Here is a 71,802-nt window from a genome sequence, read left to right on the forward strand (position 1 = left end):
AACTGCTAGAGTGAGAGGAGCAAAAAAATTAATCTTAAAATATTTTTTAAAACTGCTGCTGTGTCCGCAGCGTTTGCTCTACAGGTATGATTTTACCCTCAAAACGTAGCCATGGCTGTCCTCTTTCATCCAATGTGTTTACTATTGTACTAGGTGTTATGGTTCTTTCATAAATGTCACCAATGCACAGCCTCCTCCCTCCAACTCTTCCATAGACTCTAATGTTAAAATGGCTCAGAAGGTTCGTTTGAAAATCAGAAGAGCATGGTGTCTTTCCACTGTCACCACGTCCATATAATAAACTCCACAGGCATGAAAACTGAGAATTCAGTAGACTAGAAGCTGCTGTCGCTCACGGTGAAAGAATTTTGTCAATACGACTTTTACTTTTCATTTGGGAACGATTTGTTTCGGCCTGACTTTTCTGTTCATTTTAAGCAGCAAAAGTGAGGCGCATGTCTGTGTACGTGTGTATGGAGCCATTGGGTGCGGTCACTATAGCAACCAGGCTCACACCTGCCTGCTTAACGAGCTCTGCCTGCCACTGTACCAAGATTCATCTTAAGCACTTCTCTTTCAACTGCTGCTGTGTCCACAGTGTTACAGCCATCATTTTACCCTCAAATTGTCGCCATTATTGTTCTCTTTCCAACACCGTATCTTTCAAAGCTCAGGCATTTAAACTTTTTAAACTGTGTGGATCAAAGTGGAGGGATCACATTTGAGTCATTCAGTGATTCAAAGAATATGACCTTTTAATATTCATTCAGATGTTTTCTGACTCTAAATGTTCTTTTCTCATTTCTTAGGGTTTTCTAATTTACATTTAAAACATTTTCAGTTTTTTTCCAACTCCTTCTTCTGTGTAACCTTCAGCTTTTAGCAGTTCAGCACCTTTGTTTTCAGGTTAAATTCGTTTTTTTTTTGTTTTTTTTTAATCTCATTCAATATTTTTAACTCAAAATTCAGCAATTAATTCATTTCAGTGCATACATTCAGATTCAAGCATTCACACTGCAGTTTCTTCAGAAAATGCACTTTCTAGTTTCATTGGTGATTGATTTGTATGCATTTACAAATATGTAACAATGAGATATTTACATTTATCACTTCTATATTTCAACTTTGTAATAAAAAAACAAACAAACAGAAAAATGTTCCCACTGGAGAGAACTGAAAGCTGAAATAAGTAAATAAATCAAATACAAAAGTTTGAACATCAAATAGCATGAATTGTAGTTAAAGGTATATATTTTCTATATAAATCTATTTTTGTAACATTAGAAAATGGAGAAAATATATATGTAAACCAGCTCGTCATGCCACAAATGCCACCACAGAGAAAAGCCGGATTTCCTGTGATGCTTCGGCAATTTGATAAATAAATACTTTATAATCCTTCAACATCCACAGTTCGGGAGTTTACAAACGGGGGATGTGTTAAATTAGATGAAAAGAAGTCCGCCCATCTTTCTGACTGTGCAGAAGATGCAGAAACTGACTGACAGCTGAAATAGCGACCTCGGTGCCCCCGGTTACAATTCAGGATTCTAGGAGCGCCGCTCCAATCCGCCCAGCAACTGTCGCGCTGTTGGACAAACTGTGTGCCTTTTCACTGGCTTGGAAACTCAACTAGTTTCTCAAGTTCTGATGCTCTGGATTACACAGATTACGACACGGGCCTCCTCCCATTTCTTTGTTTTTTAAGAGTATTCACAAAGATAAAGCGCATATAATCTTAAGATGCTCAAAGTGAGGAGAGAAAATCTTTCAAGCCCCCCTTCTTGGTGCCCTGGTTGTCCTCTCGCTGGAGAATCTTGCTTAGATGTCGGACAAACCAGTTTCTAATTTTAGGAGGCTTGGAGGAAGCTGAGCCTGAGCCTGATCCTGAAGTGGTAGTAGTGGAGGTGGAGGAGGAGGATCTAGAGAGAAGGAAGAGTTCAGTTAAGAGTTACAGTAACTTAAGATTTTGTTGGTTAGCAGGAAATGTTAAAAGCAAGCTATCACCAGCGACACGATCCGAAAAACGTGGAACCAACACGTGCCGCCCGCACATCTTGTTCCCTTAATGCTGACTTAATAGAAACTCAATCACTCAAATCCCAACATGCCTGACACATCACTGTCTCATATGTCTGCAGAACCAACTAAGTTTAATCAAGCAAGGCTGTAACTAAACTTTTGGCTCTGCGCATATTAGTAACAGCAAACCAAAATAAACTTACCTCGGTGTATGAGCAGGCGCCCTGTCCTTGCCAGGAGTCTTGTGGGCATTCATGCTGGATCTGCTGGTTGACTGTGGGGTTTTGTGCTTGCCAGCACTCCCTGGTATGTTGTGGGTCTTAGCGAAGGTAGCTATAAAATCCCTGTTCACCCCCTTGTACCTGGATGTCTTATTGCAGGCATGGCAGGTGGCCATCTGGGATAAGGAGAAGGAAAGGAACATATCCATTAATAATGCATGCTCTGCGTCTACACTGCGCTCATACACAATGAGGTTTTGAGGTGAAGGCATACATGGCATCCCCAGAGGAGTACTTGGAAGGAAATCCGTTGAAACTTCTTGTGTATAATTTCAACAAATTATGTAAATCCTAGAGAGGAAGGTGAAGCTTTTTGTCATTCTAGCTATTATTTTTCATCAAAACTCACCATTTCCACAGTTTAATGGCTTTCTCTGGGACGCACAACAGTTTGGTGTGGACTTGGGCCTGACTAGCTGTAATAAAAATGGTGCACATGCCACAGGTGACGCAGGCCAACCCGCAAGCCTCACAGATGTCAGGGACACGTACTGACATCTCAAAGCTGAGGAAAAGTTTACAATGAGGTAGAGGAAGCTTACTAATGACAGGAGATTCACTTAACAGCTGAGGCTCTTCCCACTGGCTGTGCCAAAGATAATTTTACCAATGAACATTGCAGATATGAAAATAGTTGGACTGCTTGAAGCAGGATGGGAAAACAATGTGTTTAGCCTATGAGACGGCAAGGTGGGGCTGTTGCCATGCAATTTCGCCTATTCAGGGTACACTGCAATGTGGAAAGGTTACAACGGGTAACAGATCAAAGACTCGCAGAACTTTGTGCTCAAGAAAAACAAAACTGTACTAATCAATAAATTAGATGTACCATGCTCACATTCAGCTTCATATTCTTATTCTGTGATTTAAAGGTGTAGCTGTGCATGATTCGCAGATGCTATCAGAGCTGTTGGCTAGTTCTTTCTAGTTTAACTCTATAACATTTTTTCCCCTACAACTTCTCTGATGCTTGAGCTGAGCCTACTGTTTTATGTAATTCAAAATAAGACACACTGCATTCAAATAAAATATAAACTCCATGTAAGGCAAAACAAGTAGCAGGAAAGTTGCAAGGTAGAACTACAGGTCAGGAGATCCTTGCAATTTAAGACAACATGCATAATAACTCTTGGCCTATGACTGTGTGTCCAAGTGAAATGGTGCATGAAACAGCAGTACATGTCATGGTGTGCACACAGGCTGTTAATAAACCATCAATGATTAATCAAATAAGTTATGGAATCATAATGTGACTCGGACAAACAGATAAAAAACAAAACAACTGACTGCTATTGTAAGCCACAATTACTTTATATATACTCTTCAGTATTAGGCAGGACTTCTTATCAATTGCAGCCCATTATAAGACACCACAGAATGAACTGAGTGATGGTAACAATATAGAAAATCATCCCAGCATCATGACCCTGCTATAATTATAAGATATGCCATTTTTTTCTGCTGTTTTAACAAATGTCAAATAACTTCAGCTAACTCCAGCACAGGAAAAATAAAAATCTTGAACAGAAGAGCCATTTACACTTTTTTTCCTCTTAAGTAAAACTTTATTTAAAGTAGCAAATGCAGTGCACAGTGTTCAATAAAACCTCAATATCCCTCCAAAATCTAAGCATAAAAAAATCCCAGTAGTGACAGAAGCTATCCAGAGTTGCCACAACATTAGAACTGGTTTGAACAGACCACCGCTGCAGAGGTCAGCAAATCTGAGCCAAACTGTTGACAGTCCTGAATGCTGAGGAGATGGAAAACTCACCGACACAAATGTAGCCATTTCAGATTCTGACAGGTGTCTACTGCCGAGTGTTGGAGAGTTGGGTTTCAGTGAACCAGCACTTAGTTCTGGGTTCCTCTTCGTTTTTACCGCACCGTTAGAGAAGTGTTTACTAAAGGAGCCTGCCAGTCCCGCTTTATAGTGACAAAGCCAAGCAACTGACCCACCCATCTGTGCATAGGGGTGTGGCTCAATGAGGACTGACCAATGCTCTGTGAAGCAGATGGACTAAATAACCCCAGACTTTCTCTAGAGGATGGATCGCAGTGTTACTAGTGCATGCAAGATCTTTTGATTAAGTCTATTTGTTAACAAAAGATCCAAACTCAGAACACTTGCATTTAGTAAATACTGCTGAATAACTGATAATTTAAATGCTGTTTATTATTTACTTGTACTCTAGATGTAACGTGAAACAGATTCAAACCACAAAGAATTTTGTGTTCAAGCAAAAATAAAAAATAATATAAATAAAAAACCTGTACTGAACAGGAGTAGCTTTGCATAAACACACCTAACATGCAGCAATTAATAAAGCACAATAATAGTGCACTATAATCATTATTTCTGTTTAAATAAATGTGCTTGGTGTGGCCCATCACGTCATCTGATTGACATGACGGGCTGGATCTGATTGAAATAAGACATTTTAGGTAGTTTCCTCTGGCCTTTAAGCCACCTTTCTTCTGACTGGCTGCCTCTTGCAAACTGAAGGTTTAAATCTGACGTCAACTGTGCTTAGATATAACTCTGTACCCCGAGATGAGGCAAAGCACATGCGTTGTGCGTGTGCTCACTAATTGAAACATTAATCCATGTTTAGTATGAGCACTCACCATTGTAGCAGTACATGTAGGACACAAAAATAAGGAAAGGCATAACTGGCTGCCTTTTAAGAAGTTATCTTGGGTCAGTATTTTAGAAATGTGGAATTTCTAATCTATGCATTGTATGTGGTTTGAATATGAAGATTTTATTATTGATGGTTTTTGAGTAGCCCTGTGATGCACTGGTGACCTCTTCTGAGTGTACGCCACCTCCTGCTGTATGACAGCTCAGACAGGCTCCAGCCCTCGATGGATAGATGGATGGATATCTCCTAAACTGCAGTTATCTTATAAGGAGTCTAAAATAAATGTAGAAAGGCACATTCAGCTGAGAGAGGACATTCAACAGTGAAAAAAAAAACCTTTCCTCAAACAAAGTATTCCAAACTTGGAATAACTGGTGCTGTTCAGTAAAGTAGGCACACAAAGTCTGGAGTATCTATAAGCAAAGTAATGCACTAATATTAAAAAGGTGCAGGTGTATAAAGATGTTATACTGGAACTAGTTTCTGGTCACATAGAGACATTTTAGACAAATGGATAAAATAGTTATATTAGTTTTGCAGGAAGAATCCATCCTGCTTTTTCCCCTCAGGCCAAACAGATTAGATCTGATTAGTTATGAATTTCGTTTTCACAGTTAAAATATTTGCATGGCACAAACCACTGAAAACAATATTTGGTTGGAGTTGGAGTAACTGACTTTTTAAATAACATAGTTTTTTTGCAGCAATGTAAAATAGTTCATAAACACTCCTTGCATGCAGTTGCATCATTACTGTGATGCACTTGAATAGAGGGTTGTAAGTTTTGGCAGATTCCTGGCAGTGACCTCCAATCGTGTTTGAGTTACGGGATGTGAAACCGCCAAATTCAATGTGGATAGTTCCAGTTTTAACCTCCTCCTATCCACTTACATAAATGTTGTGATGCGTACCGTTTGCTTTATTGCACTTTCATATAATCTTTCCATCACCACTTCCTGTTTCTGCAATGATCAAACAATTTCTTCCCATACATCATTAAATTTTTATCTAACCAAATCATAACAGGGGGTATGGGGGTATATCATTAAGCAGAAAACTAATTGCTGTTCTGTTATAGATGATATAGCTTCAATTGTAACACATGCTGTAAGTAATAAGAGCTCGAGACATTTAGGTGACAACGCAGATTTTCGTGTTTCAACTTTTGACGACTATGATTTCTTCAAATGATTACTCCAGGGGAGGGAGGGGTGCACATAGTTAATGGTGGGCTAGATCAAACACAGAGAGACAGCTGGTTGCAGATGGATGTTTACAACTAGGATGACCTCATGCTGTTTATCCTCTCCTGGCCTCGCTGTCATTAGCCAGCTCGAATGAAGCGCTGATATGACAGGATCTAAAAATCTTTCCCTAATAAAAAAGTGTGTGCATGTAAGTGCACAGCGGAGATGCTAATCAGCAACTGGAAAGTGCCTAGGAAATGACGCTGTCCACTCTCAGACGACAGTGACGGTAAGGTTGTTGCATAGTGATAAGAAATCATGACAACCTAAAACGCAATCCTAGTCACGTGTACCTGTTTAATTTACGCTAATCCTTCGACATGCGGCGTATGCACTTGCAGAGCCACACGTGAATCGGTGGCAGAGAGAGATCTGATTTCCTCATCTTGGCATTCTGGCAGCAGACAAACCAGCGCATTGGCCAACCAAGCATAAGGCTAATGCGGATAAACAACCACCTATATACACCCCAAGGGATATTAAGCATTTTATTTATTTATTTTTTTGCAGAAAGTAAGGTTCCCGTTCAATTTCATGCCATGATTTTAATACTTGCCAGGAGTGTGTAATTGCCTCTAAACTGTGCAGTCTTGCAGCGGCTCTTTCTGCATATAAAAATAATAAAGCTCAAGTCATAGATTAATGCACGACTTCCTGAACGAAAGAACGCAGGTCTAAGTTACGAACGGTGTAATGGTTTGAACTTTAAATGAGCAAATAGACTGTTAGATAGTTCACAAAGGTGAAAACTTTCAATTTAAATAACCTGAGATCAATGAGATCCTGCAGCTGTAATTCTTGTAGTTCAATCTCTGGCAAGCTGACTGTTGTGTGTAACCCAATACTGTGACAAATGAGAACAGAGTTTAACATTCTCTGAGTCTAAAACAAAAAATCGAATCAAATAATCGGCCAGAACTTTTATTTTCTCTTCCAGAGCATACTGTTCTTCTCTCCCAGCATACGACAAACATTCCTGCACTTTGCAATTGCTCATTTTCATGATTATAAGTAGTCAACATTGTTTGCAGTCAACATTGTTTGCAACACACACACACACACGCACGCACGCACGCACGCACGCACGCACGCACGCACGCACGCACGCACGCACGCACACACACACACACACACACACCAATTCTGCAGATGGACCTTTCCTGCTAATAATAGCCTCTGCTCCATAAATACCTCCCTTCCTAGCTTTCTCTCTGCTGTCAGAGGTCAGCTTTGGTTGATTAATCTGACCTCAGCAGTGCAATACTGCCCAAGAGGAGGAAGATGAGTAGAGTAGCAGAGTGAGTCACAGAATGAAGCGTCTGTTAGGACTCCTAAAGTAGAAATATAAGTCATATAATTGTTTATCAGTGCTAAATGTCTATCGTGTGATGAGATGGTTCTGTTTTTGTGAACATCAAAGTATGATTATCCACATACGCTGTGTGTGAAAGTCATTCGAGACCGCATCAATACAACGCAATAAAGCTGAAAGCAGAAGAGCAGTTGGGGATCAATACGAGGTAAGAAGTATAAACTTTCCTCTCGCCATGGCCTTGCTCTGTGATTGGGTGCATGCAGCCACTTAGTCACACTGTCTGGAGGCAGGCAGGCTGGTAAATACACAGACACCTGATCTGAATGCAGATCTCCTGCATGCTGCCATAAAAACATATCTGTTTCTCTCTTTCTTTCTCGCTCTCTTGTCAGTGATAAAGGTCACATTTTGTCCTGCGTCGCACAAGCCGGTCAGCCTCAAGAGCCAAAAACAGCAAACGCTGGGAAACAGCTTCAAAGACGTGAAATGATGGTTTACCCGCAGTCCTCAACAAACTTATTTCCAGTCAGCCAGATTAGATAAAGAAAAAAAAAAGACATTCTAATTCTTCATAATAACTCCCATGTGAGTTTTTATCAACATCTGCTGCCTATGCTAATCTGATTTCTAATACTCCAGAGTGAAAAGTGTTTGCAGGTTCTTTTAGATATGGAGAGGAAAAAAAACTACAGTAATGTATAAAGTCTTGAGGCATGCCTGATTTATTTATATTTTGCTTCCAAGGTGCCAGACTTTCTTGTAACTTTTAAAGTGGTCTTAAACAATAGTTCTGCAGGCTTTCGAGCGTCTTTCAAAGCTTTTCTTTAGACATTTGTTGTTTTTCTAAGAGGACTGTTTTCTTATTCATGAAGCCACTTAACACTGACCTGTGAATCTTTAACACAAGCAGCTAACTCAAGGGACAGCCCAATGTTGCATCTACACATAACACACAGCAGAGAACCCAAATTGTAGTTTTAGGCACTATCATCCCGTCACAAAAACACATGGCAAAAATGAAAATCTGGGCACGGTGTGCAGTGTGTGCTGACAGAAAAAATCCAGCAAACGTGTCACAGGACCTGAGAGATCCATCTGGACATTCACTTAAATCTATCTACTACCTCAACCCGGATTGGAAATGGTCTCAGTGGAAGAGTGGCTGTCAAGAAGCCATTCTGGAGAAAGGGGAACAAGGAGAGAAGGCTGAGGTATGACAAATGACACAAGAACTGGACTGAAAATCAGTGGCAACAGATCTGATGGAGTGATGAATCCTAACTTGAAATTTTTGAATTGTAGTCAGTAAATGAATGGGATTATTTTGCAGCGATTATGTTTCTTTGGGAAATATCATACAAATGTTTATATTTCTCGTTTTTGCTTCTCTTCATTTCCCTTTTTCCTTCTTTTTTCCTTTTATTTCACAGCCTTAAAGGTACGGGCTAATTACCCTGAATGTACAGATCATCTGTAATCCTTTTCTTTTTGTTTATATGTATAAAAGAAAAGCTCTTGTAGGGAGGTGGTTATGAGCAGTGATGGGAATAACGGCGTTACAAGTAATGGCGTTACTAACGGCGTTACTTTTTTCAGTAATGAGTAATCTAACTAATTACTATACCTATCTTTACAAGGCCGCTACCGTTACTAACAAGACAATGCGGTGCGGTCGCGTTACTATTTTTCAACAAACAGACGGTTGAAGCTGACAAAGTAAATAGTTTTTAAAGGTGAAATGTAGAGGGAAAATCAAAAGTAGTCAAAAATGGCCAATTATACCCTCATTTTTCAAGTAAAGCAATAGTTACTTTTCAAGTAATTAATTACTTGTATCTTGTAACTCAGGTTTTTCTTTTGAAGAAGTAACTAGTAACTATAATTAATGACTTTTTCAAAGTAACTTGCCCAACACTGGTTATGAGAGACGTACAACAGTGAGTGTCTACAGCCATCTATAAACACATGGTGGAGGCTCTGTCATGGCTTGGGGCTGCGTTTGAGCCAGTGGTGTTGGACATCTTGTCAAAACAAGAATTATGAAAACAGAAAAGTACCGTCAGAGTTTGCTAGACCATGAAAAACCACCTGGAAAGGATCTAATTGGCAACGACTCCCATTTTCCAACAATACATGATCCCTTTAAATCCAGGTATCCCAAACATACTGCTAATGCAATAAAAGCATAGCTGGATATAAAAACACATAATGGAACACCATCAGTCATGGGCAGGCCTACCAACAGCCCAGAACACAATATTATTAAAGCAGCATGAGAGACAGAGAACAGAAGAAAAGGCAGCCAACATTCAAAAAGAGCTCTGAATAAATAATAATAATAATAAAAAGTGACAGAAATACTTGTCAAAGTCCCTCAGACATTATCTGTTGAAGTTTATGCAAACCAGGCACTACATACTTTTAATATATTTATAAAATCATGCAGTTCTGAGTAGTTTGAGAATACAATAGCAACATTTGATGACCTAGAGCTGTCTGCATTTGTAAGTTTAAAACAAACAAACAAACAAACACAACCACAGAGTACAGTCTGCATTTAAATTTACAAAAATCTTTACCTTGGAGATATATCTCCACCCATCAGGCTGTTCAAAACACAGGTGAAGTTTTGAGGCTGAGGAATAAAGAAAAGAGCCCAGAGACAGATCTGGATTTAGAACTCTGCCCTGATTATTATAGAGATGACGAATGGCCCGTACTTGGCTTTACAGAAGACATGCAGCGAATGCCATTAATGCACACACGTGCTGACAGATTCAATTTCAGAAAGCGTATGATTCAAATGCTGGTGAGTGAGGATGCGAAAGCCGAACAGAGGGAACGCCAAGTTCCAAAGCAGACTTTTTAATAGTTGCATCAAGACGTTAATTGAGAGATGACATGCTGCAGTGGTACCACTTTAAGTTCTCTATATGGGGTTTATCCCGCATGTCTACTCAACTACAGACATGATGACAGTGGAGAGAAGAAAGTGTGGATGCTTAAAATAATTAAACTGTATGTTACATTATGCATATTTTGGTTTTCGTTTGCTCTTCAAGGATGTCAAGTTCAGCTGGCATCAGTTTCCCGTGACTCCTGCCATTGCTACGTACAGTATGTAGATGTTAACATATTTCAAATGCTTTACTTAAATACCCACACACGTGGCACAAGAGTGAGTGTTTCCACCTCCCACTGTGACTCCTCTGTTTGTATCGAAAAAATGCTTTCATCTCTAATCATCTGTCTTTCCCAATATTTTTTCCCCTCTTGTAATCCTGCTCCCCCTCAGCGGAACCTTTTCTGCTCCCTGACAGCAAACAGGCAAAACACCAGCTAGACATCGCTGCCTCCTGTTTCCTGTCATGGCCTCAAGCGGCACATTTTCCACTAAAGATAAATGAAAGCGAAATGTGGTGAAGACATGGCCAAGAAAGGAAGGAGAAATGGAGAAAGCATAATGTGAGAGGTCAGATTGTGGTCGGGTAGATGAGCTGAGATAGAACTTAAGAGAGAAGTAACAAGAGAGACTGGAGTGTGTAAAGGTACTAGAATGAGAGCTGGTCAGTGAGGTCAAGAAGAAGTGGTGACTTAAAAAATAAATCACAGATTTGAGTCGCATCAGAAAGATGGCTCCGTGTGTAATGTGCCAAAAACAGAACAACCTATGGTCTGTCACTTTGCTCCTTCATATCTGGTTCATCTTGTATTCTGAAAACGAACTGAATGAGAATGAATAAAAGGACCAACAGAAATATTTTTCCTAATGCAGACATGCACTAATCACCTGAAAAAACATGAAAGCACAGAATACATTTTCCTTGTGACAAGCAACTCTGATAGAAAGTCTAAAACTAAACTCAAGGAGGAAGAAGAGAAGAATGCAGGAGGACAATAGGCTATTCTTCGCTCCATTTAGGGTCTCTGCCTCTTTTGTGGCGCTGCATCCAACCTATTCCCAGATCCACTGCTGGATAACCCGCTCAGCACGCATAAACAAAGTGATTTATCGCAGCACTAAGACAACTTCACAGGGCTGAGGAAAGCCTGTCATGCACTGGCATCCCACCATAAGGGCAGCACACACACACACACACACACACACACACACACACACACACACACACACACACACACACACACACACACACACACACACACACACACCAAACGGCAATAGCAATACAGTGTGAAATCAAGGGGATTTACACCCTGGAGTATAAACGCTGCAAATCGCTTGTGTGCATGACTATAAATTTGTATTTACTGGTCCAGTGGTCCCTTCTGATGTTTGCATGCTTACATTTTAGCTAGAAAAGCTGCTCTTTTAAATTTACTGCAAAAATACACTGTTTTAAGGCATGTGCATTGAAAATGGCACCTATTACAGCAGGGTGCAGCATCCATATAGGGTGGAGCATGCACATAGGGTGGAGCATGCACATAGGGTGGAGCATGCATATAGGGTGGAGCATGCACATAGGGTGCAGCATGCACATAGGGTGCAGCATGCACATAGGGTGGAGCATGCATATAGGGTGGAGCATGCATATAGCGTGCATGTTCAAGATTATTCACACTGCTTCAATGTTAAAGAGTTTAACTGATAATTCGTGCAAAGACTTTCTAAATGCAGGTAAGTGAGAGAAATGCAAATATGAAACTATAAAAGATCGATAAAAATATTGACATTATTGACAACAAATCTCATCCACAAAAAGGCCCCGTAACTGTTCTGATGCTTCTGAAAACAAATGAGCGCACAAGAGAAATGAGTCTTTGCATCTACAAATAGTCATACGTTGTTTAAAATAAACACCTGTCTCCTGCTCAAGATAAAAAAAACACACAAAGGTAAATTTACACAACAGACTTACGTGGCTGACCGTAAGAGGAGACTAATATACTGTGTACACAGCCATAACACTTGACTCTGGCCCACTGAAATGAAGCAATTAAAAAATGAAACAACAACAACAACAACAGGTGCCAAATTCAATGGTCACTGTGACACATTTCATTTCTCATTCTGTGGATTATTTTTCATGCATTTGGAAAATAATAAAATAATGATTCCCCTTTTATGCTCTAACTATGAAACCAAGTGGATGCCAATCTTTTTATCCAAGCTCGTGCTGAGCCCTTCTTCCTGTCAGAGCTGCTTTGCTCTTTTCATCAGCGTCGTGTCAAGGAGGAAAAGCAAAGGAAGCTTTTCACATTCCACCTCTTATCGTCACGACTCTATCAATGTGCATTTTAAGCATATCAGCTTGCTATCGCCCTTTTACTGAGCACAAGTCTATCATGACCCGCATGTGTGGCTTGACTTGCTGTCTTTTGAACATTGGGCAGGCTAGTGACCATGAAAACAGAGGTTAAAAATACCTTGGAGGACATTCTTGGCGCCATATTGGTTTACGAGGAAGTCATGTGATGGACAAACATCCACACTGTTCATCGTGATGATTGTTGACAAATGAGTCGGCGGAAACGTGAATAATCACGGCTCAATGTCTTTAAGAGTGGCCTTCAGTATAAAACACACAGCATAGTTCTGTTTAGCTACGAGTTTAATAACAGGGGAGCCACACACGCTTAAGGACAGGATGTCTGGGACTGATTGGACCACATGTGTGACAGCAGATCCATGATCCCACGACCCATGCGCTGGCTTTGGAGGCCATTAAAATACAGTGAACTAATTGTCATGTTAAAGAAACCAGTTTGAGCATGACTTGAGTTTGATTTGAGCTTTTTAACATGGCGTGATAGTTCTTTTCAAGCTCCTAAGACTACCACAGACACTACCGCAGAAACCTACACAGACATTGTGCCCAGCCCTTTATTTCTTTGTTGTTATTTTATCTAACAAGTATAGCAAGTATAGCTTGTTCACCTTACTATCATGTTGTGTATCCTTCCTTGATCCAGGATCTGATAAATCTCTTTATCAGACCCCCAATCTCACCTTCACAACAGCCCTTAAAAGTAGAAGTGCTGCATTAGAAATTATAACACAAGGTCCCAGCTCTTTTTGCAGTCCATGATTTGACTCCTTTCACCTCATCTACCTGCCTTTCTCCCTCTTGCCCCTTTTAATATTTCGAACTTCATTCTGCATTTATTCCTCTCACTATCTTTCTTTTTTTTAAATCCTGCTACCGCTCTCATTCTCTATCTACCTCTTAGCCCTCAGAGTCAACAGATACAAAGTGGAGAGTGGGTTCAAAGTGCTTTGTGTCGTGAATACCTGCATACTAAATGAACCAGACCAGATTTTAATGATGCAGCAGCATTTCCACTAAAGCTGCTCTTCATTAGGCTGATGTCAGATCGCTAGAGGGGCTCTTCAGTGCTATCACCGGTGCTGGGGAAAATGACCCTATAGCTGCATGCTCCATCACTAGCTTCCTCATCTAAATGGGTTTATCAGTAGAGTGGGTGTGTGCTGGCCAAAATCTGTTTTTACATTTTATTCTTGCTTGGTGCCATCCATTAAGACGACAGACAAAGGGGACCACTATAACAATTTGGGAGAGGACTGTGGGGTGAACAGAGTGAATGTTGACAAAGCACTCTCTAGCAACATTAGCTCTTACAGTTAAGCCTAATGGGACAACTGTAAGGCTGGAGCAGTAAGTGGAGCGCCATAATGATACCAGACACTTTCTGTGGAATGAATACTAATGACTTCATCGATTTAAATGGCAAAAATGGCTCAAAAAATAGATTATGAGACAATTCAGGACTAGTTAAGTTATAATAAACTGATCATTCTTTTTCTTCTTTTTCTTTTGCATCCAGGCTTCTGCTTTTCTTGTGGAGTTTTCCTGTACTTCATGTGTCTGTGAGGTTTCTCTTCAGATACTCTGGCTTCCTCCCGCAATCTTAAGACATGCATGTTAGGAAACCCGGTGATGCTAAATTGGCTGTAGGTGTGAATGAGAGGATGAACGGTTGTCTGTCCCTCTGTGTTAGCCCTGTGACAGACGGATGACTTGTCCAGGGTGTACCCTGCCTCTCGCTCTACAAAAGCGAGAGGCAGGGCAGTGTAGATCTCCCCTGGCTCATTTATGCTCTGAGGTCAATAATAGCTACAGAATAAGCAGTCAAGTCCACACTAAAGTCCAAGTGATATTTAAGAGAATACAATCATTAGAATATGGCGGGTTATCAGAAGCAGCCGTATTACCAACAATTAAAAAAATACAGATTTCACAAATAAATCACATATCAGCAGCTATCCCACATATCACAAAATAACTACTGACCTTTAGTTTAACATCACTACAGCTGAGGAAACTGTTCAGCCTTAAAGCTGGGATTACTTGGTTAAACCGAGTAAAGACTCAACACGGAGAAGCATGCATCATATAACCAGAACAAACTCCCAGACATAACCAGAGGTGTGCTCTGCTCTTTTAAATCCATGTTTGCCATGCGTTGCTTCCTTTTTTGGAGAGATTTCTTTATATCTCGCACTGCACTGGACTCGTCCGTGATGTTTACTCTTGTGTTTGGTGCTATCTTATTTTTTATTCTTTGTAAATACATGTGTGCCTTTCTTTTATGTTCCTTTGGCCCTGCATGTTTTATGTAAAGCACCTTGTGTTGCCTTGGTTTTGAATTGTCACTTCCATTGTACTCCTGAACAATATGCTGCAGTGCAGTAAAACACATAATCAGGTGCTTAGATTTGTAGTTTGTTTGCCTTCTCACCAGTACCGACGAGGACTTCTGGAAGCGGCACAGCAGATTTTTCTGCACCAGGCTGAGCCGTTTGCCTCTGGCCTTCCTGAGCAGGACACTTTGCACCCGTGCTGATGGACGCTGCTTGGGCCTCAGCCGCACATGGTGATTGTCAGGGTGGAGCCACTGGCAACAGTACGGACACACCCCAGTGTTGTGCAGCATACTGGAGAACTTTTGTTTCAGAGGTCCTGAAAGCAAATGAAAGACACAGACAATCTAAAACGTATCTTTTGAACAAAATAACAATCAAACAACCAAAAATTGCTGAAATGGACAGTACTGCACAAAAGTCTTTTGATCATTTGATTGTTGGGTTTTTCTCTGTATGTATTATTGTAGGGTCCACACTACAATATAAAGCGCCTTGAGGCGACTGTTGTTGTGATTTGGCGCTATATAAATATTGAATTGAATAAATTGAATTGAAAGTCTTGAGCCACCCTCCTTTTTGTCTTACATTATCTTCCAAGTAACTAGATTTTCTTGGAATTTTGAAAGTGCTCTTGAGCAATAGTTCTCCAGGCTTGCTTAAGGTCTTTCAAGGTTTTTCTTTGGCCAATAACTAGTTGTTTTTTTGGTTTTTATTCCTGAAGACTACTTAAAAAAAATGAAAGCTATCTCAGAGAGTTCAGGTTGTGTTAAAGAATAAAGGAGATCACACCAGATATTGACTTTCAGACTCGTTAGAATTGTACAAACATTTCCAAATATAAAGAAGCGAGGGGTAGCTCAAGGTTTTTGCACAATACTATATGCAAGCGTGAGACTGGCCCCTTACAATTTAAACAACGAGGAAATGAGATTTATAACAGAAAGGTGATAGTTTGATCTTGGAATTATCATTTAATAGTCGATATTTCTATTTCCATAGAAAAATGTGATCATTTTAATAGAACTCCAAACAAACACCACGTTACTTAGTTTGGGACGAGTCTTTGTGCTATTTAAGGAGAAAAGTCTGAGGAGTCTTACTAAATGGCACCACTCCCGTTTTATGTGGTTTCGGCTGGCATGGGTCTGAGAGTTTGTGTGTCTGTGAGTGTCTATGTGTGGGTGTTTGATTCCACTGGGCAGTCTGTTTGAGACAGCTGGCTGCCTCTGAGTATTTGGCGGAGGATTTAGTGAGTTTTATCAACCTTGACAAGCCAGTGACAAGGTCCTACTTACTACTGCATTCTGTGCGTGCTTATTACACTCTGGGGCAGAACTGATGAAAACATGCAAAAGTGAAACAGGAAGAAGAAATTTTAATGAAACGGGAGTTCGTTCAAGGACTCACGTCTCCGTGAACTTACCGTTAGCCTTCAAAGACCCCTGCCTGGGAATGAGAAAGAGGAGACGAGTTTGAGACTTCAATTATAACCGAGTTTATGTCAAAACACAACAACACGATCATGAGGCATCATTTTAATAATGTACATCTTGTATATGTGCATTTTTAAAATACTTTATTTGTCATTTAACGTGCATGTATCCTGAAATGCTCCTCTCAATTTACATCACAACAACTCCTGTAACGCTGGACCAGTGAAAGAAACAAGGTAAGAGACAGTGTGATGGAAAATATTGAAATAAATACGTTTATTGCTTGCATATTTGCATAAAATAGATGTTTGCAAACACACAAATTACAAGATGGAAACAATTTTTGGGGACGGGAAAAAAAAAGAAAAAAAGACTATCTATTCCCATTATGTGGAGTGGAAAATATGCAACCGGAAAAACTGGTCTCTCCCAAACAATACGGGGCAGCTTTCCAAACCAATTCAGTGGCTTCACCGCCCATGCAGCTGCCCCCGCTTTGGGAACACTCGCAATGAGATATTTTAACTGAGTCACAACTAAGCCACACTAAAATTAGCTCAGGGCTTAAATCGATAAAGGGACATTTATTGTCCGGCTGCATGTGTGTCAGGGACAGACAGAAATAGGGCTGTCTGCTTATGGAAAGGGAGGAGGGCGCGCGGGGTCGGCTTTAATCTGGAGTTAACCTACGGGCCTTTGCCGCGGCGTCTGGTGGCAGACGTTTGTTTATACGCTCCGCCGGCATTCTCAACCGCGCCATATGTGAAACGGTGCATCGTACTGATGGATGATTTCAGATACAGCTGAGCACGCTGTGGGCTTTGCAACATATCTGTCATCAGTCACTGCACAGTCTGAATCACTGTCTCTAGATACTACCCCCAATTTAATAATCAGTGACTGGATTAAGCTGTCAGATTATATAGACGACCTGTCAGCAGATAATACAGGAAATGAAGAGAAACTGTATGAGGCCGATGTGGTGGATTGTCACTCTGTTGTGAAGTGATAATGACTCATGGACCTTGAACAATTCCAGAAATGCAGTTAGTTGTTCGGAAAGCTATTTAATCATTCTCTGCTGACATTTAAAAAAAAAAAAAAAATCCTTTTCAGGAAGTTAGTTGATTTACATTTCCCATGGTAGTTCACATCACCACTATACAGTATACATATTGATAACAAAAGCAAGAGCTGTTTGTTGGCATGAGATGAAAGACAATCCTCCAACAACCAGCCTGCTAAAAACAACTGAATGACTCAAGTTCGGAGACGAGGAATGTTTTTAGGGAATCTTTTTCTCCCTTACCACAGCTTCCTGAATGAGCCAGCTCTCCGAAAGGCTGCACCGCAAAGACTGCTTCCAGTGTGCAAATCTTATTAACATACTTGTCATGCATCTCCTTTTAAGTGCATGCTCGGTTGTGGCGATAAACGCTGAAGATACGCGTCCTACGGATGAACTGCTGACAGCTGGGAGATCAACGAAGCGCTAGAGGATGCAGTAGGGCAGTGAGGGGAAATTATGTGTCGGCTACAAGGTAATAATGTGATTATAGACAGAAGTGCTGTCTGCAGCATGAAATGAAAAGCATTATGAATATTTTATTGCTACCATCAGGGAAAACAACAGGGCCGCTGGCATGTCTTGAAAAACCTTCACCGGAGATTGTAACTCATTCAGATATTTAGACACAAAGGCCTAGCACAGGTAGCAGCTTCACAATCAGTCCTTGAAATAGTCTAGAAAGTATGCCCCTCTACAGCACCGATTCACATGGTTTCATTCATCACCTGGACCTTACAGCGAAAGAGGCCAGCAGGTCCTTCTCAGTCTGAGGATCATTTGCTCCTGCTGAGAGAAGATGTAACAGGAGTGATACAGTACGAGAGGAAATGAGGGCAAGTGTTGGATAAAGGGAACGGAAGAGGGAAAAAGGCCTTTAAAAGGTGGTGACAAACAGCAGGAAAAAAATGCAGTGACAAATTTAACAAGACAGCGATGCCATGCTTAGTGATGCTGCCCTACAGGAGGAAGACTGGGTTCAAATCTCCTGGATGGTTGAATTTGAACTTCATGCCGCAATCCAAAGACATGCATGTTAGGATAACTGGTGATTCTAGAATCGGTTCTGGATGTGAGCTTCATAAAGTGTTTTGAATAAATGTAGCTTTTTGACTTAAGCACTCGAGTGGTCAGTGAGGACAGTCAGCAATAGCTCGGCTTGGCTTGACGCAACTCTGTTTTTATGGTTTCCCATTAGGTGGTAATACCTAGGACCAAATATTTTTTTTGTAGCCACTTGCCCGGAGTTCCATGGGCGTCCATCAGCATTGGCTAGTCAGTGGAGTTACTCGAGGACTCATAAGAGTGACAAAAATCAAAACTGGTACTGTTGAAACGCAGCGATGAGGGAAATGGCTACATAAAAAACAACACCGTGGTAACCGAGTCTGGAAAAAAAGCAATAAATATAGCCTGTGTCGTATACAAATGATGTCAGAGGACTTTCGACCTCCTTGCTGTAATGGCCCTACGCATATTGGAGTCAAGTTGAGTAGGTACTAATGAAAAAGAGGCTTAAGAGAATGCAATCCAAGCATATCTGGATTAACCTTTAATTCTTTGCCCTTTGGATAATTCTTTTTTTTAATGAGAGGTTTGTCATATTTCAGGCCTGCTTCTAGAACGAAATGACTGGGTGGGCATCAAAGATCGGTGAGGATGATCTCTGCCTACACAGCTTACTGGGGCTGAGGCTCTGAAGAGGCTGAAGAGATCCACACTGAAGACGTTTTCTCCCGCTAAAAACAGTGTCCAGATGACCAGAATCGACTTACCTTTCCTTACCTTGATGATAGAGCATACATCAAGAAATGGCAGATATGAGTTGAAATAAAAATAACAAAAATGCTTTGTTGGCAGGTCAACTGGTGAACAAAAAACAAAAAAAGGCAACAAAATCATTGCTTCAAGCTAGCAAACAAGAGGGTTAGATTTCTCTGTTTACTTTGCAAATGTGGCATATAAGTTGATCCCAGGGTGAGCTGACAACACGTGGCTGATATCCTTCTACAAATCTACGTGTAAATCTGATATAGGGCATTCTATCAAAAGATACCTCAGCCTACACTCAGTTGCCTTATGCACTCCACATATTCACATGGAGAGGCAGGGAGGTCCCAAAACAGAGCCACGCCACCAAATATAAACTACTGCAGATGGAAATATTAACCTTCTTTTGACTACATTGGTCCTGAATTAGGTTTGTTAGGCCGACTAAGTAGGTGATTTCTTTTGGGAATGTGGTATGTCACAGCCAAAATGAAGAAAACAATCAGAAGTTATTAAGGAACAATCATGCCTTGAAGCCCTCTTGCTTTTGCTATATATTTCTCCCACACTAATTACTCAAGAGTTCCAATAATATTAACCAACACACAGCAATTGCAGCTGTACTTCTAGACTGAAAACCATGTGAGGCCTGTGTGAGGACAATAAAAGACAAAACAAGAAACCAAAACAAGTTTCCAAATTGTTTGTCCAGCAGACGACATGCATATTTGTTTTGGTAATCAGAACAGCCAGTCAAGGTCTAGTTACCAGACACGCAACTATGATTACGAACTTACTGGAAAAAGCTTCACTGATTCAACAACGTGAGCCACAATAAGCACACCAAGTACTTGTACATCGAATTCAACAATAGGTGTAATGCCCCATGCAAACATACATACTAACTCATTCAGTCATTGGCCTGGCAGAAGGTGAAGACTGTGCCAGAAGGCACCATCTCCTACAAATATGCGGAGTATGAGCGTATGAGTAATTGCGCACCCACAGAACAAACACTCCAGTGACGCATTGGCCTGCAGAAAGTGGAGACAGTGGAAACCCCCAAAGGAACACATGGACATGGTCGTAATTCCTCAGGATTCAGAACATCAATGCACTCTGATCACGTACACCAATGTATGCCGACTCAAATATTTTCAGTTCCTCTCCTGTCGCGGGTGCACGGTTTGATCAGTTGTGCATTCAAAGCATGCGTCTGAGGCTTTCATTCGTAGCATGAGTTCCTTCCTGTATGCTGCCTCTCATATTATCACTCGGATCACTTAATTAGCTCATGGCGCTAAGTGTACATTTTGGCAGTGGCTGTTCATTGTGTCTTCTCTGCCAGGCACTTTGGCATAAAACCAGTGAGGTCTCTGAGTTACAAAGCCAAACATTTAGATTTGTGTCCTGCCTGCTGGACAGCTGGTCAGAGTTAAACGTGTTCAAAATGTTCTCAAATACCACAGGTAATCATAGCCGGGGAATCTGGGGAACAGATCAATGTTATTAAAGCAGCAGTGGGTTCACACACATCCGGAAAACGACCCGGACTGGGGTTTTCACCATTAAAACCTCTGTTTTTCTTTCCATTCATGGTTCTGCCCACAAATTTCCTGGCTCAGGTAAGAGAGAAGACAAGCCAAAGGACACAGGGACATGGCTGAAACCCAACTAATGCACGAATCGCAGGAGTCCACACATATATGCACAGTCTAAGGATTGTGGAAAGAGCCTACACAGACATATGCACATTTTAAAACATTTTAGATGCATTAATGCTCAATTTAAACCCTAATAAAGAAGAAAAGTCTGTATACCAGCAAGTGGGCACAGCCTGAGCGCATGCATGAGCGCGCGCACACACACACACACACACACATACAGACAAAGGCTTAAGAGGATTTCTCTTGAAATTACTTCCAGCTTTCACCACAACACGGCAATCACCAATGTCTGGAACGGCTATCAGACACCAAAATTTTGAAGTTCAAGAAGTGAACTGTAAATGATGAATAAAATCATAAAGTGGCTATAATAACTAATGTGTTTAATTCTGAGTAAAAATTCAAAGACTTAATTACAGGAATCTAAAAAGAATAAGACACCTTGGGAATGCTGGATCAGGGCTCTGTTTGGGTTTGTTTACCAACCATACAAGGATGAGGCTGAGGCTTACATACTGCCTGGCTCTCTTACCCGATGATTAGAGGGACTGTCTGCACCACCACCACCACTTTGTTTACTTCCTTGTGCTTTGATTTCAGAGCTTGTTAGGAAGGTGTCTCGTTCTCACCAATTGAAACCATTTCACCAAACTGTAATTCATTTAAATTGAAACTATCACTGAGGCATTGCAAACTTGCCCACAAACACGAGCAGCCACGGCTGGGACTCTCACATGGGCTCATGTCCAGCTACAGTAAGTCACTGTTGTAGAAGAACTACAGCAGGCTAAACTTCAGTGGAAAAGTACAACAATTCATGCTCCAAAACTTCAACACTATTGACACCTGAGGCACCACTAAAGACCAACGTAAGCAGCAGCCACATCTTATTTTTAGACTTCACTGTATTATGTGTTTCTGCAGTTTCACTGTAGCCACCAGTGATCCGATTATCCTCGAGGTGACTGTAACACAAAAAGTTATAAAAAAGCAATGAAAGCACGAGCAGATAACCCATTCTTATTTAAATTAACGTGTGAAAAAAGAATGAGAATTAAACAGTGGCTTAATATGTTAGACGTCAGAGCTCAACCAATCCCAAAATGATTGACAGGACATCAGTTACAAAGCTATAGTTCCTTATAACTGCGAAACTATAGCCTGAGTAATAAGGAACTATAATGGGGGCTACAATCATAATTTTCCCTGACATCATCGTCGAGCTAGAAACTTTCCCGGTCACACTGGGCGAACACCTCCACCTAGCGTCCACTTGCTAGCATCACAACAATAAAGGACTGCAAGTAAAATATACTTTTAAGTGGTATTCGTGTTTGGTTATAGTGAAGTATCTTACATGTAGAAGCGCGATAACTCCGGGCAGCTATCCTTATACAGCAGAGAAGCGTCCAGCAGAAAGCTGTTTGATTTTATCTCAGGAGAAATCTCCATTTTTCTGATGATGCACGTGAGAAAACGGAAACTCTCCTGCGAATGCAAATAAAAACTTCCTCCGTAAATGATTAGCCGGCTTAACAAGTACAAAGTGGAGACTAGACAGGCGTCCTTTCCACTACTGGAGAAGCTGCAGCGGAACGACTGTAGAAAATTCTAATTCTCATCAAGTCTGCATTGAGCTAACTAGCGTTCCAGTTAGCCACCTCCGGTCGCGAGATTCTGACGTTACTTGCATTGGATTATGGGAAACGGAGTAGTTAGGGAACACATGGCGGAGCGTATTGATTTCAACACCATTCTCTCATTTGATATTGCAAAAAAAAAAAGAAGAAGAAGACTAAAACTAAAAAACTACAATAAAAAAATAATCGCATATCACTTGACACTGGGAATTAATTGAATGTTAAAATTCGAAGTTTAAACGATAAAGGCTATTTAGTCTAAGGTATCATCAATGACTGTAATGGCCCTGTTTGGAGTCAACAATTACTGAGTTAAATGTCATTAACTAAGGTAAAAAACAAAACAAAAACCCAAAACGTAATTGCGCAAGTGCAGTCATCCCAGTACTGAACAGATACCCTTTGATGTCATCATTCCTTGAAGCTTATTGGATATCATGACTTACCAACGTTAAATGGCCATGAGATATGTTAATATCCCCTTTTTCTGTGTTCAGAGCTTACCAAAGCAATAGCAAACCTTGCAAAACCATGAAAGAAACCACACATATATGCGACATGGATTCGGGTTCTTAACTCTGATAAAACTCCGGGTGGATCCAGTGAAATTATTGCACCTGCTCCAGAAGGGAATTATGCGGGGAGAAAAAAAGAGTCAGTGTGTGAAATTGGATATTTTGAAGCGGCAGAGGGGAGGAAGAATCTCCCCAGTGCGCGCCTCTGGGTACCCTCCTACCACCGACATCAAAAGAAGCGAGCCGGTCAGTCAGATATAACGCTTGATGAACAGAACACAGACCGAAGATGACAAGAGAGAAGTTTACAAGGAGGTTTTACACGACATAAGAGATTTTATTCACCACCAGCGACAACACAGTCTCCCTCTCGTCCCAGCGTGTCCAAGCACTGACTGTCGGACCGATGCGTTTTACGCATATCCTTTTCAGGTATGTCGATTCGGTCTCTCGGTAGGTTTCCAAGCCTTCGTGTTGTACAAATACTGACATTCAAGTCAAAGGAATACTGTTTAGCCTTCTCTAAATTATCACGGTCCCACGTGAACCTGAAAGGCGCAATAACCTCTGACGACATCCCCTCAGCTGATAAGTTCAACATCATTTCCCTTGAAGAAGTTTAATTTTAATATTACAGTATAATGTAGAGTTTGGGGCATCATCTTACAGTGTCTATTTTTTTTTTTATTTGACTTTGAATTTATATCAGCCACCGATTACTATCTCGGCCATTGCGGATGTTTTAGATATTCAGTTTTATTTTTCAATTTTCTTTCTGTTGTGAATTTGACGGCCCATTAACACAGAAGTTATTTATCTTCACAGGTTGTGGTCACGCGTGCGTGTGCGCGCTTGCATTCGTTCGTTTAGGGAGGCAAGTGGGGGGCTAGGAGGTCTGCCACCAGACGCTGAAACGACATTAAATCACTGGGCCATAGAGCTTTCAGAAACTGACCGAGTAAGCTGGAGTGTGAGGGATAGCTCCTCACTTGGTGCGCGAGTAAATCTCCACTTTATCAGGGTCCGGCAGGCAGGCGCCTCCACGCAAGAATGAAATGTTCAAGTCGGTGCCTTCCGCGTAAAGTGTAGTCCACGGATAAAGGGATTCTCCTCTCACTGCAGGACTAAATTGACTCGCGAGTCCGAGGGAGAGTCAGACTGGGCGACACAAAGACAGTCAGAGAGGTTGATATGGTGCTATAAAGTACGACTACATCCTCATCCCCTCTTTACAGGCGTGCAGCAGAAATAAAATTGGACCTGGACGGGGATGGGAAGGTAGGCATTTTGCTTTCATTTTCACTAACACTGAAATGTAGCAGTAAATTGGCAGAGATGAATGTTGCTGCTGTGATGAGCCAAATAAATTCAGCTTGAACGATCAAAGACTTGTGGAATACTTCTCCCCTGACCTGAACAGTAACAATTTTCCTGCAGGGCACAGGAAACCTGAAGCCTATAGAGAGTGATCACATAACTGCCAGGCAGTATTGTGGTGTTAGCAAGTCTCTGAAGGCGGTGTGAAAGTGAGGACATTTATATTTGCAGGAGAACATTAGAAAACATATTGCCGGCAGCTTTTCAGCATACATTTTTGCAGACTGTTAGAATTAGTTTCACCAGAAGGTAGTTGAAATTGTCTGTGCTCTGCTGACTCACAGAGGATGGAACCTGCAGCCCTGACGGCACTGATGCACTACTCGTTGAGCCATGTAGAACCACACCTGTCTCCGTAATGCAGTGGTGAGGCAGGTCTGGTGCCAGAGGGACTTTTCTTCCACGTATGGACCTCGCAGTGGGGAGCAGAGACACCCCCCAAAGTGTTCTGTCAGCATCTGCAGGGAAACGCCAATCCGAGCAGCAGCAGCAGCATCGGCATGAGCTATCGAGCCAGCTATCGCTTCTGAAATGCAACACCAACTCCAATAGTGCTGAGATAGCTCAAGAGAAAAGGCACAATGCGCTGTGCTACTGTAAATGCACGTGTGCTTAAAATGCATGCACATGTCAGCTACAGAGTGGTCACAACTCAAGAGTCTACTTTAAGCAGTTTCCCCCTACACAGTGATGCATATTACTGATATTAATTGGTCTGCAGTTGTTATATGAGGGCATTCCCCTGCAGACATTTGACTAAACATGTCTCAAGCTGGAATTCTGCTGACTTGAACAGCCCATTCAGTAACAAGGCTAATTATATACTTGAATTAAAAATTAATAGTGTTAAGGTCACTCAGAGAGTCAGTTTGTATGCTGCATCCTTATAACTGGCTGCGTTTGTTTAAATGTTCTGTGTGCAGTCATCTTGTCAGTGCAGTCTTGTTAAAACTGAGCTTATTTGCTACTTTTTAATCAGCAAGTGCTTCTGGTTTTCTCTTTTTGTATCAGTGCAAACACGGATGCATGTGCAGGCAGACCCTGTCTTCGAGTTATGGAAGCATTTCCTTTGTAAATGCATCGTTCAGAGTGTGAGCTCTTCAAACACACCCAGCTTGTGATGCATTTTATCGCAATCCACAGTGTAGATGAATAGTCTGCAGAAAAACAGAGCGAGAGAAAAAGAAGATCAAGGTCACAGCCTCACTTGCTCAAGAATTTGGTTTGAACGCAAGCTGGATGTTGTTGGTGCTTTTCTGGGAATTATCACACACTCGCACACACATTACTTCAAGGATGGCAGCTCATTCGGCTTCATTTACAATCAATAGTCTGGTGGCTTTGAAATGCTATTTCATAAAGCTGCTTTGAAATGAAAAAATTAAGTTTTTTTTGAAGTGATTATTTCCTCCGCTGAGATTATTTGTGAAGAAGGCTGAGTCACTTAACTGTTACTGGAAGCTGCACTTGTACAGGCCAACAGACTTTCTTCTTGTGCTATTTTCAACCAACCTTCTCATCGCTTATACTACGCTTGTAGACGGGAAAACCTAAAAGGAGGTGATCTGGTTATCTGACCTTGTTACGTATTCCTCTTATATCAACTTTTTTTTAAACATTGCCTTACAGCATAATCATTTATTGATGTCCATTTTTAGACAATGAGAGCATGTGTGCTTTCTGTGTACAAGCCAGAGGCAGAACATCATTGTAAGTGTGTGCATGCATGTGTATATTTGTATGTGTTTGTGTATATAAGCGCTGTGGCTGGTGTGTGTGTGTGTGTTTGTTTGTGAGCCAAAGCTGCTGGTACAGAATACTGCACCATGCAAATCTGGTTGAGGAGAACAAAGATGTTCTACAAACACTGTTTGTTTGAATCAGGACGATCCCAGCATCCAGAACCCGAGAGAACAGTGGCTCATTCACACAACATCAAGAGAAGGGACCCAGAGCAGGGACCAGCTAAGGTCTTTTTATAAAGGTTGTGTATCCCTAGAGAATAACAAGGAGAGGAAAAGTGAGGAATAGAAAAGCCTTCGTCCATTATGTGCTGTTCATAATAAAAGGGATTTGTAGCCAGTTTCTCTTCAAAGACATGCCTGGAAAAACACTAGAATCCTTCTTATAGGTAAACAAAACTTCCCTGGTAAAATGATAATCATTTAAACCTCTTTACATATTACCAAACATGTTGCCTTTTAATATGTTTAATTTTAATTTTAATATGTTAATATGTTTGCAAATACACAATAGTCCCAAAAGTATTCACTCATTTGCAGATGTACTTGAGTGACATCCCATTCTTAGTCCATTGGGTTTAATATATTGGGCCAAGTTTTGCAGTTATAATAGCTTCGACTCTTCTGGAAAGACTTTCCACAAGGTTGTGGAGTGTGCTCATAGGAATTTGTTATCATTCACTCAGACTGACATTTGCGAGGTCAGACACTGATGTTGGATGAGAAGGCCTGGCTTGCAGTCTCCTCCCTAATTCATCTCAAAGGTGGTCTGTTGGGTTGAGGTCAGGACTCTGTGCAGGCCAGGCAAGTTCTTCTACACCAAATTAACTCCTTCTTGTCTTTATCTCGATTTGTGCACTGGCACACAGTCATGTTGGAACAGGAAGGGGCCATCCCAGAACTGTTCCCACAAACTTGGGAGCATGAAATTGTCGCTGGAGGATTAAGAGTTCCTTTCACTGGAAGTTAAGGGGCTGAGCCCAACCTCTTAAAAAGAAACCCACACCATAATGCCCCCTCCACCAAACTTTACACTTGGCACAATGGAATTAGACAAGCACCGTTTTCATGGCAACCGCCAAACCCAGACTCATCCATCAGATTGCCAGACGGAGAAGCGTAATTCGTCACTCCAGAGAAAACTTCCCCACTGTTCCGAGTCCAGTGGCAGCGTGCCATGGGAACCCATTCCATGAAGTTCTATACGCACTGTTCTTCAGCTAACCTGAAGGAGGTCTGCCACCAGTTGGTGACCTCACACACACTATGCGCCTCAGCATCTGCTGACCCTGCTCTGTGATTTTTACATACCCTACTGCTTCATGACTGAATTGCTGTCTTGACCAATAACTTCTACTTTGTTTAAATAACACTAACTGTGGAATATTTAGTGGCTTTATATTATTTAGAATATTTCGATATTTCAGGAATGGATTTGATGCACATGTGGCATCCTACAAGAGTTAACAGAGTACCACACTGGAATTAACTGAGCTCCTGAGAGCAACTCATCCTTTCAAAAATGTTTGTAGAATCAGTCTGCAACGCTTGGTGCCTGATTTTATGCACCATGGAAGTCACTGGATGGGTGAGTGAACACTTTTGGCAATATAGTGTTTTATTTCAGCTCAGAAACTAAAGTAGCTTTGCTTGATTGAGAGTTCAGAATAAGCCTTACTGATGTTATACTGAGCTTTACTGCAGCCCCTATGTTCATCTGCCTGAAACAAGCTGTTTTAGCTCCTCTCTGTTTGGGAAAATTGTCTTTGGCTAGATGCCCCTTGTAAACAGAAGGTGGATGGAGCTGCTGTGGTCACAGAAGGAATATCCCTTTTTGAACCAGCCCTCATTTCTTTGCCTTTTCCTTCATTTTTCAAGAAGCTCCACTTTCTGGTAGTTTTTTTTAAAAGTGGTCTTCAGCAACAGTTTTCACCAGGCTTTCTGACGGTCTTTCACATTGGTTGTTTTGTGAAAGACCTTCAGTTATTTTTTGTTGGTCTGTTAAGCCATTTAACACTGATCTATTAATCATCCAATCATATATAATGCTCCTAACTCAAGGGATGAACAAGTGTTGTATGAACACATCAACATTCAGCAAAGAATCAACTTCATATTTGATCTTAAGGCACTTTGTTACACATCATTTGTTGACAGTCTCTTTACGTGAAAAATGTCTAAGTTAAAACAGTTTTGATGGGCACAAAGTTGTGTTTTTGTCCAAGCAAAGTAAGAAAAAAATCCAGCAAAAACCAGACACAGGACTTGAGAGTTACACCTAGACCTTCAATTGATCCATGTGAGGGACCAAGCAGCCAAGGCATAGAGGACACAGAAAAACTTTTCTTCAAAATGGGTTTTCTATATTTTAACCCTCGAAAACAGTTCAAAAAGACAAAATTCTAAAATATAATTAGTGGGCCCATAAAAGAGGTCAACTAAATATAACTCTGCAAAAAGTAATTTCCAGAAACTTAAACAAACAAAGTGGGCAACTTAGCTCACAAACTGACCTAATTACAAAGACACAAGAGGGTAGCTTTTATAGTGGTTCGGCCAAACCCTATTACACACAATAGGGGGGAAACAAAAATAAATACTAATACTAACTAAGCACAGAATAACAGAAGTAAACCTAAAACACCCCTGTTTCTGATAAGCACATGGTTGGTCCTGCTGAGCAGGCATTTTGTTCTTAAAGTCCTCAGCCACACCTTTTGCCCAGACAGGAAACAGCCACCATCCCAAACCAGGTAACTCAAAGAAAGAGAAACATAATTAATATAACAGAAAACATTTTTAGAAAAACCACACAATGCTACTATCCGTGCGCTTCATAATATCAGTGTTAGGTTCAAGTAAAATGGTGAATTATATTAGTGAAGCAACTGCAAACCAAACTAATAAAGTGAACGAATGGACTCGTTTTACCTATGTGTGGCTGATGTCATCACAATCCATCTACTGTTCAGTAAAGCCTCATTAGAAATAGTCGCAGTGGAAGGGTGGCTTCCAACAAGCCGTTCTTAATGAAGGGAAATAGGAAGAAAAGGCTGAGGTATGTCAAACAATACAAGAACTGGGCTGTAAATCAGTGGGAACAGGTCTGATGGAGTAATGAATCCAAATGTAAGATTTCTGATTTGTCAGCTGTCTGTAAACATCGTGGATGCTCTGTCAGGGTTTGGGGCTGTATGCCAGCCAGTGGTGTTGGAGATCTTGTCAAAACCAGTGGCATTATGAAGAGAGAACAGTGCCATCAGATTTTAATCCACCATGTAATACCATCTGGAAAGCAACTGATTGGCAACAGTTTCATTTTTCAGCATGACAATGATCCCAAATGTACTGCTAGTGCAGTAAAAGCATATCTGGATAGAAAAACACAGAATGGAACACTATCAGTCATGGATGTTTGCATGTTTGAATAAATTGCTGCGCGTTCTCCTCATTTTTCCTAGCAAGATAAAAAGAAATGAGGGTTGGTTCTATACTTTTTTTTTTTTTTTTTTAACATATGAAAGGAAAAGCAGAATAGTACCACTTTGTATGTACATGGTGTGATATCTTATGAAAACATCACACGTCTCATATTTCTTTTTTCTTTTTTCTTTTACCTTTGGCTGTGCTGTGTCATATTCGGAGTGGTTTTCAGTGTGTTTTTTTTTTCTCTTTTAAGTCAAAGCCTAGATAAGCAAAGGGTGGTTGAAGAGCCAGTCTACATTCTCAAGGTCCTCACGCATACAGACACAGTTGTACATGTACACAGGCATGTTACACATGCACATAAGGGAATCTGTGCTACACTGTGGACTCAGTGATGATGACCTTTGCTGATGTGATATTAAACAGACTGGGTAATTGACATTTTTAATCTGATATCTGTATCAGAATTTTTTCAGCTATGCCCTGACTTTTTTTTCTTGTCATAAGCAAGTTTATACAGCAATTTTGTTAATGAGCATAAACCGTCTATTGAGCAGGGGCAAGAAAGGGGCACTAGCATTATGTAAATTAGGATATCGAGTATGCAGATTTTCCTCGTACCATTTCCTCATGATCTTCCGGCAAGGATTCTGTCTCCCTATCAGAGAGTGATCAGAATAGCCAGACCATTGTTAGCGCTGGCACAATACAGCATTGTAGAGCCTCCTTTTGTGTGAATCGTTCAATAGTGTAGGATCTTTTCCAATGGCGAGGTTTTGGTGAAGGGATAGACGACGCTCTGCGCGATCATTGTTCTGTTTATGGAGAATAAATGGCACTTATTACCTATAATCAATATTTCACCTACAATTCCAAATAACTGCACTCTGTGTCTGCAGGATTTTTGTCTGGCAAAGTCATTTCAGTAGTGCCAGAACCCATTGTTGCTGCCGTAATGAAAGGCAATTCACGTAAATGATTAAATGTAGAATCAGGGTGGCTTCTTTCTCACCAAAGCCAAGTTGCCTTGGGCAGTTTCCAGTAGTATGTCAACCATTAGTAGTCACCGTTTTTGTCATATGTCTTATTAATGCCCTGCAGTCTTGATTAGAAAAGGAGCTGGTGCCCAGTAATGCCATACATACTTGTAGGCAGTCAGATATTCATGAAAACACACTTAAAAAGGATTGTTCTCAAGTGTTAATGGAAGCCATTTCTGTCTTCCTAAAAAAATATCTGTGCAATTATATTTGACATTGTTACCTCTAAAACTTTCAAACTTCAAAACCTCTACCTCCCTCAAAATATTCAGAGTCCCAGTTGCATGGTATTCTACTTTTCTTCTTACGTGCTTTTTTATTCAGAATAGAAAAAAAAGGTTAAATGAATTGAATTCTGCCCCTGGCTTTCTATTACTTTCTTTGCTTGCTTCGTCCTTCAGCTCCTTTCATGTGTCCTCTGAGTTCATCTCCCTGAAGTTTTGAATCTAGGTTGGACCCATTTTCATACGCGGAACTAGGCGAGGGAAAGATAATCGTGTAATTGCCAAACCATAGTGCATCACCAAAGCAGGAGCCTGGTGTAACCGGTGAGGCTGATGTAAGCATCTTTGAAAGGGTTAGGAGACCGGAGATTTAACCTGACAGGAAACACAGCACATCAGAAATTTAGAAGAAATGTCATTGAAAAAAGGCTTCCCTTGATTATTTTTTGTTGTTTTGCCTGCTGACGCAGATATGAGGACATATCTGTGAAACCGTGACATTTTCAGACCTTTGTGTTACACGCCGCTTAGAGTTTGCTCAGGTTTGACCTTTTAATGCCTGTTACATGGCAGACTCCCAGAGAGAGAAGAGCAGAAAATGATCGAGAATATCTGGAGCTTGGGGGTAGTTTGGGAATTGATTGCATGCTTTCTGCCTTTCTGATGACAAACCACTTACCCATGAGACCAATACATGGAATAAATATTTGGTTTGCTGGCATGCATGTGTAATTCTTCCCCCTCAGTCACACCCAACAGATTAAATTTCTTTTCACTGTGCAATGCACAGCTAAAGTAGTGATTACGTTTATTCCGAATGACGTGCGCCAATTCTACCACGGGGCATCTATATAAGGACACCTCGCACAGATCTTTCTCTGTGGGCCCATGGCACTAGCAGTCATTAACCTTCTAGTCAGGCAATTTGGGGCAGAGGAGTGTTTCTCTTCCAGCAAGCTGGATGTGACTTGTAGACAGGAAGGCCAACATCTTCTTTACAAGGTGAAAAGGGACATTTTTATCGGCCGTTTGATAAATTCGGTGTCCGCGGTGTGGCACATCGTCCTTGTGCCTCTGTTTCTTGCTCTCATTTGCACTCCATTAGTATTTTCCTTCATTCTATTGCTCCCATTCATTTTCCCCTCAGGTCACCGCTTTATTCTCTGGTCCCACCGCTCTCTATCGCCCTCCTCCTCTCATTTTCTCCCATCTGCTCCTTATGTCGCTCACACAGAATGGATTGTAACTGACTTTATCCCCACCCCCTACCCCACCCCACCCCCCACCCCGCCCCTTCCCTCAAATTTTCTTCCCCTGTGTCTCCTAGTCTTTATCTCCACAGTGGATCAGCTGTTGCTGGCCAGAGCTGAAGGTGACTTGCTGGCTGGGCCAACGGCTGCAACACAGGACATGGGTCCTGCCTCTCCTCCCCGCTCGTGTCTTGTGTTGCAGCCAGTGGAGCTGCCTGTCTGCCCACTGATGACGCGTGAGCTCCAGGAGTGGACGATCTTATCAGCCGTGGACCTGCCGACACAGCTCCCCATCTTACCGCTAGCTTGAGCCTAATCACTGTCATTCTGTGTAGTTATCCCATATCTAAATATGTTCTCTCCCACAGTTTAAAGCAAATAAACTACTTCAGCAGAAATGTTCCTCGTTGTGTTTGTCATGATAACAGTGGAGTGTTTTTTGCATCATAATGGGATGTCTCACCAAGCGTACAGCTGCAGTCCATTGAGAACAGCTCCCTGTTAACATTTGCACTGTGACATCGGAAGCAGAGCTAGAGCCATCAAGATTATTATACTTTTCAAACTATAAACACGAGGCAAGCCAAATAGCTTTTTATTAATCTGTGTCTCGCATCAAATGAAGCAGCACTTCTGGCATTTCCAGGGAAGAAATGTTATTATGAAGCAGTAGCTCTTGACAAGGTCAACAGTGGTGCTCCTCTATGCGAGACGGGCAGATGCTGTGGATGCACGCACAGGGTGTCTGAGCCCCTTTAAATGCATCCTCTGTTCCCCACATGTAAATGAACAGTATAGCTGAAAATTAGATAGAGCAGAGACGACTCCAGAAGTGAGAGATAAAGAAGCAAAGGCAGCAGGAAAAGGACAGACATGCTGTACAGTGCCTCCTGCTACCAGATATATCCACTCACCTTGTGCTGTCACTCAGACTTGGTCAGCGTGTGTGTGTGTTTGTGGGAGACAGAAAAATAGAGAGATAGTGGGGTGAAAGGAAGTGTTTGTGCACATCGGGTGTTCTGGGTTTCTGTGTGTGCAACTTTGTAATAATGGAAAGTGTGCGAGAGTGCGTGTGCTTCAGAGTAGACAGGGGGTGTCACCTGATTAGAATGTAAATCTGGACGCGGGCTCTTGCTGTTTTTCAATCTCCCCCCACACGGATTGTTTACCAGAGGGATTGAAAGGAGGCTGTGTGCTGAATGCTGCGCGAGCTGATATTGGCTGACTGTGTTTACCCTGCGTTCATACACGTCTCAGAAGTATACAGATTAAAAAATATATTTAACATACCTTCAATGACCTGATCATAAAGTAGCCTTAAAGGGAAATGACTCCTTATTTTCACTGCCCAGGGAACTTTTTTTTCTGCTTGGATTCACTGTTTATAGCTGACTAATTGAATGCAAATGAGCTCAGCACGCTCTTTCTGAAGACTAAATGAAAGAAAAGTTTAACATCCTGGAAAATATGCTCTGTAAAATATGAAAGCGCTGTTACAGCAGCTTCTAGCAGCAGCATGTCGGCTTCACTGAGCAACGGGGGAAAACGGCAAATCTGACTTTAATTGTGAGAAGATTCACCTACCAGCAGCACTAAAAATGTGCAGTTTATATGTCTGTAAGTTTTGTTACATTGCTGAACTATTTCAAGTTTGGGAGTGACGTTTTCCTGCATGATCTGTTTGTTACCTGCCTTGGGTAAAAAATTGTTTGTATAGATTATATGAAGAAGATACGATATACTAATTTGTGAGCCTAAAGTTGTACTGGAATGTTTTTTTCCCTCATCTTTGACTGAAAACACACAGTCTAAAGCACTAAAACACAACTGTAACCGAAAGCTAACGCTGAAGCCAGATAACTAAATGAAAAAAAGGAAAAACCTGCACACAAAGAAGAAGTAAGAGAGGCAGAAGAGCAGATCTGTTCTAACAGATTGCCAGGTCTTAAGGTTGGATTTGCTGTGCTACAGATTTTTCTACATCAGTATACTTTGTGTCTGCAATCAGCAGTTACAGCTTGAACGAGAGAGCTATTCCCCTCCCACTGTGGTCTAAACTCCCCATCCAACAGCCGACTTGGTATGGTAATGCCACGGCAACAATATCGAGTCAAGAAATGCATTCAGTTCACAGCAGGAGAGATGGAGACGGGGTCTGAAAGCAGGATCAGGAGTTGAAAGGTCTTGTCACAGGTGTCTTATCACTTTGTGTTATATTAGATATTTGTGCAGTGGTAGGCACCCCTGGCTGAATGTCACGGCACCGGGTTAAGACACTGACATTTGATTGATGATGACATGAGGTGAAATAAAGCCAGGGTTGCGCTCAAAGTAAAAGAAAACAGAATTTAAGTGGGAGTGATAAAGTAAGAAAAAATGAGTTTCATCACATCTGCTGCGGCACAGCTCAGGTCATGCTAACGGTTGCTGTGTTGTTCATATTGTGATAAATATCAGCAAATTTAGCACGTGTTGACTGATATTTTGATGACAAAACTGTTTGGCAATCGCGATCTTTCACACTTGTGGTCGTGGCATCTATTATTTCAAAATGTCTAAGAATAATTCAGAGTGAATAAGAGATTTCCACCCATTTTAGGCCGGAGCCTTTGGTTATCAAACCTGAGGCAAAGGCTCAGCCATTAAAGAAGTTAAAGAACTATTTGTGGCAAAGCAGATAAGATGACAAATATGCACAAAATTATTTCTGTCTCTTAATCACATAGAGTACTGAGCAGTACAGGAAACTGCTCAGTTATGTGAACTCATCATCAACGAATGTGGGTAAAACAGAAACTACAGTTTTATCTTTTTTGGTGATGTTGACCACATGTCCACTCTCAAGCTTTGTGCCATCACCCAAAAGTTAAATGTTACAGTCAATAAAAGATATATCAGTTTATAGCAATATCCAACCTGATTACAGACTACAGCTGGACATAGACAGGTAACATCATTTTGACTTACAGTCACCTGGATCTGGAGTTGTACTGTGAACAAACTCCCGAAGCCCAATTCGACCAGAATAGGACTAGAAATTTTGACCAACATTTTCTTGGCTGGAAACCCACGATATCCCAGCAGACTGGTGGTTGAAAAGTTAATATTTAGTGATTTAAGCTACATTAGCAAACGTTATTGATGCTATTTAGAGAACAAATAAACTTTAGACTTTAGAAGTCACAGCGATGTCCCCACATTATCAGAACAGTTTGAACTTTTGCTGTGTTTTGGTTAAATTGTGTTTTAAATCTGCACTACTGATTTGTGTTATGAAATTACCTCTTCGTCTTCTTTTGGCCGCAGCAACATTAGTCTTATTAGTCTATTAATGGCAAGTCAGGCTGCTGAAGCGCCAACACCACTGTGTGAGTGCAGTGCAGCATCATGACATCAACAACATTGGACATTAAACCTCTTTTCATTCTATCCTGTACTGTTGTCAGTAGACACGTTAGGAAAATATAACATTTAAAGACAATTTTGAAAAATATTTACAACATAAAAAACTTAAATTAATACTTGTGAATATTTTGTATTCAAAAGAAGCCTAAAAAGCTATTGGGGACTTTCAGCATCATCATGCAGTCCACATGTGTATTAAGCTCCTGTGCAGGGCCAAAAATCGCAAGGTAATATTCTAAGAGGTAAAATATTGAGCCGTACATGTACCAGTTTTGTGGGTTTTATCACAAAATAAACAGTAAGTTATCTATGCCTCCCTCTTATTTACTTCAGGTGAATTTCTGGTAATAAAAATGGCTATGTGCAGGAACACTGAATTGTAGGTATACTCCAAGTGATATAGTGATAATAATCATATAATCAATTATAGTGTGTTAAATATTGCCAAAGACAAAAGAGTGGACAACGAGGACTCATAAAGTCAAGCTTGCTCACTGTGATAAAGCATTGTCAATACAGATCAGGCTCATTTACGAGATGGAGTATGTGGCCACGAAATCAATTCCTCAGTCTATTCCAGGAGCTGAAGATCCACACACACACACACACACACACACACACACACACACACACACACACACACACACACACACACACACACACACATGTAATGCCCATTACAAAGGGTGAGAAAGCCAAAGGAGGAGAGGTGGGGAATAAAAAGCAATAAAAGGAGAGAAAACATACTGAAGAAAGGGCAGAGTGTGCAGCAGAGAGCTAGTCCTCTATTAATTATATGCTTCTGTTGTTACTTTACAAAATGTGAGACAGCCACATCTTGGGCTCCTTCAACCCTGGCGATACAGCTGAGCTACTTTTTTAGCTATAAGACATACACGTTTTACTTGTGACTGACAGCAGCCTGAATTAAAGGGAAGTTTTACATGATGGTATTGAGACCGGCCATCATGTATGGTTTTGAGACAGTTGCACTGACAAAGAGAGAGGTGGTGGAGCTGGAGTACAAGCAGGAGGAAAAGAGGAAGACCTCGGAGCAAGTTTGGACATGGAAAAGGCTGGTGTGACAGAGGAAGATGCAAGGGATAGGGTGAGATGGACACAAATGATCTGCTGTGGTGACCCCTAAAGGCAGAAGCTACTGCATTTACACCCAACATCCAAATTACTCTGGTGTTTTAGGACCTCTAAAATCGAGACTTCTGGAAATTTATGATGCAGACCCCCCAATTTCTTTTCTGACTGGTTCTTATGAGTCACCAGCACCAACATCAAGCAACATTAATGGCTAGACCTTAAATTTTAGATGATTGATTCTGTCTTCGTAGTTATTTTTTTCTCCATTCTCCATTTCTGGTGAAGCATAATCTTTCTGGTACGACTCTAAGATCCTTTTCATCATCTGAGTCAGGCAGTTTTCCAGTTGCCATGTTTTCCATAGCTATGACTGCCTTGTACTTGTACACCCTTATCAGAGAAAATTCCTACATGCAACCGATCTGCTACCTGTTTACATGGGCAACAAGGTGGTTACCGTGCTGTACTTAGAGGCCTGTTAACATAGGCTTGGGATTATTTCTGGAATGGTAAACGGTTTGTCTGGGCAAAGATCAGTTTCATCTTAAAGCACCATTTTTGTTGTCGAAAACAACAACAAATTAGTGCGGACGCTTCTCGAGCTTTTAGAACAATGTGCCAACACTCGCTGGGGAGATGACACAGGAGGGAGTCTTTCAGAGAAACTTAGCATTGATAAGAGGTTCTAAAGAGACACTGTAAAGTAGAGAGAGAGTGCGGGAAGAGGAAACTAACTATTAAAGCAGAGACATTAGAGTGAGAGATGGTAGGAAAGGGACAAAAAGATTGGCAGCTGAGAGAGATAAAGACAGACAAGCAGAAAGGGGAAAGTAAATGAAGGGAAAGAGAGTGGCAAAACAGAGATAGTGAGTGGCAAGGAAGGAAAGGCAGCAGGCCTAGATAAGCAGTGAAAGGGACGAAGTTAGAGAGGCAGACTCTCCGGTCTCAGAGAGAAAGTGGAGAATAGAGTAGCTGGGGATGATTTATTAAAACTGAGTGAGGCAGCCCTTCAGAGACTGTCGCTACTTTTCAATGAGTTTCAGACAGGGTGACTGAGAGTGACACATCAGTCAATAGAAACAAAAACTGTGCCCAAGTCTTCAATGAAAGAAACTTCTGAACAATGTACAATTATCTGGCAGTGGAGGTCTTTGATGCTGTACACAACCAGAAAACACAAAGACACAAAATTATTCTTTATATATCCCAGTGGTGTTGTAGTAGTCGGTATACAAAGAAGAGTGAGGGCTCGACCGCCAGCACACACCTTTTCCAATTTTGTGTTCCCTGTGTTTTCAATGAGCGTGTTTACCCACTGCTGAGAAAACAGGCAAAAATCTCAATGCAAGCAAAGAGACTCTCCCAGTCATTCTGAAGTGCAATAAGCAGCTCGAGAGGAGGAATAGCCAGGAAACATTTTGAACCAGCGCAGCATCGGCAGGGCACAAAACAACCATTGCCACCATAAGCCTTCTGAAATTGCGTGGTATTTATCTTTCCCACAAAATAAAAACACAGTGGATAATAGATTTTGTAGCATCTTACTGAGAATTATAAACAGCACCACATAGGCTGGTTATAAGATGTTAAAGCAGTAAAATGTGCTTTCCAAGTTTTAGCTCAAGACATCTCACAGGTCCCTCACCTTTAGCCCTGCTCCAAATGGGCTGTTTCAGTGTCTTAACTTTAAATTGAACTGCAGCTGCTGACATCTAGGAAGAGGTGAGTGATGGAGAATAGAAGCCAGTGACAGCAGCATAGCACATTCAATTGGCCGGGGCAGCAGGGACCCACTCCGAACTGGTGGAATATCTTCAATGTTAGAATACATAATAAAACACCAAGAACTGTGTAAAAGGAGCTTGAATAACAAATAACTCAAGACAACAAGCTGAATGGCTCAGTCAGTGTAGAGTAAAAATCAGATGCCAAGCTACTTGTGACAAGTAAAACTTGAATTCTATTTCTACTTTTAGTGATTGATTTCCAGCAACCATTCACCAAGAGTTTGAGCGTACATCACGCTCAACCAATTTCAATCCGGTTGTTCAGTGATGACACGATGAATCCTACTTCCGGGCCTAAAGTAGTCTGCGTTTAATATGGCTTTTGTGTTGTTAACATGTTTAATGTTTTGTATTTTCTTCTATTTGATCTCATAAAGCTCCTAAAACAGTCAGTGATCACTGTTGACCTCCCTCGGCTTTTATTACCGCTAATCATTTATTTAAGCTCAGTTTTTAAAACCTTAGGACGTAACTACAGCCCAGCCCATGCTGCAGTATATGAATGACTAACCTTGTATTGTGGATGGATTATCTCAGTTGTTCTCCTGGCTGAAGTTTGGTCCTTTTACAGCATCCTGCCATGCGATTACATTTGTTCCTGACCACCGACAACACTCACGTTAACTTTTATCGAGTGGAAAAAAAGTTAGCTTGTTTATATTATGCTAACATAGCTGTGTCACTAGCGGTCACGTAGCACATCATTATATACCAGCTAGCCCAACTTCAGTAACCCTACAAACGTCACTGCTTTTTAGTTTTCTGTCTTCATTTATGCTGGAAGTGATAGCAGAGCTGTATGTTTTAATTTGTTTCCAAAACCCCGCAGTCAGGACATGTTATGTTGTATTTAGATAGAAGCTAGCGAGCTAACTTCCTGCTAACTTCTAACTCCGTTAAATGTCATAAATTCCGTTTTCATGGATGCCTGGATGTTAAACTCAATTGTTACACCTGGTAGAGCAGAACGCTGATCATTTTATTAAAGATGAAAGACTTTAGACAGTTTTTCAACTCTCAGTAATGCCATAGTGATCGTTTGATATATGGACCTGCAGCGGAGTTTAGGTCCAGACACGGCTAGTGACGTCAGACTGAACAACCGGATTGAAAGGTGACTGCACGGTCGTATGGTCAGAGGCAACCTGTCCAAACAATTTCAGTCTGAATCACAGTGACTGCAATCACTCTCAGACGGTTTGGCTAAGCTTTCCAAATAATCAGCATCTAATTTATGAATGCACAGATTCCTAACATGGTGCAAGTAATCTGAGTTAGTCTACGTCTATGAGTACAACTGCGAGTCACTTTGCATTAGGGGTGCTGACTCAGCTGGTTTTATTCTGATTATATTCTTATGTAAAAAATAACCTATATCATTTTGCAGTTACGTCATTGTCCTGCAGCTATGTCTCTGTTTCGAGAAGAGTTTCTGAATACCTGTTTCAACTCTACGAGGTTCTGGCTGAATGTAAGTAGTTGACAAGAATTTTTGTTTAATATGAATTTCTGTGTATGTAGACACAACAGATTTCTGAAGATTTATCAGGTAATTGTATTGACACAGACTGCAAACTGGTAAAAGACTGACTCAGTCTTATTGGTGTTTTAACGCATCAAAGTTGCTTCGAAGACAGCAGGGGAGTGGTCACAGATTGGTGCTGAAGCAAGCATTTCAAAGAAAACATGACTGCAAGTTGACTGCACACAGTCTGACCTTTGTTTTCCAGAGTGTGAGTATAGCATAACTCAGAAGAAGAAGAAGAATATCAGGTAAAGTCGTGGTTATAATTACAGATTTTTACACTACAGTTCATGTAAGGAACTGGTGGTTAACATGCTACTCACTATGTCTGTGAAGGTTCTCAGTCATCCAGGTCATCGTAGTCAAAGGAGCTTGCAAAGAAAGGCTTCTGGACTTCTTTAAATTACTTGAAGACGTTTCACCTCTCATCCGAGAAGCTTCTTCAGTTCTAAGGTCAAATGGTGGAGAGTCCCAGATATAAACCTAGTGGGAGTAACCCCCCACAGAGGGACAAAAGGACCCTCTAATGATCCTCTAATCGCCTGAGCCAAGGTGTGAAACTGAGTGTGGGTCCCAATCAGCCAGGGTTTCGGGTGAGTTCATTGTGAAACCTGGCCCCACCTTATCATGCGAATTCCAGAGGTCAGATGGCCCAGGATGTGAGTGGGCGTTCAGGCGTCTGGGGAGGGAACTCAAAGCTGGATTATAGATGGCAGAGAGTTGGTGTCGTAAACCCCCGCCTCTGTTCAAAGATGGTCGCTCACAGTGGACATAGATGGCTTCTTGTGAGCGACCATCTTTGAACAGAGGCGGTCTTCAAGTAATTTAAAGAAGTCCAGATGCTTTTCTTTGCAAGCTCCTTTGACAATGCTACTCACTACTTTTTCACTATTTTATATTAACAGTTACATATGAAATATGTAAATGGAAATAATACTCTCATTGGAAATTTCGCTGGAAAAAAAAATACAGTACTATGTTGGAACACAAAGAAGTACAGGTTGATTAAAAGTCGGCTGAACATAAAATCTAAAATGAAAACACAGAAAGCCACGGCCAGTCTTTGTTGCCTGGTTTCAAACTGATCTCATAAGTTTAATAGAAAGTGAGTTGCCCGAGAGTTGCCACTCTCGAGTTATTTATTTTTAAGGGAGTAGTGTATACTTCTTTTTAAGCATCCTTAAGTCTGTAGCTCAGTTTTAATAAAACATTTTGGGGTTGACTTGAGAGAAAGGTGGTGAAATGTAAAAGTGAGGTTAAATGTCACATGATATTTGGATGCAAACTATAATCACCATATACCAGTATCATTTTGAAAATGTTGCCAACAGAAACTAAGGTGGTAGAATTTCAAGTATAGTTTTAAAAGATAAAGGACATTTTTATGATAGTTTGACCTTATTTGACTTTGAAGAGAGGTCAGAGGTCGAAAGTGAGGTGATATTTAGAATCTCCAATATATCGAGTCTATATGTTGTCAATACAAACAAAAGCAGTAAGGAACATAGTTTTAAACATTGCTATTTAACATTATTACAAATTGACTTTCAAATCAATCTATTAACCTTGAAGGAGAGGTCAGAGGTTAAATTTGACAAAATATTTAAAATTGTTATACAGTACTTTCTATATATGGACAATACACACCATACCTAAGAATAATAGTTTCTAAGTAATAAGGCTTTTTGTCAGTTTTTAACCAATAAATCACAGAGCTGACCTTGATGGCCTTAGATGATGTAAGCCAAAATGTAATGGATTGCTAACACAACCCCACTCTACACCCCTACAAAGGTTTATTGGAATTAATTCAAAACTTTTCTAGCTATCCACTCCAGATCCTCAGATAATGGGAGTGGATGGGCTGCTCTTGCATTCAACATCAAAATATTTGGTGGGGTTTGCTCAGAGTCAAGGTATTTTAGAGTTAGCAGGAGAGAAGAAACAACAGCGATTTGAGGATTTCATAACTCAGGGATTCTTCCACCTGTCTACGTGCACTCACACTCGGGGTTGCCCTTGAAAGGTTCATTGAGTCGATGAAGCGATTTGGATCACAAATTCCTCTGTAAACTCACTGGACTGTGTCGTAGGAACAGGCAGTCAGACATTTTGCAGTGTCCCTGGATTCTGCTAGAATGTGACTTTGATAATGCAAATATCAACATACGCTAAGCCTCGCTGGGCTGATGGCTTGTAGTTTGGGAAAATTTGCTTGTGATTTTAATGAAACCCCATATTTCATCGCTGTGTTGACACCTCAGGTGAAATCAATTCGATGCTCCCTTTGGTTATGGGGGACAGATTAAAAATCCGCACGACATTTCAGGGGATGTCTCTTTGCACTGAAAGTAAATAGACCTGAACTTCATTTCCCAGACCCAAGCTATTTATCCAGAGTAAATAACAGTTTTTCATTTGGATGCCATATTCACAGCAGTCTGCTGTCAACCGACAGGAATAAACTACATCAGAGAAAAATGTCCTTTCTCATCTTCTGTCATGGATTAGATGACCACTGTTTCTCTCCATGTCACCTCCTATAAGTGCAAGTGCTCCAGCTCAAGGGTGTGTGTGGTAGGGAGGAGTCTGTGTGCTGTGTGTATGCAGTCAGACAGGCAGGGAAAAGCAAGGCTCTCAGTTAGGTGAAGTGGAAAGAAATGGGTAAAATACAGTTAAAAAAAGCAGAAGCACTGAAAGCTGCCATTCACAGGAAGGCAAGTAGAGCCAGTGAGAAAAGAAGGAGCAGTATAAATGGAAAAAGCAATGCGTGCATTTGAGAAAAACAAAATCCAGAGAAACATAAAAGAAAACTGACATGTTGAAGAAAAGCTAGACTGCAAAAAAAGCCCAAAAGTTCATTAGGGTGGGGGTGGGGGGGGGGTAGAAAGACACAAGACAGAGGAGGAGAAACAGAGGACAGAGAGTGATTCAAGCTTCAGAAGATGAGAAATGAATCTGCAGTTGACAGCAGATAGGGGTCAGCTGTGATAAGTGTCCCCCTCTCTATCCTCAGTGGGAGTGTAGTCCAGTGCTGAGTTATCAACTGCCAGTCCCCCGATCAGGTCCTACAGACACAAGGTGACCTTTTCTGATCTGTCTGTTGGTGGCGGGAAGCTGCAGACTGCTGACAGTGACAGGTGTTCACTTTCAGCTCACAGCTCCCACTGGCATGCTGTCATTATGGTTTATTCATCCGTTCTGAAATCACACAAAACTTTAAAGGGTAAAAAAGGTCCCCTGCAGGGCAAACTCAAATTAAGCTTTACTTGCACAAAGACAACGTATGATAATCCTTGCTGGGCTGTAAAAATTGCTGTGTACATTCACTGAGGGAAATCTCACCAGTTGAGTCGAGGGAACGTGCAAATATTGACACCCTGTCAGATTCACTCAGAAATGATGCGAGGCCAATAATGAGGGTGTTCCTTAAAGGCACAGGGTTTTTAAAAACGGCTAAGACGAGGGCGAAAGTGATGGATTGCTGCATTTTCCCATCTGTCTGGGATAATGTGTTTTCAGCAGAGCCTGCTTTTCTATTGAAAGACATAATGATTGTCATATATCAGTTAAATGCAATTTTAATGTGTTCAGGTCGTCAAAAAAAAAAAAGATTTGGAGGGGTAAAGTAAGACTCATTATAATTTACTGTTAAGGCACAATTCTCTTCACCATTATCAATACATTCAGTTTATCACCTCGCAGTACATCCAAACCACTCCAAAAAGACTAAAATCGAAAGTAATCCCGGTGGAAATAATGCATGTGCCAGACAAAGGAGCCAGATATTTTCTGGAACTTCTAAAAGCTAAACCTGATAAGAAGCTGCCGTGTGATGGCTGCTCCAACTGGAGCGGAAAGGAAGATATTAAAAATCCTCAGTCATGCACCAGCAGTTGCCAGTCTCTCATTTGGGAGCAGAACTTTGGTGCCACAGCCGCTGATGACACACATATTATGTGTCGACTGTGAGGGCGAGGATGTTTTTATGAGGCCAGCGGCCGTGAAAGCACCGCTGCGTGGACCGGCTCTGAACAATCGTATTGTCCTGGGGCTTTTGATTAATGTGAAGGGTTGCTGGGGAACAATTCCAGCAGTGTTATCAGGAGCAAACAGAGGCAAACAAGGGGCCCTCAAGCTCAGCAGGGGCCCCATCAGCAGGTCCATATGCTGCCTGGCTGCCATTCCCACTACTGGACCGATAGTGTCTGGTGTGGGTTATGTCTCTGTTTACCTACATGTGCTTGTTGTTCCTGTGCTCACAGCTGGGTTGGAGAGAATTGTGTTTCTGTGTTTACCTCGTGATTGAAAATCTCTCTCCCTCTGCACTTAACTGCTGATTGGTTTGACCTTGGTGTCAAAATCCATTTGTTTTACCAACCACATCTCAAAAAAAAAATAAAAAATTAAGGAAACTTGCTCATGTTCGCATCATTCTAAATTTTTTGAAGTGATATAACGAGATAAGTGCAGTGGCTTATTTGCCTGATCTGCGGAGCTCCTTTGAAGACTGTGCAACCGCAAACACTATCGTTATTTAAAGTCAAGACATGTGCTTTTATCTTTGGCAGCTGTGCGATAATTCCCTATGATGATAATCTCACTTGCTCCTAATTGCAAATATTACGCCATTTCCCTACAAATTAGGCTGATGCATGAACAGCCTTCTCTTCAACTCTACCAGTCTGGGTGTTTGCTACCCATGTGATGTCCCAAAAGAAAGAGAGCCCCCCCCCGAACCTCCTTTTCGTCAGAATAAACCACCGACAGCCGTCACGCTTATTCAAGAAGGAGCTAATTAAAGAAATCTGACAGTCGTACTCATTTCTCAACAGATCGTGTTTCAAAGGAGCAGACGTGGCATTCTGCCTGGCACACAAAACTCTGCGCCCGTTTCTGGCATAGCAGCTTCGTCTGCATACACCTCTCCTCTGTTTTCCTGCTCACCCTTTTCCACCCCTCTCGATCCCTGTCTGTCTCCCTTTCTTAGCACACAATCCCCTCAAACTGTGGATGAGAAGTGAAACAAACAAGTTAGATGGCTCACTGGACTGAATGTGATGAGTTGCCTTGGTGACGGAGGGACAGGCCTAAGGAGTCTGGTGCTGGATGAGAGATGGAGAAAAATGAAGAGGTGGTTGTGTTTGTATGTGTCTTTAAGACACTCCCACTGGGCCCCCCTGGCTGCCGAGGACTGACTGCTGAGTGGGCTGATTGGCACATAGACAACACCCTCCAATCTTCCTCTCTCCTCATCTCCCCTCTATTCTTCCTCCTCTCTCACGCCGTAATGCTGATGATACGTTCTGCTCCGGGTCTACTTCAGCTGCATAAACAAGTGGATGGCGCTTTGTCCTGCAACCTTGGTATCATCCAGCATGCACGCTTCAACGAAAAAAAGCAATGCACAGAAACACAGTCAGTCTTTGGGGGCAACCACTTATGAGAATGGCACACTTGACCTCAGTTTTGTTCCATGCACAATCAGAATGCAGTTCATCACACAATTCCTGCTCCAGCTTCAGCTCAGCGTTGCGTGACAGTAAAAACAACATGTCAAATTTGAACAGTGGCCTTTCCCTCCACTGCCTTCAGATCCATACATGCTTATTTACCACACCACATCTTTTCACAGTGCCTTTACTTGTTATATCAGGAAGAGCTCAGGTGGTACTGGGGTGGGACAAAATAACTACATCCCCTCCAAAAATCCACTTCCTTTTGTTATTACTGATAGATTGACACTTAATGCCGATATTTTATTCAAACTTGCCCCAAATCAATTCCCTCCATTAAGTTTACTTAGCCAAGTCACTGCTTTGCCAAGTAGCCCTCATTGTGCTGCTTATCAAATGAGAAATGAATGGAAGTTAAACCTGTGATGAAAAAGAAAATCACTGGGGCAAATGTCAGACAGCAGTTTAAAGCCAATCATAGAGCTAAATGAGACATTATTAAAACAAAATAATGATACAACATCATTATTATTACATTATTACTGCTGTTTCTTTTTAGGGACATCTATTCTCCTCTAGATATTAGGTATGGTGTGTCACAGCTATAGAGTATAACCTCTACATTGTGATATGATCATAATCATGATTATATCATGTAATAGTATTGCATTGTGGGCTTTTGTACTAGTGAAATTGACAATATAATGCCAACCTGCAGTACCTTTGCACCCCACCAGTGAGCCCTGGTGCACACTTTGGGAGTCACTGATCTATGCTATGCTCTCATTTTGTCTCTTCTCCTCTACTCATCCCCTGAACAAGTCACATAGACGACTGCTCCACCATGAACCGCACTCTGACCACTCACAGCATAAAAGATGGATGTAGCCACCATCGTGTGACTCACTGGTTTTGGGCTCCACACAGTCATAAACTGTGTGAGTGTAAAGTACAGATGCACACATCGAAGTAATGGACTAACAAACAAGGCTCTCACTCACCAAGAACTGAAGGACAAACTCCTAAGATGGTCTGTACCACACAGGAAGCCATACTATTACTCAGAAAATCCAAGAGCACACACATAGGCACAGCAAAGAGGTCTGGTTTGACTCAAAGTAGTTGAGCTGAGGCCTAGCGGACGATGCTCAGCTCCTGCTGTGTGTGTTGGGTCACCTGTTAATCAATGCAGCCACGGTTGTAACTCTACTATCCAGGTGGATACTGCTATCAGGCTTCTATATTGCTTTATACGAGAATGCTAATTGCTTTCTGCTATAACACAATTAAAGCTTGGAATATCCTTCCAAATAATTAGAAAACCTGTGCAGATTTCCATATCTTCTCTCATGCTTAACCTTGTGAGTATTAATTTCCTCATGATTACTTGTTTTATATAATTCTATACCTGCGATTAACATTTTGATATGCATGTTGTTTTCAATTAGTGATTATCTGTGCTTGCGTGTGTGTGTGTATTTGCACACATGCAGGTATGTGAGTGTGTGCATATGTGTCTCCACTGACGGACTTTAATTGCATCTCACTGTTTTTTTTAACCTGCCCAGGGACCAAAGATGGAAATTAGCTAGTAGCTAAATCTGGCACAAAGCATTTTTCTGTTTTTGTGTGATTAATGAATTTTGTACATTCTCCCTGAAAGAAATGAACAGCAAACAAACAAACAAACAAACAAACAAACAAACAAACAAGCAAAAAATAAATCACCCTACTTAGAGTTCTTATGAAGGGAGAATCTATCCATTGAGGCCAATTTTTTTTTTTTACTGTGCTCTAAATATTTTCTTTAATGCTATAATGTTGGGTTGGTTATAATATATATAAGCCTATGGGATTCACTTCATATTGGAGCTAGCCTCAAGTGGATGCAATTTTTGTCTTCATCAGCTCCAGAGATTGTCATATGGTCCTGGCGGTGGTCTCTTTTCTCTTAAAAGGGAGTTCTTCCTTCCTACTGTTGCTAAATGCTTTGTCATACAGGGTTTCTCTCTCTACAGTGCTTTCAGACAACTGTCACAGTGAATTAAGGCTATATTAATAAAACTGAATTGAACAACAGACTGCTAATGCAAAATGAAAATCAGCAAATTGAAAATTGTTTCAGTGCTTTTTCTTCAGTGTCAAAAGGTCACAAAAAAGGGTCCATTGAGATTTCAATTTGTAACATTTGACAGCCGCAAAAAGATCTGTAATACACTTTCATGTGACACAAGATGCCAAGCCAGCTGTACCTCAAAAAGACCAAACTGTCTGCAACAGCAAACAAAAACTGTGATCACAAAATAAAACTAATCAAACTGTTAGTGTTACTAACTCAAAAGTCTCTTTTTGGAACATTTAATACATCACCCCAAATCGGTCATGACAGATGGCTGCCCAACCCTGAGTCTGGTTCTGCTGAAGGTGTCTTCCCATTGCTGCCAACTTTATTGTCCGAGCTTTCCTGAGTGTTTCAAAGTGAACAAAGCTCATATAGAAGTGGGTGCATATATTTCTTCCTAATTAGACTTTTGCTATATTTTCATCGGTATCTGATCACAGCCTTATTCATGTGCAAAGCCTTGATGTTGTATTAGAATTTTGAAGTGCTACATTCCTAATTAATAAAATTCAAGGATGTCTCTTTTTTGTGTCTTAGTGTTGTATATGCCTACTACCTAAATAGACTGCAGATCTGCCAAGTTCTCTGAGGAATAAAATGTTAGTTTTTAACCAGTGCCATCGCCATTATGTTACATATCTAATGGATTCTCTTTCACACACAAATCAATGTGTAAGATCTTTCTACTTCATGCAATAATAGCCTATTCCCTCATATCCAAGGTCATAAAAGAGGCCTAACGTTCACCATCAGTCACTAATTGATAACCATATTCTGTCCTTATGGATGAAGGTCACTGTGTCTTCTTCTCTATGGGGAGCTAATAATCTAAGGAAGAGTATGAGCTGGAATCCATCTCCATTAAATTAAAGGAGCCTGGTCCCACAATGTGACCTCTATTCACTATGATTTATTGTATGAACAAAGTAAATGAACATTAAGCACAAAGGACATGCGGCTAATGAAATCATCAGCCCAACCGTTAAGCCAGTTAAGAGGAGAATGGAGCAGTAGTTGAATACAGCTGTAGATATGTAAAGGCCCAGACACACATTCCTTTGAATCACCTTTGTGAAGGTCTAGCAGTTTATAAGTCTACAGTTACCGCAGCCATTTAACTCAGCATGTATGACATCTCTGTTCTTCTAATTTTAGAGGTTAAATGAGTTGCTCAAATTAAACGGCACTCATTAGTTGGGAAACAGAATCTGACAAAGTAACGCATCAGTGCCACATGACTATTTCAGCTCCAAAAGATTAGAAGCGCCCAGAGGTATCTATGTCTATTAAAAAACAGGGGAGGATAGTTGTCCTTATTTAATATTCTACAAGAGTAGCAACACAAAGGGTGATGGGACCAAGTTAGTTTCCATCTGAATGGGCTCTACGGTTTGAAACACAAAGCTGTTTAAGGGCACCAACCTTTTGTATTCAGTTTGTTAATTGCATTAAGGTGGTATGGCATTAGTCCAATGTCAAGTGTAATTATAACAGATGTATTCTTTGCAGTCACTAGATGGCGCTCTTGACTTGAACTGTTTTCATTTGATCCTGCAGCCTATGGCACCAGGTCAAATCCTGTTGCCAGTATTTCTACCCCCTAGACTTGTGTTCTCCAAGTCTGTCAAATGAGAACGATCTCAATCATAAGCTCTGCAGCTACTGAACTGAGTCCAAATGCAGATTATCTTAAAGGACGGCGATAGGCTTAGTCAGCCTATGACCAATAAATCAAGAGGCCCTACAGAGCCAAAAACACAGGGATTGCTCCGGATTTTAATAAAATCTCTTAAGAAATGGGTCTCCTTTCTTTAATTTCAGTGTAGTGCACCTATAACAAATAACACAATTAGGTTAAGCTATAAGCTTAAAGGAAATTTAAATGTAGGTTGATGAAAATCTGAAGCTCCCTCACATTGAAAAAACCATAACAAGACTAGATTCCACACTGATTAAATCACTTTTGCCACTAACTTGAGAATGAAGAGGAAATGGGGCACGTTGCATATGTGAACTAAATGACAGCTTGAATAGAGGAAAGACCTGTACAACAGCCCTCCTTGTAGCTGTGAAAGCCTGAGATCCCTATCAGGGAAATGGGACCCTTTTCAGTTCCGGATGAGGGCACATCACCCTCACAGAGAGAGGTGTCAATTGGTTTCAAATGGGGAGACGGAAAGGAAAAGTAAAGAGCAAGAGGAATAAAGGATATTGGCAAGTTACCAAGCCGTGCAGGTGTCTGCCTAAAAAACAGGCTGCACTAGCGCTTTGCACACTCTAGGCAAGTGTGGTCCAGCCTGAGCAGGAACCAGGAACTATGAGAAAACAAACCAAGCTCATAATAGCGAGAGCACAGAGGGAAGGGCTGTTGGTGCATGTGTCTGTGTGGATTACACAGTCCCTTTGTACAGTGGGGCGCATAGATCCTTTCGGCATTCCTGTGAACATCACAGTGGTTTCTCATTTGCTCTTTTGGGGGGTCAGACACTACATGGCATCACGATCAAACCAAAAAGCAATACCTACAGTCTTTTTGCCTCATGTATCCTGACATCAATCCACTGAACAGACTTTATTGCATGCTTTGGAGTTTTTGATCTCCATGCAATTCTCGTTGCATCAAAATTACAAACCTGTAAGCCTGCTATTAAATTCAATTAACTCTTTAAAGAAGATTAAAAGTTGCAGTTGCTGCTGTGGTAAAACACCAGCTCATGTTATTTTTTTCTCTTGCATTATGTCTGCTATGTCTTCATGATATGCAAACAGTGACACTCTTTACATCTGGATAGAAGGTTCATTCATTCAGATGATGTTATCAGCTCATAAACGTACTACAAACGTGGCAGGAGTTTCTAAGTGGGTGTAGCGTTTTGTAAAATGACTGTTTTTAGAAAGCAGCGACACATGAGCCAAACATTTTGGGCTCTTATAAAGTCATGGTAAAATGACGAAGTGCTTCAGATCATTGTTTTCAAGTGCAGGTCGAGTGTTTATCTCGAAAGGTATCGGAGTTTTTGCACAAATTAAAGTTTAGACAAACTCACGTCAGATTGTTTTCACATTGTACAGAGTCAGGATATAACGTTTATAGTCATCACTCCAAAGTTACATACAAAGACAGTCACATACAAAGTTTAAAGTTATTAAAAACCTGTGGGGGTTTCAGTTGTAGACAGAGCCAAATGAATAGCTAACAGGCTAGCATGAAGTACTTCGTCAATTTAACTGGAGACGTTGCTAACAACACCGGAAGTACCAACTACAACCCCACCCCACCCCCCGCGATTTTGTATGAGGAAGTTAATATGACGAAATGTCAAGACGTAAAAATCTATTGTAGACAACACACATAAGTACAAACCATGGGGTACCGTATAGCTTAAACGAACAATTACGTGTGTTATTCATTGAATAATTTAGGTTATTGAAAAAAATTCACATTGACGTTTATGTAACGTACATTAATGGTTAATGATACCATATATAAACATATACTTCTGTACATATAAAGATGTTTTTTAATGTTTTATTCCTATGTATACTTATTGTTAAACTCCTGTCATTGTTGGACTTTTATTTTGAAAGGTTACGACGGAACCGCTGTAGTTTTTCAGTTTGTCTTGACAGAGGTCAGAAACCCAGTGTGGAGGAAAGGATGTGGGTATGCTGACATCTGCAAGCCAGAGGTTTGAGTGTGAGAAGACCGCAGCCAGGCTGACAGACAACGGCCTCAACTCTCTCGAAGTAACTCCGAGACATGTAACTTGTTGCGAAGGTAAACTCAACACAAGCTAACCTCGTCTTTCTTCACAGAAATGCTCTCCCAGCTACAATGTGTCGTCAAGTTCAAAGTACAGTTTGTCTGTTGACGATGTCGATAAAATCTATTTGCGCTCCTCACTCGTTTAGCAGTAATTAAACTTAAAAAACTTTGGCACCACAACTAATGTGGACTTTCTTTGAAAGTAGGAAGAGGTTGTCATTTAGCCTCTAGTAGCTGCTAATTCAAGTGGAGGCTTTGTAGAAAGTTGAGGTTATTCTTCCCACACAAACATTCACATACACACGCGCGCGCGCTGCTGCTGCTGTGCTATGCGTGTGTTTAATGCGACCTTCATCCAGGGGGGTCAGCGGAGGCTTTTGCTCTCTCTGCTGACTGTACGACTAGTTAGGAGCCAAACACTGATTTAGTTTGACAGATCCGGAGACCTGTTGCTGAACTTGCGTGTTACGACTGCAGCTTTCGAGACAGGCGCTCTCTCCACTGCTATTTCTCTTTTCCTCAAAGCTCCCCTTTCTTCATAAATACAAATTAAGATAAAAGTTTGATCATCAGCTAGGCCGTGGGGAGAGAGATGGCAGTGTTAGGGGTTTACTCGAGATTTACTTTTGCTTTCATTTGGAGCACCTATCAGCTTTAATAAAGCGAGGAGGGGAAGCGTTGTTTTAAAGTGTGTTTCAAGTGTGTTTGGGTTTGTTTGTGTGTCAGAGACAACAGTTAAATTAAGCCTGCCATCATCACTCATCCCACCCAGGCTCCTTTCTGTCAGTACCATATACACAGAGTGCAGCTGAGAGCTGCTTGTGTTGCTCCGATGAGTCAGTGATCCCTGTCTTCTTAAAATGAAATAGAGCCAGTCGGTTGGTGGGGAAGAGTTGCTTTGCTTTGTCAAGCATTGTTTGTGTAACCTGTTCAGCTAGTGCCTCTTGGATATTACACCATTTACAGCTATTTGTCGTTTCTGGACTGGTTGACAAGGAAATGAAGCGTGCAATGTATGCAGTACATAGTGTTCATTCCAGGCTGACCGTGGAGAGAAGTCGGGGCTTCATGACATCAGAATTTTAAGTGACTCTAACATAGAGTCTTATTTTATCAGCTATTGACCCATCCTTTCACTGCTCTCTGGGTGGGACATGCAGCAGAAAATGCACCCCAGGAAACCAATGTTATCCCTCGTCTCCCTTCTTTTTGTGTGTTTTTGTTTCATGACCAAAAAGCAGGTCAGGATTAACGTTGCATCTTAGCCCTCTGCCCCCATCCTGCTTGATCCAAGCAGCTGCCCTGGGTAAGGCTATCAGATTCAGAGAGAGTGGAAGGTGTGATGGACTGCTAATAAAAGGGGGTTTTGTTTGCAGGCGTCTCCATTTTGAAACCTCAGGAGTCCAGAGTTCTCTGGCCACAGCCCAGACTGGAGTGAAAAGGCTGCGCTGCTGCCTTGAAGGACTCCCATTGGCAATTGAGTTTCTTTTTTACTCTGCACTGCGGATGCGTGCACTCTTTGATTTTTCTATTTGCTTTTAAAGCGTTTCCTCAAAGGCCATTTTAAGCCAAGCTTTTCTCATAATTTGCATTTTTCTTCTGGTAAAAGTTGGAAATAACCATCATTAGCCTGTTCTGTGAGGAGGGAGAAGCCCTGCTGTGGTGTGTGGGACTGTGTATGTATGTGTGTGTGTGAATCATTATTGCCACTAAGCCTGTCTGACATTAGCTGGCACTACGGCAAATGGCACCCTGCTCTAATATTAATGCAACACAATTATGTGATTACATCCAGATCAGTGTCAACATAGCTAAGTGGTCTGTTTTTACCACAGGCTTCTTCTAGCTTTTGGCAGGCTAAGCCAATGCAAATGTCAAAACTGCTGTCTTTATGTACCGATAAACCCGGGAAAATCCTGTTTTTCAAAAAAGCCAAAAAATAAATTTTTTTTTCCTATTCCAATTGTTTGTTTGTTTTTTTAATGTTTTTTAAGGTTTCTTCCAATCAGCCTTGAATTTGGCCGAGTGGAAGAGAACACAAGTCTTAAAATGAGAAATCCTTCAAAAGACCAGGTTCTTAAAAAATCAAGTCTTTTAAAAGGTTTCCTAGTTAACAATGAATTAAACCCAAATCTAAACAAAAGGCATGCTTAAACCTGGCTGTTTGACCACTGTCTTTAAATATGTGTTTTCTGCTTTGCTGCAAATATGTGTCATATATGTTTAGGGTATTCAAAAATGAAAAGGAAGGAAAATTATAAAAGGTGAAAGTTTAAAAGACTTGATATAACTTTTGGATTTAGGGGGAAAAAATCTGACTGTATATGAGGCACAGATGTGAGAAACATTTCCGGTAAGACTCAGTGCGATTCACTGGGAATAAAACAGCTCAGTTTTAATTAATTTTATCAGGCTGACATATCTCTCGTTGGAGTGCATCACAGACTTAATTTATTCAGCACATTGCCGTGTGAGCCATAATTTAGCCTCTTCCATCTTTGCAATTTGTATTTAATGAGCATCTTAATGTGGCCCTGAGCATTCAAGCATATTTATGATGTCGGCGTTGATTACCGCTGGTCTGGTCAATGGGAGCGATGTCCTCAGGGCACTTGTGCATTTAGAGGCAGATACGGTCTTTCGTGGATGTAAGTGTTTAGATTAAGAACTTGGGTTCTTACTTGATTAAGCCTTATCTAATGGGAGAGCTTTGTTGAGATGAGTTCCGATAGTCTGCTCCTGTCAGCGGTGTTTCTCAGCCGCCTCCTTTTGTGGTTTGCTTTAAAATGTGACATAAAATGTGTGTGATTATAAACTTTTGTCTATTTCTTTCTTTCCTCCAGAGGCTTGTGTCCTGTAAGGGCACCTTGAAGCTCAGCCTGTCACTGTCCTTCCTTGGTGGTTCCTGTCATGAGGGGGCGTGTTTCTCGAAAGCTGGGCTTGCTGGCCAAGGCTGGTTTCCTCCTGTGGGTGCTGTGGCTTGGCTATCTGCTGTTGGAGCGCTCCTCTTTCCCTTTCTCTTCCTCTGTGGAGGATGAGGTTAAAGACCAAAATCTTAAGGAACGACAGCTGGTCTCAGAGGAGAGTGGGAATGATGAGCAGCTGGCTAGGCCTCTGTACATTAAACCACCACCAGACAACAATGCACCAGGGGAGTGGGGCCGGACCACACACCTCAACCTGAGCCCTGAAGAAAAGAAGCAGGAGCAGGACAGTGTGGAGCACTACGCCATCAATATTTATGTCAGCGACAAGATCTCCCTTCATCGGCACATCCAGGACCACAGGATGAAAGAGTGAGTACAGAAAAAACAAGAATAATCCATTAGTTACTTACTGAGTGACGGCATCTGACAACCAGTCGAAAGAAAACTCACTTAAATTGTTTTGTTTTTTTAATGCTTTCTATTTTCCTTGCTAATACACGAGGCCTTGAATATTGCCTGGAGCATCTTCAGTGCTACAACGGTTACAAATTACTCAGTAGAGATTAAGTTGAACTCTTTACTGGAATCACGTTTTCACTGACAGTTAGAGACAAGCATGAAGGCTCGTGTGATCCAGTGCAGGGCTTGGTGAAGTTGTTGTAAGAGGCTTTTTGGCTGAATTGATTCATTTCATCCTCGGTTGTTGTCAGCAGCTCAAATACACCGTGTGATGTCTTTTATTAGCAGTTTCTCCTTCGGCCCTTTGGCCTTTTGTCTCTTCGCTTACTGCCTCTCATGCTAATGAAACCCAGATGTTGCATCAGCATCAACTTGGCGAGAACCGTCATTCGATTGTGTAAAGGCCGTGTGTTTATTTTAAATGCCCTGGAGTATATTTGTAAAGCATTATAGATTATTTCTAGCATCAAATTTGCAATCACAGCTAAATACAATTGTTCTATTTATGCTCATTGAACACCCCAAGCTAAATGTTATTTAAACTGGAGCTGGAAAAATGAGTCTCCTGGGTCACCTAGGTGTAACTGGAGTAACCCTTGTCACCACTGCGACACACACACACACACACAAAGATGCTCTCGCCGGGTGGAGGAAAATGTCTCAGTGGCTGAAAGTAACTCCTTGTAACGATGGGTGACGTGGGCCTAGCAGTGGCAGAGGGACATTTGACGAGTGCAGGATGCAGCAGTGCTCTGGGTGTTTTCTGTATGAACATATTATATATTTATGCACTTGTTTTGTTGTTATGTCAGCTGATATACTTCCGCTGCTTGTCAGATAACATGCCGTAGGACTAAATTATGGCCACGACTGGCTGTTATTACACTCAGTAAGATCTGAGAACAGTAAATTCTCATTCTTCTTGTCAGACTGCTCCAGATGCGCTAGTCTTTTTGTTTGGCTTTAGGGCTTGTAAATCTGTAAGCAAATGGGTCATGTCCTCCCAGGTTTATTAATTTTGAAGTGGTGTATATGTTTGTTGTAGTTCTGCACCTAGTCCATTACTATTTTCCCGTTTCCTCCAGCAGGTGTTTTTATTTTTTTTATTTTTTTTAGCGGATTAGCTTTAGGCTCTCTTGAGATGAAACTGCAGCACTATAAACACAGTGCTTCTGAGGGGAGGGTGAAGTAGCTCATTTGATTTGTTGTGTCCAACTCACTTCCAGCAATGTCATATTTGTAAATTGGAACTCTGGCTACAAAACTGCTAAAAATCTGTGCCAATTTTGTGCTTTCACAGTCTTGAGCTTACAGAAACATTTTACCCTTTTTGTTTTTCGTGTTTCTCCTGACTTTCTGTGTCATATTTTGCTCTCTCTTTGTCCAGTTTCCAGCTTTTGATTTGGTCCCAATTTTTTCTTTCTTTTTTTTTCACACACCCCCCCCCCCCCTCCCAGAGCGCTGCTGTGGTATGTTGCTCATTGGTGTAATACGCTCCCTACCCCCATCCATATTTCTGCTTCTCTTTATTGTTTTAATGAGTGCCATCTGGATTAGGCCCAGAAGCCTCCTCCTGCCACACTTGTCGCTGAGCCTGCTCTGGCCATATGAAAAATAATTTCATGCCCGTATGAGTTCATTTACAGTGCTGTTGTGTCTCCATGAAAATACAGTAAACTAAAGCTTGTGTCAACTCTGTCTCTCCCTCCACCCACACAAACACACTTGCATGCCTCAGATGCCGAAGTAAGAAGTTTGACTACCGACATTTACCTACCACCTCTGTGATCATAGCCTTCTACAACGAGGCCTGGTCCACCCTGCTGAGGACCATTCACAGCGTGCTGGAAGCCACGCCTGCCGTCCTCTTGAAAGAGATCATCCTCGTCGATGACTTCAGTGACCGAGGTTTGTAAGCGTGTGTAATTTTGTCTCTGTACAAGTAAAATGTTGTCATACGAGCTGTGCAACAAAGATGACTGACAGCTCGGCCTAGTTTAGTAAACCAGTTGAACCAAACCTCATTTGTGTGCCGCTTTGATTTTGGCACAGTGACAAAGTACAAAAGACGATTCAAGAAGGAGCCTGCTATATATAGAAATAAAGATGCTGTCTATAGTGGGATGAATAGTGAATGCCTTTGAATAGAGCAATTAGAAAAAAAACAGTCCTCTGAAACAAGTCCTGACACATTTCCTGTCCTGAAAATATTCCCAGAGCAGATAAATCTGCTCAGGAAGCATAAGAAATTTAAAACTTGTCCAGGTAATTAAATTAAAAAAAAAAGTTGTGTTTAAAATTGTGATTGTGTGGGTTTTTTCCAGTAAATTTTGTTATTTTGTCATTTTAAGAACAAAGCAATATAAATCTTTAGCCAGCATCTTTATAAGCAAGTCGGGAACTTAAGCAGGAACATTTGGACCTCAGGAACAGCACAACAGTAGCAAAACAGTCTACACTCTGCATCTGCCCCCTGGCTTTTGAGGTGCTTTCAGTCACATCTTGCAGTTTTCATCAGTAAATGGATCGTCTGCTGACTTGTGCTGACTCTAAGAATGATACTACTACACCTTAGAAACTGGATATAGGAGGTGCTTGATGTCTGTCTGTCTTAATGGAATTAGTATTTGGTCACAGCAAGTCTAGTCTGTGCGGATCAGAGACATTACACCATAAAGATGACCTCAGTGAGCACTGAGTTGCAGTGACATCATTTCCTTTCCTCCAGCCACTCTGACCAATTGGAATGTTAGACATGCCACTCCTAAACCAGACAGCCGGCTGCTGGAGGAGTGACAGCTTTCCCCTTTAAAGCTGGCTAAACCGGATCTAGCATATCAAGTTTTAGTGTTGACGTGTGTTTAAAACTGCATGAATCACCTACCTACTACTATTTTTGATACCAGCGTTGCCTCAATAAACATGATAAATGTGCAATAAAACAGAGTGCTGGTATTTCCCAAATCATCAGGGACTAGTATGCAGTTCTGTAGGTAATGACGCATGGTGAGCAGCCAATAAAACACAAATGAAGGAGTAATAAGTTGGTGACAAGATGATTGTTTTGTGTCAAGAGCTGATGAACATTTCACTTCATAATCCATAAATATAGAAGTACCTGTGTGTCTGTCCACTTGTTTTAATACTAAATCATTTGATATCATGATTTCTTTGTGTTTGCATTACAAAAATAGGCTACCTGAAATCCAAGCTAGCCGACTACATCAGTGATCTGCAACGTGTGCGTCTTATCCGCACCAACAAAAGGGAGGGGCTGGTTCGTGCACGTCTCATTGGCGCCACCTATGCCACCGGTGACGTGCTGACATTTCTTGACTGCCACTGTGAGTGTGTTCCTGGCTGGATTGAGCCTCTGTTGGAAAGGTGCCTAAATACATTTTTAACAACCTTATCCGAAAAAGGAAGAAATTGTTTTTAAGCTTTAAGACTCACATTGAATCAACTTTTCTTCCCCCCTTCTTTTCATTTTTTCCTGCCACCCTCCTTTCTGCCTGTTATGGTCTCTTAGGATTTCTGAGAATGCGAGTACCATCGTGTGCCCTGTGATCGACACCATCGACTGGAACACGTTTGAGTTTTACATGCAAACAGATGAGCCAATGATCGGAGGATTTGACTGGAGACTCACCTTTCAGTGGCACTCTGTCCCTGAAATGGAACGCAAGAGGCGCAAGTCTCGCATCGACCCCATCAGGTAACAGTATGGTACTTTCCAAGGCCTACTGTCATGAGAGATCACTTTATCAGCTTGACACATGTCAGTGAAGAGATCCCCCAAAGAAAAAGCATCGTGGATGTTTTTTTTTAAGGAGGATTTCATTTACTCAAGATTAACATGCAACACTGAATGGCCAGAGTAATATGAAACTAGATAGACCACTGTTAAGTGAGGTAACAGAGACTGTTTTAACTTTAATGAGACCAGTAGTGTTTGTATTCATAGTTATTCCCCAAATGCCCATTTTGAGTCAGGAGAAATCCTCACTGTGTGATTGATCTTTAAAACACTGGGAAATCCATTATGCTTCCTGCTACCTTATCATTTTCTCATAGCCTCAGTTAATCAACTTGTCTATATTCTCGTCCTCCCATCTCTTTGCTGCATTTGGCACCACTGACACAACATTTTAATACAGGTAAAAAAACACTGATATTAAATTAGCCTCACCAGGACAGTTTAGTTTGTATTCATCAGTTTCCAGTTTGTCTTACATGCGCAATTTCCTAAACAGTTGCTAAAACAGTTGAATAAAAGTTAAAAGTCTGCAATTACAAAAATTACAAAAGTCCTGTCATTATCCAGAAACTTATGGACTTAATTATAGCTTTTTTTAACTTCTAAGTTGGACTATTTACACTTGTTAATATCAAGATGTCGCAGCAGTTCTCTTATAAGCTTTCAGATAATCAGAATAAAGCATAAGAAATGATATATCTCCCAAATTATCTTAATGTCATTGGCTTCCTCATTGGTATACTCCTCACACATAAAGCCATTAATGAACCAAAACCCCACCATATCTTAAGGACAGTGGTACCGTTTTATCCCAGTAGAGCACTCTGCTGCCAGAGGGCAGGTTCACTTGTGGTTCTTAGAGCCTTCGACTATAAACCTCCTTCCTGGGGAACCAGCTCCCTATTTAATTCAGAGACTGGCACTAGCTCCACTTTTAAGGTGTCTTGAACCTTATAGTTTGCTAGGAAACCCTAAACCATCCATATGTCAGTCTCTGCAAGTATGCATGGATTTGGTTGGAACTGATTGGATTCATTGAGTGAAAGGTTACATACCGATGTTCACTTGTATGACACTGTTACAGTTCAGTAACGTTGTATCTTCTGTTCCATAATTTGTTATTTTTCTCCCTGTCATCTTTTTTTCTGTCCCTTTCTGTAATTTTTGTTTCACCCCAACTGCTCAAGGTAAATGGCTGCCCTCCTTAAGCCTGTTTCAGCCAGACATTTCTTCCTGTTGAAGGAAGTTTTTTTTTTTTTTCTCCCCACTATCGTCAACTACTTGCGCAGAGGGAATCGCTGAGTTTTTCTGTGTAACGGGATTGAACATGGCCATGATAAAAATGATCTTGTTTTTCTTGTATTCTCACAGGTCTCCTACTATGGCCGGGGGATTATTTGCTGTTAGCAAGGCCTACTTTGAGTATCTGGGCACGTATGACATGGGCATGGATGTGTGGGGAGGAGAAAACCTGGAGCTCTCTTTCAGGGTGAGTTAATTTTCCATCACTCAGAATCACAGTGAAGTGTCTGCTTAGCCCCCACAGGGCCACTTAATCGATATTAGACCTGAGTGGTTCTTTTAAAACATTTTGCGAAAGACTCACTAATCTGAGTTGCTTTGTTACCAGATCCAGACAAACCATATCTTTACTCAGCTTTTTTTTACTGCGATAGAGAGCAGAGAGAAAGATCATTAAATTTAGTTGGAAAATGTTTATCCTGTGCCCGCTGGTGCGTAGTTGGTGTGAGTCAGTGTCAGATCACAGTCAGTCAGGGTATGTGAAACTGCAGCCTTATATTGGCTGATACCTTGTTGTGATGTTGGTGTCACTTTTCACTTGCTGGCGTCAATCAAGCTGGCACAGATTTTAAGCAGGAGCATGCAAGATTAGGAATGTAAATTGTGTGTGTATGATTTATAGTGTGTATTTGTCTGCATTGTGAAGAAGAATGGGCTGTTCAGCTGAGTGATATGTTATGCATGTGGAAACAAAAATGCCTCTCACCGGGACTTTTTCCCATACATAATTTATATTTAGTGAATTGGTTTCTAGGTCTCTTTTTTTTGGAGTGTTGAAAAATAGTGGTGCGGCGTAAAATGCTTTCTGAATTAAGATGGAAAGGACTGTCTTGCATTAGCTGTTTGCCTATGGACTTATGATAATGGCTTTGCCTTGTGTAGGAGGCGGTAGAGTGGGTCATTTACTAATCACAAGGTCAGTATTTTGATCTCTGGCACCTCCAACCTGCATGTCAAATTATCTTTAGGTAAGAAACTGAACCCCAATGCGGAGTGCGAGTGTGGGAATTAAAAAAGCACTTAGGTGAATGTGTGGGTAAATGTAAATAAGACTTGTGTAGAAAAGCACTAAATCAATACCAGACCATTTCTTTAAGGATGTTAATCTTTTGTTCGATCAATGGTGAACGATCCAGCCATTAATGTAAGGTAAAAAGATATTGTCTGTGTAGGTTCTAGTATAAATGCAGCTGTATGACTCACAAAAGTATGTGTTGAACCTTTGTGGTAAGATTGATAAAGCAGTTTCTTCATTCAGATAATACCTGTAGTAGATCTTGTTTTGTAATCTTTGCTTAAAAGGAACATCAAGACAAGGTGGACCGATACACATAAAGTTAAACAGAATCATGTGGCGACCAACAGCTTACAGATACAGCACATGCCCAGTGCACCAACCTTACACCAACTAACAGCAGCAACTGTGCGGCTTACCACCACCTCTGTTTTTTCCCCATGACCTGTCTCTCTCAAGCTGTTCCTATAATATAAGGACTTAAAAATAATGTTAAGAAGCTGAATCACCATTTTGGTAATATTTGATACAAAACTGTGCACAGTGTTATTGTCAAAACACACCACAATAGACTTGTTTCACAGCAGCCATTGGACAAAATGTAGTAGTCAAACACAGTTGTTACTACTGCAGTCATGACGGTTCTGATCTGTTTCAGTGCTGAGCCCTCATTAAGGCGATTAGTAACAGCTGTCTTTGCCCATGATTTCATGTCAGAATGGCTGCTGGGAAAAAGATCCATTGTGGATGATGCAGTCTAAAAAAGAAAAAACTTACACAGGTGTCAAAGGCCGAGATTGAAGATGGTTGAGGTCCATTAGGTCAAATGTACAGGAAATAGGTGGCCCAAGTGTTAGTAATCCCCCAACCCTCCCCTGTCCCACATGTGAAGGGTCTCCATGTGGTCTATAATCGTTTACCAGCAGTGAGGTGAAGCTGGTAATGTTTTTACTTTGTGAGTTTTTGCAAAATGTTGTTTTGGAAAAATCTTCAGCAGTGGAAACAACCTTCACAGGCACCTTTGATAAATCTTTATATGTCTGCCTGTGGACAGGTATTTCCGTTTCCCATTACTCAAATTTTACATTCTCGACTCCTTTTCCTTGCATCTTAATCCTTCCCACTAAAGATGTGAGGAAGAAAGGACACGAGGATCAAGGAGCTGAGGCAACAGGTGTTTTAACAATATGAGACATCCTTGCCTTGGAGCCTCATTTTAACTCAATGTCAGTTTAATCCAAGATGTGGCAAAGCTGGGTCGTAAATTGTTTTGTTATAGCCCAACCGCTGCTGCATTTTTATGACTGCAGGTGTAACAGTGTTCATGAAGTTTTATGTTACCGGCTACTTTTGATTAAATTTGCAATATGGCTCATTTTAATCACACATAAGAAGTGAAGGGCAGACTGTTTGATCATCCGCTGAAAGAAATGTATGAATAAAAAAAGACTGGTTGTTTAAAAGTGTCCTCTTCCTACTATTGTTTACATATTCTACCTGAGTAGCGTGGGGTTTTTTTATACATTGAAGGTAAAAATACTCTAGCAAAGAAAACACTTGTGCATTCTTGATTATAGCTCCTCCAGCAACCCTCCTCTCTTGTCTGTCTTCCTTCCTTCCCTGTAGGAATTGAGGCGTCCTTCAACAAGGCATACTGAGATTAATTTCCAGGTCGCAGGCAGGACGATGAAGGGCAGAGAAGACATAAATTAGGGAAAAGACAAAAGTAACACAAGCATGCAAAGCATGCAGTCGCCTGACATGTGTGTAAGGCTGAGTTCGAAGATAGGTGTGATAACCCATGAATACTGAGAACATGTGTTACTGGTGGGGCACACATCTCACACCCATCTATGGTTTAAGTACTAGATAAAGATACTTGCATGAGAGAGAGAAATACGTTACAAAATAAAAACAATTAGAGGCATCAGGTGAGAGGGACACTTGCTCCGTCGCACTTTACTTTTAGCCCACTTTACACATTGTTTGTGCTTGGGCTGCTCAGCAGCCATCTTTGTACTTGACCTTAATTTTCCTGACAAACACAATCCTGGAAACGTGATTGTGTTTGTTTTTTTACTCGTGTTGTGAACACGTTAACATATTGAAGAAACTTCACTTGAAATGAGGTAACATTAACATTTGAGATCTGTGGACTCCACTAAAGAGTTTGTTTTAATATTTGTATTTTTTTTTATTTCTTAATTGTTGTTGTGACACAGTTGTTATCTAGAAAGGTGATATATAAATACATTTTACTTTACTTAATTGCATATCTGCCACCCTTAGGTGTGGCAGTGTGGGGGCAGCCTGGAGATTCATCCCTGCTCGCACGTGGGACATGTGTTCCCTAAAAAAGCCCCTTACGCGCGGCCCAACTTCCTCCAGAATACTGTCCGAGCTGCAGAGGTCTGGATGGACTCTTACAAAAAGCACTTCTACAACAGGAACCCTCCAGCCAGAAAGGTAAGACACTTTGCGTGTTTCATGCACTGATATGTTGTCACACTATCCAGCACCATGTGTAGACAGTAAATTGAATAGTTATTTTTGGTGTCAGATTTAGATGATTCATCTAACTGCCCCCTGTAGGTGTGGATATAAGATCAGTATCTGACTGAGTGGGTTAGGTGTATTGAGGTACTGAGGCTGTTCACATGTGTGTGTATGGTGTGAGTGCTGTGCCTCTCAGGTTCTGAGTATTGGGCACCATCAAAGATTCATGTATCTCAGTTTCAACTATCTGAAAAAAGTGCATTATTAATGTCAGGGATCTTTGATCAAACAATAAATTACCTGGTCAGGGGAGATTGAACACAGCACAGACCAAGATCATCAGCTCCAAGTCTATTACGTTGCTGTCATAATTTGTCATGCAGCTATAGAGCGATAGACGTGTGACTAGTTTGATTAATGAGTTATATAATTTTCATTGAATACATTTAATCATGTTGATATTCCAACTTTTCTTTACACTTTTCTAAAGAAAGAATAGCTGTTATAAATGTGTTTTTTTTATAAGGAATTATTGTTTTATGTTGTTTTTTGTTCATTTATTTTAAATATTTTTTTCTTGTTAATTTTGAGATTGGGAGCACAATGCAGTAAGGATCACAAAGAAAAAGTACTCGATAGATCAGAAATCTTATGATTGAATTCGTTTAGTGTGTGTGTGTGTGTGTGTGTGTGTGTGTGTGTGTGTGTGTGTGTGTGTGTGTGTGTGTGTGTGTGTGTTAGGCGGTCTTGTTATAATCCATCCTCAAACATGCCAAAGGAACTCTAGACTCCTAGGGTAGACTTCACGCCTTAGCAAACACAGCTATTTAAAACATGCTGTTGGCTTCCTGAGATTCTTATTTGAACTCGATTTTTGGAGTTACAGGAGCCGGATTCACCTCTCAAATCCAGGATGTAAATATTTGCTTTAAAAGTCTAACTGTGTCCTTTATGAAAACACCCATCAATTGTGTTGTCAAAAATCTTATGTAAATTGTATGTACAAAAGTAATGGGCCCTGAGAATCGGTTTAACTCACAAGGTTGAGCAGACATGTACTGTAAGGCTAATGAAGCCTAAAAATGCTCCAAATTTGCTTATAAAATAATGCTCTGCTGAGCTCCAAACACCCTCTGGCATTAACATCTACAGAAAAACTGCACAAGGAACTTCATTGCATGGTTTCCAGTAGTTCCTGTAGGTGTAATGTGTTAGTGACCCAGTAGTTTTGTCCATACAGTGTATATTTAAAGAAAAGTGTGCATGCTCTAATGATTAAAATGTAGCTGCAATGTATAAATAAAGCGATACTGTCCATAAATGTACATTCTTAATAAACTCTCCTAAATCTAACCAGCTTTTTCACCCACAGCAGTGACTCATGCATTGTGTGGTTGCTTCACAGGAGAAATATGGGAATATTTCAGAACGGCTACTTTTGAGGGAGAAGCTGAAATGCAACAGCTTTGAGTGGTATCTGAAGAACATCTATCCTGAACTACATGTACCCGAGGACAGGGAGGGCTGGCACGGGGCTGTAAGTGTCTCCTTTTCAGATGCTGTGTCTGAATTCTGTTATTGATCCTGTTAGTGCAAGATTAATTATTTAGTTTTTGGACTGATGGCAGATCTTGTTGTGATTTATAAAAGACAGCAATGCGGCTGTCTTCATTCATCATTCAAGTGTGAAACAAAAGTATTCGGGTGAGACGTGATATGAGAAAACTCCGTTGAAAGTGGGAAGGCTTTGAAATCCATTTGACTGGGCTCAAGACCTTTCTAATTCAGACATCTGGTGAAGTCTCCTGTTATAAAATGCTTTACAGAAAAATTGCTCTTGGCTCAGTGTTGGATTTTAAAACAATTACATTTTAGCCACAGCAATGTCTCTGTTTTTTTCTGAAGCGAAAAAGAAAATTCCCTCAAAGATTTCTTCTTTAGTTATAATGTCCAAAAATCCACCACCTGTCCACGTCGACACACATTTCCCAGTGACAGCTGTGAAGTCAAATGCTACAGCGAGGGCATCGTCCAAAGTCTCAAATGTTCTGCTGTCAGAACTGTCTAAAATTTGCATGCACACCCACACTACAGGTACACGGTGACAAAACCTGAAAGAACGGCATTACTCAGACAAAGAAAAATTTACATTTTCTTATGAAACTGGGCGAAAGTAAGTTTTATTTCATATTGATTAATATATGTGTACTGATGTGGAAAATAAGCAAAATGGCAAAGGTTCAATTTGTTTTCGCTTCCTGGTGATATACCGTCATTTAATGATTTAATCAGATGACTGAATCCACCATCTTCAGGGCTGTTGCATCCTACGTGGCCTTAAAGTCTAACCTGCCAGCAAAGAATAAATCCAAGAAAATAAGAGTCCTCACAGGAATCGATATACAGTGCCGCATTTCACTTGTTATTAATATTTACTGCTCTCTTCCTGCCAGGTGCGTAGCTCAGGAATACATTCAGAGTGCCTTGACTACAACGCTCCAGAGCACAGTCCCACAGGTTCCCAGATTTCTCTTTTCGGCTGCCACGGCCAAGGAGGCAACCAGGTACGTCAGGCATTTCAGTGTTTATTCTTTCTTGACACAATCCCACAGCTTCTCGTGGCCCCCGTGGGAGATATATCTTGAAATGTCAAGACTTTCTGCTAACCCCTAAAACAAGCTGCCACAGTTGATTCACACCAGAAAATTACTCTCTGCTGGTGTGTCCAACATGACTTGAATGTAATGAATGGAAAACTGAATGTGGTATTGCATCCACAGATAGCTGGAAAAAAAGGTGCACATGAATCACAGGCGCTTTTTTTTTTTTCTTTTTTTTTTTTCCAATTCCAGTAACGGCTGGTTTAGAAGGCACCAGATTATTTATCTACGAGGATGTATATTTAATGTTGGAGTCAGACAATAGGCAGAACTTCTTTCTGTGGATCTTCAACCTGGCTGTTATCTCTGATTACCCCATTGATGCACCTCATCAGGTGTCCTCAGTCACAAAAAGCGCCATGTGTGACTGAAAATCAATGTTTGAATGGCTTCTCGGTGAAACAAAAACCTGAGGGCCCTTCACCACCTCCCTCCTGCCCCTTTCCCTGGCCCACATAAGAATCACGTTCCATTTAAAAGATACATGAGCCTCATGGGCAGAATGAATGGCACAGCCTGGATAAATAAGTTTGAAGCCAGAGACAGTGGACCCCGAGTAAGTCTTTTATTAGAAACGACCATAACGGGGCCCCAGTGCAACTGAAAGATGTATGAGATGTGAAGAAAAGGATGGGGAAGTATAAAGATTGATTACCTGACCCTCCGCTTAACGGGTAGCACAGGGAGCATTGCATCTTTTGTCCCACTGGACCAGGTTGTTGAAATGACACCAGAGGGGAAGAGTCGGGTTTGTGCTCATGTCTGCTTGATTGAAAGGGCCAAGGCCCCGTCTTTGCTCATGAGATCCCTCGACACACTCGCCGACGCATCATATAGTGCATTTATAGCCGTGGCGCAACAGCAGAGTAAAACATCCTGTAATCCTAGTGGGTAAGAAAAAAAATACCAAACTGCACTAATTGGCTTTCTAAACAAAAGACAGATGTAGCTGAAGAAAGAAGAAGGAAAAGTTTTAATCTCTTAGTCTCTGCTTCTTTTCAGAGAAATGTGTGAATACAAGCTTGTGTCAAAGAAATACATTTTAACTGTAAATGGAGAAAAAATGGCCAAATAACTGTCTCTTTCTCTCTCCAGTACTTTGAATACACATCTCAAAAGGAGATCCGTTTCAACTCTGTGACAGAGCTGTGTGCCGAAGTACTGGAAGGACAGACCTCCATCGGAATGAGGCACTGCCCTCGTGATGAGGAAGTCAGACCTCCCAGTCTCATCTGGGAGTTCAAAGAGGTAAGGGATTCATGAATGTGTGTGCCACAGGTTCACATTTTCCTGTAAACTGACTCCACGCTTTCAACTTCCAACCTTTCAGGACAGGACCATCTATCATCCACACTCAGACATGTGCGTGACAGCCTACCGCACAACGACGGGCCGCACGGATGCCCAGATGAGGCGCTGCGTCCCAGGGGACAAAACCCAGCAGTGGAAGTTTGAGTGGTAGTGGGAGGAAGCTAGATAGTAGCAGGGAACCTTAAGTGGCCTTCCGTGACCACAGTGCAAATACTGTAGCGGAGGTATGACCCCCGCTGCTCCCATTTCTGTTACTTTTCAAGTCTGCACTGAATGGAAATGGGGGGAAAAAAAGAAAAAAAAAGAGGTGTTGGAGAAAGTCACTTTAAGCCAATGACTCACCCAGTCCAGTGCTTTTAAACCTTTGTGAATACCTACAGAGGTGAGGTCTTTTTTTAAAGAACACCAGCTGAATTTAAGACTTTTTTTGTTGTTGTTGTTTTCATCCAAGTGCCTCTACAGCCAGAGTGGAGTACACAGCACACCTGAAGTGTCATTGCCGTCTCGGGGTTTTGCAACAACTTGAAAGCAGCGAGATGTGTAGCACACGAAGCAGTGCCTTCAAAGAGATTAAAGCCAGTTTCTTGATCGGAAACATGATCGGAAAATCACCATGCACTATAGAATAATGCCTTAAAGTGCAATTAATATTGATTATTTTTATTATGTCCTCATATTTGTTTTTAAAAAAATTGTGAAAAAACAGGCTGCTGGAAAACGATGGATTAGGAATGTAAGGTCGGCAGCATTTTGCCCCAAACCCGCTGCTTCCTAATGTGCTCCATCATGTGAGAGGAAGGAGCTGTGGTCATACTAGACTGCCTCTCAATTCTAGCTTTTGTCTATGGAGCTAGTTTCGTGGTAGAATACCTTCTGAATGAGATTGGAAGTATTTATTAAAGTGTATTTTGCCTCAGATGGTTTATCAAGTTGACACGGATGTTGTGATCTATTCTCCCCTGTTGTGTTAAATTAAGAATACCCTCTAAACCCATCTGTCACTTTGCTTTTGAGAACCTGTCATCCCTCACAAACCCGTGCGTGCCGAAATGAAATGTGCCAGTGCCAGCGTATTTATTTAGAGCTTTTTCAATTCTATAAAACTACAAACAACACTCACTAGAGCCTGTTTTTTGTTTAGTCACAAGAATCCTTAAAGGGAGCAGCTCTGTGCCAGTTCTCTTAAGAGTCTTGTGTGTAAGCTGTACTTGAAACTACATCAAAAACACTCCTGTTAGGCTTTCTTTTCTTCTTTTTTTCCACTCAAGACCACATTAGTGTTTCTACTGGGATCAAAGGACCAAGAGATTCAGTGAAACTGTTGGTAAAATGACTGGTGAATAGCATTTTTTTTGCTATTCATTCCCACTGAATTACATTTGGTCTCAATGGCAATTTGAATTTATGAATATGTGATATTCAAACTAGTTGATAAATTGTGAGATGACTCCTTTTGTGTGTTAGCTTTGTAAATAATGCTTGGTTAAAGGGACCAGTAAAAACTACTGATGAGGCAAAAGGGAAGTTGATTACTTGATATGAAGAAGAGGTTGGACTGTTGGGGATGGGGAAGGATTTTTCTAAATAAAATGACTGCTGGGATGATTGAAAGAATAAAAGACTAACCACAAACACACATGCCTTTTGTTTTACTCGCCTGCACAAACAGCGCATTGCACAGTTAAACTCAGGAATGAGGAAGAAGTTTTTTCGTTATATGAAATGCCAGGTGTAGCAAAAGGAGAAAAGTGTGAGCTGCTGCAGCTATACTAGGTGTGAATGTGTACTTTTTATTTTTGTTGTTGTTGTCATGGTATAAGCGACAACATGCATTTCACATTTGAACAACCAAAGACTGAAAAGCTGCTATTGCAATCTGCTGCCTGCAATCCACACAGCTCACCCCTGCACTCACGGACTGCAGCATTCATAATAATTTGGCACCACCTACTGGTAGCAAATCAGTACTGACCGCTAATGGCAGGCGACAGAGAAGGATCTTGATTGCCAACTGTGGAAACAAAACCAAAATGATATTAAATGTTCTGGCTAATATCTAGTTTACTTTTCACTCCCCCCCCCCTCCCTGTCTCTGGGCTCACAAATGTACACAAGCAACAATATGTGGTTTGCTCTCTCCGTTCTCAATTCATGTTTCAGTAAATCTAGAAATATTATGTGAGAATGTCATCTTTCATAGTTTGGGTGATACAATATTCATTGGTTACCTGGGTTGTTTTAGTGGTTTTCAGATATTTTCTACCATGCCCTAATTCAGAATAGAGAAAAAGTCGATGCCTACACCCAATATTTTCTATTAGTTATTAATAGAAACTGATCCAGGTTGAATTTTATCAAAGGAAAGGCCAGCAAGATGCCATCGGCAAACTTTGTTGTTCTATTTTTTTTCTATAAAAATCTTATTCACTCAGCCAGGTTTGCCTCCTGGAGTGACCTTTTGCCCCACAGCATAGAACCACTGCATTATATTTTCACTAAAAAAAAATCTATTGGTACTGTATGTATGTTTTATCTAATTGCCGAGTGCTGTTGCAAAATGCTGGGTGAGACAGAGGGAGCAGAACAATTTAAAAAGGAGGTAGGAAACACACGACAGCTGAAATGTTCAGCATCACTTAAAAGTCCCTGTTTTTGAAAGAAAAGCACGTTTGTTTTAATATTATATAAAACTGATCAGGAATTACAATTATTCATAGAATCATTAATCACTAATTAGTTAGTGGGGTTAGATTAATTGGTCATTCTAAATTGCCATACTTGTGAAAGTGGGTGTGAAACCTGTGACAGACTGGCGCCCTGTCCAGGGTGTACCCTGCCTCTCGCCCTATGGTAGCTGAGGTAGGTTCCAGTCTCCCCGTGACCCTGAAAAGGATAAGCGGAAGAGAATGGATGGTTCGAACATTAATCATAAGTTATTTTGAATTGGATATCTACATAGGCATGCAGAGGACATCATTGGTAAGCATCTGCATTGGTGTATGGAGGGTTTTTGATGTTTAGAGGCTGAATGATGACAATGGCCCAACAGATCTTATAATTATAGATGTAATAAATTTGGATATTCAAGATGATGTATCACTAATATATCCTTGGACCTTCTTACTTAAGAAAAAAACCTTTCTAAAGTACACTTATTCTAAGTATGTGGTATAAAAAAGCTAACAAAATAACAGAATACTCTTTTAAGGTAACACAATATACACAATAAAGCTATAGGATGCAACAAAGATAGGCAACTTTTAGTGGTTCAGTGATAGCTGGGTGCTGTGTTTTCTTTTCTTTTAAAAATGCATTAGTCATTAGAAAACTCAGTCATGGTTCCTATGTTGTTTTTTCATCCACAGGTCCACGGGCATTTGTGTCACTTGGCTTTCATGACAAGATGTGTCGTGAAAGGCTGACAAGGGTGTGTTTCAACTGAACAGATCTTACATGATAAAACCCCTGTAACTGGAACAATATGCAGTCTGTTTTCATGTGGTTATTCCTATTGTATTCTAATGTACTGAATAAAACAAGCCCAGTTACTCCTACGCTTTAATGACTGATACATTCCCAAGATACACCCAACTATAATTTTATGAATAGTGTAATAATTAATCTGTCACAGACCTGAAAACAAGGTGTGACCACAAAAAGTGCAGATGAAATGACAAACTTTATTCAGTAAATTCATATTTTAAAATGTGGGATCATTAAAAGTAGCCTAGGGGGGAGAGGAAGCCCGGATCCACACCAGTCCTATAGGAACACACCATGCTAAAAAGATGCCTCCCATGATATCACATGGGGTGGCTGTAGCTCGGAAAGGTTGGTAGTTTGATTCCTCCGGTCTTAAGTATGCTTGAATGAGATACTGAACCCCAACATTTTGTTCTCAGATGTGTTCACTGGAGTATGAATGTGTGGGAATGTTAGAAAGCAAAAAAAAGTGCTTGGTTGAAGTTGTATAAAACGCTACGAGTGTCAAGGAGAGTTGGAAAGTGCTATCTCAGAATGATGCCATTTAACATCACTGCAAAATTTAAAAAGTAGAAATGTATATACTGCTGCACATAGTGAAGGCCCAAGTTTCCCCGATTTCTCTCCTGCCCCTCCCTAGTAAAACACAAATGTACTGATTAAATATAGCCTAGGCTTACTGGGTGATCAACAATACAGTCAAGTTGGACCAGTTATGGTGAGGTCAGAGCTAATCCCAGTCACGTTACAGGAACCTCTGTTCAAGTCAGCCCAAACCCCAAAGGTGCAACTAATAAGTGTTTTAATTTCCGTTTTAATATTTGCACCTATTACAGTAGGCTATCTATTGCATGGAAAATGTTATCCATCATCTCGTCCTAAATGAGAACGCCCTCATTCATGCACTCACATGAATGTTGAGTCTCTGACAGACACGACAAGGGCAGTC

At 41.0% G+C, this 71,802-nt stretch overlaps 3 protein-coding genes across 7 annotated transcripts; 2 read left to right on the top strand and 1 right to left on the bottom strand.

The window, feature by feature from the left end:
- Positions 1–733: 733 nt before the first annotated feature.
- rmp24 (ribonuclease MRP subunit p24) lies at positions 734–23,094 on the bottom strand. Its single transcript, XM_086280161.1, has 5 exons — positions 22,431–23,094; positions 16,561–16,583; positions 15,233–15,453; positions 2,226–2,419; positions 734–1,922 (listed from the first exon to the last, which is right to left on the bottom strand). The coding sequence occupies exons 1-5, from the start codon at positions 22,523–22,525 to the stop codon at positions 1,748–1,750; spliced, it is 708 nt and encodes a 235-aa protein (XP_086136287.1). The 5' UTR covers positions 22,526–23,094; the 3' UTR covers positions 734–1,747.
- Positions 23,095–23,215: 121 nt separating this feature from the next.
- On the top strand, positions 23,216–33,036 carry LOC147304115 (uncharacterized). Of its 5 annotated transcripts, none has more exons than XM_086280162.1 (3): positions 23,216–23,660; positions 24,464–24,506; positions 32,365–33,036. In XM_086280162.1, the coding sequence occupies exons 1-3, from the start codon at positions 23,496–23,498 to the stop codon at positions 32,595–32,597; spliced, it is 441 nt and encodes a 146-aa protein (XP_086136288.1). In that variant the 5' UTR covers positions 23,216–23,495; the 3' UTR covers positions 32,598–33,036. The 5 variants fall into 5 exon arrangements, 1 of the variants encoding a protein (XP_086136288.1); XR_015126841.1 differs by having other exon boundaries at positions 23,544–23,660; positions 24,351–24,506; positions 32,365–32,469; XR_015126839.1 differs by lacking the exon at positions 32,365–33,036 and adding an exon at positions 24,890–26,522 and having other exon boundaries at positions 23,544–23,660; positions 24,351–24,506.
- An 18,064-nt stretch (positions 33,037–51,100) lies between these two features.
- galnt4 (polypeptide N-acetylgalactosaminyltransferase 4) lies at positions 51,101–69,000 on the top strand. The gene is made up of 11 exons (XM_086280434.1): positions 51,101–51,455; positions 54,287–54,739; positions 56,568–56,737; positions 58,024–58,213; positions 58,359–58,544; positions 59,958–60,075; positions 63,193–63,369; positions 64,805–64,936; positions 65,853–65,963; positions 67,155–67,307; positions 67,390–69,000. Exons 2-11 carry the CDS (start codon positions 54,354–54,356, stop codon positions 67,519–67,521), a joined length of 1,755 nt encoding a protein of 584 aa, XP_086136560.1. The 5' UTR covers positions 51,101–51,455; positions 54,287–54,353; the 3' UTR covers positions 67,522–69,000.
- The last annotated feature ends 2,802 nt before the right edge of the window (positions 69,001–71,802 follow it).

This window comes from Aulonocara sp. 'chitande type north' Nkhata Bay, linkage group LG22, assembly GCF_057382095.1.
Source record: "Aulonocara sp. 'chitande type north' Nkhata Bay isolate Kocher_YH1m ecotype deep benthic linkage group LG22, A_spYH_male_GT1.1, whole genome shotgun sequence".
Lineage (NCBI taxonomy): Eukaryota > Metazoa > Chordata > Actinopteri > Cichliformes > Cichlidae > Aulonocara > Aulonocara sp. 'chitande type north' Nkhata Bay.

What these genes read in the sequence shown, in the direction of transcription:
- rmp24 (XM_086280161.1), bottom strand. Translation starts at nt 22,525, where the DNA reads ATGGAGATTTCTCCTGAGATAAAATCAAACAGCTTTCTGCTGGACGCT. An exon ending in GAGTTATCGCGCTTCTACAT is followed by an intron (nt 16,584 to 22,430) that starts GTAAGATACTTC and finishes TCTCATTCCCAG; the next exon opens with GCAGGGGTCTTTGAAGGCTA. An exon ending in GGGGTCTTTGAAGGCTAACG is followed by an intron (nt 15,454 to 16,560) that starts GTAAGTTCACGG and finishes ATTTGCTTTCAG; the next exon opens with GACCTCTGAAACAAAAGTTC.
- LOC147304115 (XM_086280162.1), top strand. Translation starts at nt 23,496, where the DNA reads ATGAACAGAACACAGACCGAAGATGACAAGAGAGAAGTTTACAAGGAG. An exon ending in TTTACGCATATCCTTTTCAG is followed by an intron (nt 23,661 to 24,463) that starts GTATGTCGATTC and finishes CCCTCTTTACAG; the next exon opens with GCGTGCAGCAGAAATAAAAT. An exon ending in ACCTGGACGGGGATGGGAAG is followed by an intron (nt 24,507 to 32,364) that starts GTAGGCATTTTG and finishes TGTGTCTCCTAG; the next exon opens with TCTTTATCTCCACAGTGGAT.
- galnt4 (XM_086280434.1), top strand. Translation starts at nt 54,354, where the DNA reads ATGAGGGGGCGTGTTTCTCGAAAGCTGGGCTTGCTGGCCAAGGCTGGT. An exon ending in CGATGACTTCAGTGACCGAG is followed by an intron (nt 56,738 to 58,023) that starts GTTTGTAAGCGT and finishes TTACAAAAATAG; the next exon opens with GCTACCTGAAATCCAAGCTA. An exon ending in ACGGCCAAGGAGGCAACCAG is followed by an intron (nt 65,964 to 67,154) that starts GTACGTCAGGCA and finishes TTCTCTCTCCAG; the next exon opens with TACTTTGAATACACATCTCA.